The sequence below is a fragment of the Setaria viridis genome, chromosome 9 (genome assembly GCF_005286985.2).
Source record: "Setaria viridis chromosome 9, Setaria_viridis_v4.0, whole genome shotgun sequence".
In the NCBI taxonomy this organism is placed as follows: domain Eukaryota; kingdom Viridiplantae; phylum Streptophyta; class Magnoliopsida; order Poales; family Poaceae; genus Setaria; species Setaria viridis.
The window spans coordinates 16814438-16886236 of NC_048271.2; the positions used below are offsets into that span (position 1 = coordinate 16814438).

Below are 71799 nucleotides of genomic sequence, written 5' to 3' on the forward strand. Positions count from 1 at the left end.
ACCGACCTTTGTCCATCACTATTCTATTCTATAAATACGAACCCCTCGCATCCCTTCTGAAGGCATTCTCAAAACACCCATTCACCCGTTCCTTGCACACCCTTCCAAGTCTTCAATCGAGTGACCGAGATGGCCTCCTCCTTCTCTGTCAATTAGGTACGAGGTTAATCTCCTACTTCTCGACCAGCCTCTCTGTCAATTGATCATCCATTCTTCTTGCAGCCAAATCGACTAAGCCGTGACCTTGAACGAGCCATCGAGATCCTCCACTCCGATGAACCGCTGACTCAGGCTGACAAAGATTTGTTCCAAACCCATCGCAAGGAACTCAGAGAACACCTTCCTGCGAACATCAAGAAGATTGTTGACGACATTGAGGCCAAAGCTTCTAGATGGCAAACTTGGCAACCAATCAAAAGGAGCCATCAGCTGCCCCATCAAGTTACTCTCAAAGATGATTTGGCAGAAGTGGAGGAGAAGAACGCCCGACTCCAGATCGAATTGGATCGACTTCAGAAGGAAATTGATATGAATAAAGCTCAACTGAAATGCCATTAAATCGTTGTAACCTATAATTTTGTTGGTACTTTTTATCTAAGGGCGACTTGTATCATGTCGGCCATATATTCAGTCGATGTACCGAATAATGATCAGTTTACTTATATATATACTTTTTCGCCTCTTTTAATCTTAAGGCGATGCCCCTCGCATCGGCTATGTGAACATGAATCAGCACACATCGGCCGTGAAAGCTTGATATGCCACATTATCGGCTAAGCGTCCACCCATATACTGGGGTAGTATCTTTTCAGATATCTTCCATTCAGAGCCCTTGTAAATTCTTCTCCCTCAAAAGTCTCCAATATGTATGCATTGCCTGGAGCGCACAGGCTAATCCGATATGGCCCTTCCCAAGTGGGCGACCATTTACCGTACTTAGGATCTTTGGATCCTATTGGCAGAACAAATTTCCAAACTAGGGAGAACTCTTTGACCTTGACCTTCTTGTCATACTATTTGATGACTCTTTTCTTATTTTCCTCAATGCTGATCAAAGCCCTTAGCCACTGATTCGCCAAATCTTCCAATTCTCCACTCATGAGGGCGGAATAGTCATTAGTCAATAACTGATCCTGAACCGACATACGTCTAGACCCAGTCTTCAACTCCCAAGGTAATATTGCTTCATACCCATATACCAACTGATAAGGGGACACCTTGGTGACACCGTGGCAAGCCATCCGATAAGCCCACAAGGATTCATTCAATGTCGTATGCCGCCGTCTCAGTTGTTCTTCGATCTTCCTTTTAATCAACTTAATAACCCCCTTGTTGGATGACTCGGCCTAACCATTGGCCTGAGCATAATACAGAGAAGAATTCAATAGCTTAACCCCCATACTGGTAGCGAATTCCTCAAACTCCCCTAAGGTAAACATTGACCCTTGATCGGTCGTGATGGTCTGAGGAATACCAAACCGATAAATAATGTGCTCCTTCACGAATTCGATCATATTGGCCGATGTCACAACTTTCAAAGGAACCGCCTCAACCCACTTGGTGAAGTAGTCAGTTGCCACCAATATGAATTTATGCCCTTTTCCCAACGACGGATAGATCTGGCCGATAAGATCAATTCCCCAGCCTCTAAATGGCCATGGCTTTATTATCGGGTTCATAGTCGAGGCCGGGGCTCGTTGCACGTTGCCGAATTTTTGACAATCCTAACAATCTTTATAATATTTAAAGCAATCTTCAAGTATCGTCGACCAGTAATACTCATTTTTTCTAATCATCCACTTCATTTTGAAAGCCGATTGATGGGCCCTACATACTCCTTCATGAATTTCGCCCATCAAAGTCTTCGCCTCTTCAACGCCAAGGCATTTGAGCAACACTCCATCAATCATCCGATAAAACAATTCATCTTCAAGCAACACATGTTTTGTGGCTTGGAAGCGTATCCAACGATCAACCTTCTTGGATGGATCTTTTAAATAGTTGGCGATCTCCTTCCTCCAGTTGTCACCCGCCAGCTCCAGAGCCAAGGCACCATGAATCGGCCGGTAACCAGAAGCATGCTGGCCAAGTCTATTGGCATTCTTATTGTAATCTTTGGGGATATGTTCAATAGTTATGGTTTTGAATTCTTTGAGCAACTAGTGGCATTCCTCATAATAAATCCTCAGAATATCATCCTTGCACTCACACCTTCTAGTCAACTGATCTACGATAAGCATGGAATCCCCAAATATTTCCACTGCGAGAGCCTTGATCTCCCTCAACAATTAGATGCCCTTTAAGACAGCCTGATACTCTGCTTGATTATTAGTAGCGGAAGCCTCAATTGTCAGGGAGAACTCATAACTTGCCCCCCGAGGCAATATGAGGATTATACCGATTCCTGATCCAACCCCACACAAAGACCCATCAAAGTACAGAGTCCACGGAGCCGGCTCAACGACAGTAATTTCTAACCCACAATGTTGGGCGACGAAGTCGGCCACTACCTGACCCTTGATAGCCTTGGCTGATTCGTACCTCAGATCGAATTCAAGAGGGCTAGAATCCATTTTCCAATCCTTCCTTTCAAGATCCGCAGCGACAACATGAACTTCACGACAACATCTTTACACACGACCACACATTCCGCCGATAATAAGTAGTGCCTGAGTTTAGTGCAAGAGAAATATAGGCAAAGGCACAACCTTTCCATCGGAGAATACCTGGTTTCGGCATCCAAGAGTCTTCTGCTGATGTAATAAATCACCCTTTGTTTTCCTTCAAACTCCTGGACCAGCGCCGAGCCGATAGCTCGTTCATCGGCCGATAGATACAATTTGAAAGGTTTATCAGCCTGAGGAGGAACCAATACAGGAGGGAACACTAGATATTGTTTGATGTCCTCTAACGCTTTCTGTTGTTCCTCACCCCAAACAAATTCTTGGTCGGGATTCAACTTTAACGATGGGCTGAAAGCTTGAATTCGTCCGGACAGGTTTGATATGAATCTCCGGATGAAATTGATCTTGCCGTTAAGGATTCCAACTCAGTCTTGTCTTGTGGGGCTACAACTTTGTTGGTGGCGGTTATAATCTTTTGGTTGATATCGATACCGCGCTCGTGGAGCATGAAACCCAGAAACTGACCAGTCGAAACACCAAAAGCACACTTGTTCAGATTCATCTTCAACCCATGTTTCCTTATCCAATGAGTTAACTAACTCATGAAGTTTACTGTAGACTTGCTTTGCAAGCCGCAATTGGATGATTTTGTCCAGTGAATTGAATAACTTATTAGAATTTTGCAGACTTGTTATTACAAGCTGTATTTGGGTGATTTTGCCCAGGGAGCTGAATAGCTCGTTGGAGTTTTGCAGACTTGTTATTACAAGCCTCAATTGGATGATTTTGCCCATGGAACTGAGTAGCTCATTAGGAGTACTGCGAACTTCCTTCTGCAAGCCATGATAAGGTAGAAATAAGTATTCGAATTACGATGAAAATATGGCTACTTTGTTGAGTTGTAAATCTACAACTAGGGCCGATGGCCAATTACATGAATATGTAAATCTAAATTAAGGATAGAATCGACAGAGTTGCTCGATCTTCCACGAGTTGTCGACGTCTTCACCGGAGGGTTGTTGTAGTCAATATGATCCAGGTCCAGTGACCTTGGAGAGGATGAAATGCCCCTCCCATGGTGAGTTGAGCTTATGCAGCCCCTTGGTGTCCTGGATACGACGAAGTACCATCTCACCTATGTTGAACAATTGTTCTTTGACGTTTCAATCATGGTAGCGGCGGATCCCTTCGAGGTATCTTGTGGACTGGACGAGTGCTGCGCAGCGAGCTTCTTCGAGGCTATGAATGTCTAGATGCCTTGTTTCATCTGCTGCGCCTTCCTCATACTGCTCGACTGTTGGAGATTTCCACATGACATCTGTGGGCAGCACGGCTTCATATTTGTAGATGAGAAAGTAGGGCGATTGCCCTGTAGGCTTGCATAGCTGGGTATGTAGCCCCTAGAGTACATTGGGTAGCTCTTTGAGCCACTTGCCTCTCTTGGTGTTGGAGATGTCGTGCAGCCTTTTCTTGAGAGCATTCAGCACCATCCCGTTGGTGCGCTCAACTTGGTCGTTGGCCCGCGGATGAGCGATGGAGACGTACCGAATGTCGATCCCACTATTTTTGCAGTATTCCCAAAACCCATGGTTGTTGAAGTTTGAACCCAGGTCTTTGATTATGTGATTGGGGAAGTCGTAGCGATTAACAAGCTCGTCGAGGAAGTCGAGTACTCTGTCTGTTTTGGGGCAGGTGACTGGCTTCACCTCGATCCACTTGGTAAACTTGTCGATAGCTACCAGTACTTGATTGAATCCTCCAGGCGCCGTGGGGAGTGGGCCAATCATGTCGACCCCCTAGCACGCAAAGGACCAAGAGGGTGGTATGGTGCTCAGCTTGTAAGCAAGGACGTGCTGCTGCTTGGTGAAGAATTGGCATCCTTGGCATCGGCGGACTAGTTCCTCGACGTCAGTGAGAGCTGTAGTCCAATAGAACCCTAATCTGAAAGCTTTACCACGATTGTGCGTGAGGACGTGTGGTTGCTGCAAATGCCTTTTTGGATCTCCTCTAGAATGTCCTTGTCATCTTGCCATGAGACGCACTTCATGAGTACTTCTGATGGTACGCCTCTTTTGTAAAGCTTGTCTCTGACTAGAACATAGTTCTTACTGCACCGTGAGACTTGTTCTGCCTCTATTTTGTCTAAGGGTAGCTTGTGCTCTTTGATGTAGTCGATGAAGGGAGCAGTCCAGTCTACATCGATCATCATAACCTCCGATCTGTCATGGTAGGATCTCGATCAGTGGTTGTTCATGGTGCCGGCTCCGTTATGGATGGCTTGTGTAGCTCATGGATGAAAACTCCTGCTGGAACTTGAGAGCGCGAGTAGATCCAAGCTTGGATAGGATGTCCGTAGCAACGTTGTTATCATGAACTACATGGTGGAACTCCAAGCTAGAGAATTTGTTCTCTAGTTTGCGTACTTCTAAGCAATACGCATCCATATTCTCCTTGTGACGGTTCCACTCATCGTTGACTTGATTGATCACCACCAGTGAATCGCCGTAGACCAACAATCACTTTATTCCTAGCGAGACTACCAGGCGGAGCCCGTGCAGAAGCGCCTCGTATTTAGCTTCGTTGTTGGACACTTCCCAGAAGATCAGGACGTATTGAGTTGTTTACCTTTAGGATATATCAAGAGTACTCTTGTACCGATGCCCTCGAGCTTGAGAGATCCATCGAAATACATGACCCAATGCTCTGGACGCTCCATTGGCGTTGGTAGTGGATTCTTTCGTCACTCTGCCATGAAATCGACTAGGGCCTAGGACTTTATTGCATTTTTTGACTTGAATTCCAAGGACAATGCTCCAAATTCTACCATCTACTTAGAAACCTGTTGCATCCCGATTGTGGAGAATTTATCTCAGGGGGAGTTGGTGACAACAGAGATCTTGTCTCCTGAAAGTAATGTCGTGATTTCCACGAGGTGAGCAGTATCACGTACAATAGCTTCTAGACCGGTGGATATCTGGTCTTGGAATCTGATAGCACCTTGCCTACAAAGTAGATAGGCCTTTGTACTTTGAATACATGGCTTGGTTCCGGTCTTTCAACCACAATCGTCGTGCTGACACTGTGAGTAGTCGCGGCGATGTAGAGCAGCCAATCTTCGTTGGGGTTTAGTGCCGTGAGGACTAATAGCTTTGATAGGAAGTCCTCCAATTGTTGTAGGGCTTGATCTGTGACACGGAGCAGCCCACTCTGTCACATGTGTAGGGAGCTAACAATAAGGACAAGCGGCGACTATCACCTATCCTAGAAGCTCTCAATGAGGACGATGGGACAACAGCACAAGTAGGCGATGAACGAGTAGATTATTTAGAAGTTACTGATCCAATATCACCTTCACTGGCATCTCCACCTCCTAAGAGGCCAGCGACAATTCGAATGGTCAGTAGATATGATCAAAACGCTCCATCAGCAGACGTTGACAAGTTTTTAAATGTATTCAAGAAGAAGGCTTCATCTTTCGGTGAAAAATTTGTAACTCGCAGCGTCTCTCGGGAAAAGGAAAAGGATCAAAACCTCAATTTCTTTGCGTCAGATGAGGTCTCAATAGAATATGGGCATGGCACACCATTCTTGTATCGGTGGGATCTGCTGGATGGCCCATGGGAACTAAATAAGCTGCATGGATGGATCATGAATGCAATGAAGTAAGGCATTCGAGCAATCACCATGCATGTCCGAACTAAGGTTTTCCTTGGCGTTCTCCCGTTCTAGATTGTGATCGATTTCGAGGATTTGCACAGACTGTACGGTTGACAATGTGACTGTACGGTTGACAATGTCTCGACGTGAATCTCATTTCCATATGGTACTTGTAAGTCCACATGTACCATATACACGAGTTTTAAATACATACGTATTTTATGTTAAGTACCTGGGCGACCTATCCTACAGGATGCAGTGGAGGGAGGAAGAATTGATGCAAGGCAGGTTCAAGGTAGCATACCTTGACCCAGCACAAATAACCAAGCAGAGCACAAGCTCAAAATGACAAACGATCAAAGCACAAATAGATGCAGCAGAGACACAAGCGAAGAAAGATGCTATCAAAAATAAAGCCCATAGAGAAGAAATGCACAAAGTGTTTGTAGACATTTCTAAAGTGATGCGGAAAAGGCCTGACAAGGATTATATCATGGCTCCTTACGGTTTTGAGTAAGCTAGTTTTAATTATATCGTACTATTTAATACCATCTATAATATAAATTATTTTAATATAATGCAGTGACCATTAGATTTGCATCATGATTTTACCCAAGCTAGGAGAAGCAGTGGTCCTTTACTCAGCCAGCTATGATAGAGATAGGTACAAGGATTTCATAGGCATTATATAAAAGTAAGATATTCCTTGGTAGTACTTATATGTATGTTGACATTCTATGCACCTAAGTTATATTACTAACTCTTATTTTTATATTCTCAAAGCACGTACAAGCTTAACATGCTAAAAGACGGGCCCCACAATCCAAAAAGGATAAAAGCTATAAAAATAATATATCATAAATATGTAAAAACATAAAAACTTGCTTTTCTCGTATATTATAGACTTGTCATTAATAACAACTCATCATTGTATCATTTTTCTATTTGTTTGCAGTGCCACAAGCAACCTCCCGGCTCTGTACTATGCGTCTATTACGTGTGCGAGTTCATCAGAAATAATGGGAGGTACCGGACGAACTCTGAAGACATAAGTCTCTTATACACTACCATGTGCTAACTTCCTAATGGTAATACATCCTAATCTTCATTTACTATTTTAACTGCAGATGCCTACCATCAACAATAACTACAACAAGATTGAAGAAAAACAAATCGACAACATTTGTACGGACATGATGAGGTTCATTCTATGCAAGATTTGTCATGAGGATGGAGCATTCTTTGATAAAGATAGCGTGTTGATGATGGACGAGTGCACAACTCTTCGTAGATGGGCGTAGTAGTTTTAATATTAGCATGACAAAGAACAACTCTATTCCAAATGTTGGATTTTAATAATGTGAATTATATATTATGTACGATGCAGTTTTTAATAATACGAATTATTTATTACTCAAGTTTGTTGTGTCATGTTGTGTGGTTGGAGATACATATTTCAATGTGGTGACTAAAAGCGGGAATTAGAAATAATAAAAAGCTCATGGTAAATAATATATTGAACGGGAAAAATACTTTTTTCCTGGTGGGTGGCATAAGTACTCACCAGCACAGAAATCTGTGCTAGTGGGTGCCTAATAACGCCCAATAGCATAGAGTTGTTTTTGCTGACGGGCAAGTACCCACCAACGCAGATAGCATTTGTGCTGGCTCAAGTGCTTGCTCAAGGTTACTAACGGGTGCTCAGCCCGCCAGCACAAATCACTTGTAGCCGTCAGCATAAATCTTTTCGGTAATTTGGGACGGAGCGAGTAGCTAGCTAGTCTGAGATGGATCAGCCAGTGAGAGGCGCGGATCGCGGAGTGTCATCCACGTAACCGATCGAGCAGCCAAGTTAAGGCATGGCGTGTGGTGGTTAAGCAGACGGCCGGCGCGCGGAGGTCGTAGTGGTAATGCACGGCGGGAATATAAACGATCCGTCATTAAGGGCGGTAATGATAATTCCCGTCGCATGTTTTGATGATTATCGAGAGTTCAATTAATCCGAGTACCAGCCGATCGTACACGGCCGGTGCGCTAACCTAATTAGTTAGCGATTAATGCGCTTATTATTTTGTTTCTGGTACACACAACAATATGCTAGCAAGCATTATTAGTTTGCTCACTGGCTGTTCGTAAATGACCTGCTGCTGTGTTGTGTGGTCCAGAAAAGCACTCGCACAGAAGACCACATATACAATGTAGTAGGAGTTTCCGTATAAGTACCTTCAAGGATATTAATTGTTAATAAGTTTTCCGGAAAATAATTAATGATTTTTTAAAAAAATTGCATGTATATTTGTGTTAGCGAAAAGGAGTGTGCGTGCTAGTGTTCATGGATGTCATATAAGTGCTGCACTTTTACAAGGTTATATTGCCAAACTTTTGAAAAGTTAGCTATATCAACAATTTTTAAAATATTGAGTTTCAAACATGAAAAAAAAATCATATCTGCATAGCTGCCTTGGAAATAACCTTCGTAATAAATATCCCATAATTGTTGAACTTTTTAAGTATATATTTTGTGACGAAGGGGAAAAAAAAGGAAAAAGGAAGAAGAGCTGCTGCTCGTGGTGGCGTTGGTACATGTGCCACGGTGATGTGGCGATTTGGTAGTGTGCTGGTGCACTGGTTAGTTGAGTAATGCGACCATGGTACCGGTTGATATTTGGTTTGTTTTGCTTTTTAGTCTTGATAAACTTTTTTTCTTTTGAATATATTCGCCAGCCTGGTTCGTTTAGAGAGAAAGAAGGAAGGAAAGAATGCTATAGCGTAGATAAACATCTTTCTCCGTTTTAATTGGCAAGCACTGTAGTACCTGCTGTGCATGCATGCTGTATACTCCTACTCCATTTTGAGGCGGCTTTCATTGTATCCACTGTTGCACCATGTGATCGATACATACATGCTTCCCCAGTCAGATCATCAGGCTCCAGCAAAGCTAATTAAACCATCTTAAATCAACATCCGAATTCCAAATCCGTGCATACGCCAATCAAGCCTCGACAAGACAGGGCAGATCGATAGCCACCAACTTTGGCGTGCACCATTATATTCATGCGCTCACACCCCCATGACTCGGCCCATCCGTCCATTTTCGTCCGGTGCCGGCCTGCCGCGGCCGCGGCCTCCTCACCGGAACGCGCATCTCCCTCTCCCCCCAGAGGCCAGAGGTACTTTCAGCTAGCTAGCTAGCATTCCCTGCCCGGAAGGAAACGGAAAGCCGGTGCGCGCGCGCGTGCAGCCGCAGGCAGGCAGGCGGTTGCCACGCCGAAAGGGAGGTCGTCCCGAATCATGCATCCGCCACGTCTCAAAGGCCGTAGCGTTGTGCGTGACTGGTTGTGCCTTTACAATCGAGGCCACCTGATTGATCGATCGATGGGGCGCCGGCGATCCCCCGTGAGCGTTCGCGGTCGCTGTCGTGGGGGGGAGACGTGGGCGGTGCGGTGGGTGCAGGGGTGTGGTGTTGGCGTTCGGCGTTGGGCAGGCGGCAGCCCCGGCCGGCCGGGTGAGGCGGTGGGGAAGGGGGGGGATTCATGGGCCGTCGGGCGGGCAGGCTTGGTTAGCCGCTGGGCACGAATCCGGGCGCCTTTTTCGGGCGAGCGCGCGGGATGGAGACGCTCACGCGCGCACGTTGCTGCTGTCCTGCATGCAGGGACGACGACGGAAACGCCGCCGCGACGACACCGGTCGTCTACGATGGTTTCGACATGGTCACGGGATGGGAGGTGGTTTTCCAGGCTTTCCCACCATACGCCTGCTGCTTTCCTTTTGGAAACGTGTGGCCACGAGCTGGGCCATCGTGAATTCGTAGTCACTTTCCTGATGAGGAACGGGGTAGCCACCGGTCGGTAAGGGGCACGAGCGCCTCGCCCACACGTGTCAGCCAGGTACGGTGCATAGGAAGACGCAACAATTCGCTTACGTGTTCAGCCCACGCAAGCGTTGCGGTTACGGATGTGTCTGCCTCAGGGTTAGCTGAAATGGGCTTGTCAACAGGTTGGTGTCGCGCAGTTATGAGCGCCGAGGCCGGCAGTAATGGCGTGCACCAAAGCTTGTAGCTGCATCGCATCGCGTCGCATGCAAGGCATTAGGCATGGTGCTGCTGCCCTGTTGGCCGATGATTCGGTCGACCGGCCTCCCGAACGCAGCTAGCTGCAACAGGCCGCGTCACGTACTCACGTACGTCCAATTACTCGCCACTCGTCAGCTGCAGCCCCGTTGTACGCGCCTCTAGACTGCCGCTTTTATGCTAGACTAGCAGCGCTTGCATCTTTTCTCATCAATGTGTGTATATATATATAAATAGTGCTGTTCTTCTGTCTGTGCGGCCTTTGTCCTTTAGCCTCTAGCTACCGTGCACATCGAACTTGTCAAAACGGGAGCCAATAAGACTAGCGGCTAGCGACTATTGAAGGGCTCCGCGCGCTCCGGACCCGGAAGCAGCTAGACCATGCCACTTGCAACCTGCTTGTGAGCTGAAAGCGGAAAGCCTGAAGCAGCAACCAAAACCGGCCGCCTAGCCACTACGGCTGCATCATTATTCAGTACATGCATCAGTTATTGCTGCACTACGATTCATGAGGTTCATCGGCAATGCTCACATGATGTTCATGCTATTGGGCTCTGGATAGAGCATGCTCTGTCCCATTGATACTCTGCTCATGTCGTCAACAGGTTGATTTTCTACGACAGGCCAAGTTAAGTTCTTGCCTTAAAAAATCTTGCTATTACTAATTGGAGGCTTCAACTCCTTTTGAAGCCTTCAGATGAAGCCACCTAGGATCCTAGGTCGACACTCTAGAAAAAGAGAGGAATCCTAGAAATTTTCATAAAAATCTTTATACCCATTAGATCTATTATATTTTCCAAAAAATTACCCACCAATGCCATTATGAAAATAGCATAGAGGAACCCCTAAATCTATATTTAAATTACGCACCTCTAACATGGTATAAAATGAACTAAAGTAACTTCCTAATCTTTGTCAAAATTACCCACTTATACCATTATAAAAATAATTTAGAATAACCCTATGAATTTGCAACTAAATCGCCACCACTACTATAAAAAACAATAACACCTTAAATTTAAATCAATATTACCCACATATGCTATTATTAAAAATAACATGAGCTAACCCTAAATTTGAATCAAAATCACCTTAATTAAAAATGTACACCAATATATGATTCTAAATCGTCTATTTTGTACACTATGGTATATGATATAATAATCAAGTATATATGCATGATGGGTGTGTTATCATTTATAAAGATATAGAGGAAGTTATGAGAATATAGATTTCTATGTTAAAATTATAGCTCAACTTAGGGTACATTAAATAAATTCAAACACATACAAAATGTATTGATTTTATGCTAACACAATGTATGGAGGTGCGATACAACATGAAAAAAGTGTGAATGTGGATAAAAAAATGTATAGAGTAATTACTAATTTAAAATCAATCACTACTGGACAAAGATAAGTACATATCTATATGAGTATTACGTTGAAATATTAAAAAATTAGAGAGTAGTATATGAGTATTACGTTGAAATATTAAAAAATAAGAGAGTAGTTGGTAAACAATTTCGATTATTAGCTCGGAGTTTAATTTCTAAATAATTTTTAAATTCAATAGATTTTAAAAATATTAGCCCGTGCGGAGCATGGGTTGATGGACGGTTAATTGCAACTCATTTTTTTGAAAGAAAGGTTAGTTGCAACTTGATGAGGCAACTGTTACTGTCTGTTGGAATCAAAACTACTTGGAGCAACCAGTAGTTTTGGAGCCGGTCCAGACTCCAGATAACTATCGTCTGATGGCAGTTGGAAGCTGCAGAGACTGATCAATACACCTCCCCGGCCCTGCCACCACGCAGCAATCAACCCTATTGGGGAAAAGAAGAACTGCGATCCACAGGGTGACGAATTAGTAGCCCCAACGGCAAGTGCATATGCTTTTTAATGCTCCGGTGTGTGTATGAAATTAATTATTGCGTATCTATATGAGATGATGTGTGCAAATTTCCCGTGTCATTCATATGGGTACAGGTACAGCTACGTCCATGGATCAAAAGTTACTACTACTAGCACGTGAAGCGAGTTACGAGTTGTTCTAACATAGCGTACCTGAAACAACTGAGGTGATAAGTGAGGAGGGAAGACAATGTTAGAGACAACTCATTGCATGGAATTGATTTTTGTGTTGCTTCTGGATAACATGTCGCAAGCTTACAGTACTGATCTCTATTATTGGTGTGCTGCAGTATAGGGACATTAGAAATGACGCCCCATGTTCATAAACAATCAGGGCTCTGGAGATCACACGGACTCTGTATGAATTATGATAGCCAATCACCAAGATATTATTTGCATCCATTGCATTCGTTACAACTGGGCTCTATTTCAATCGAAGTCAATCGACAGTGCTGGTCCAACAGACTCGATTTCAAATCTGCTGTTCACGTTCATTTCAGCAAGAAAACCAATTAATCAGGTCAGGCAAGAAAATGACACCGACACACACTTGGGCGCATCATGCACATGGCCTACTTATACACACCAAACAAAACTGAGCAGATAAGAATGATAACATGGCGATACATGAACTGCAACATACGGCAAACAATGTTATACCAATGAATTCATACAAACTTGGTTTCCGATGAAACATGAATGCTCTCTATGTGGCGATGAACATAAGCCATATCATATAATCATACGGTGTTCCTTACTTGCTAACTGCCACCACGAGACAAATCGCGTGGCATTGATCCTCTAAATACTTTTGATGAATGATCAGACATGTTCGAACATTGGAAGTAACCAGCTAATGTAACAATTTAATCTAGCTAGTGTGCATACAAAAGGATCACATAATTCTATACATGTTTCTGTTAACAAAGAATGTTGGATCAACTCACCAAAGTGTACAGCGCAGCTACAAAACACAAACACACCTCTTCCATGAAAAAAAAAATATCGTGACACCAAAAGCATCCCAAAAGGACAAGACTGTCGATAATAATGGATGCTTGCTTGCTGGGAAACAGGTTGTCACCAGGAGCTTCACTGATCGCTTTCCACAATAATATTCTCTGATTGCATCGAGACAATGATAAAATCTCAAGGCGATTACCTTGCTTTATAGCTCATAAATAGATGTGACCCGGACAGAGTGGTCTGCAGACCCGTTGATGTTGGATGCCAATCCACACTTTTGATAGATGAACTGTGTGTGGTAGTGTCCTCAATCCACTTTCATGGCCTTGTACCTGAAGGGAAATTGCAGATGAATGCATTGGCACTCGTTTCTGAAAAAAAAATAACTGGGACAATCGGGTAATGATGGAAACCTGATATATTGGGGCATGGACCAAACCGGAGGTAACCAACGGCCTCTTTGTAGAGAGGTAGAATTGAGGGAAACACCACACACCCTAATGAGGGGGTGACCTTTAATATATAGCCAATGTGACTTGGTATATAAGGAATACAATCAAGTATACATGGTAAGCATAAATCAGCTATACAATCTCTAATACCCGCCCGCAGTCGCAGCGGGAGGATCTCGGATGCAAAGACTAGACCTAAAGTCAGTGAACAGCTGAACTGGTAGGCCTTTCGTCATGATGTCTGCGAACTGATGGGAAGATGGGACATGGAGGACCCAGACCTGTCCCAAGGTGACCTTCTCGCGGATGAAGTGGATGTCAACCTCAATATGCTTCATGCGCCGGTGATGGACCAGGTTGACTGTGATGTAGACAACGCTCACGTTGTCGTAGTAGACAACTGTGGCCGAAGCGAGAGGGATGTGGAAATCCTGAAGAAGCTGGCGAAGCCAACAACACTTGGCAACAGCATGGGCCACGGCCCGGTACTCAACCTCAGCACTGGACCGGGACACTGTGGTCTGACGCTTGGAGGACCAAGATACCAGATTGTCCCCGAGGTAAACATAGAACCCTGAGGTAGAGCGTTGAGAGTCCGGGCAGCCAGCCCAGTCTGCATCAGAGTAAGCAGTCAGGGACTGGACAGGGCCGATGCCGATGTAGAGCCCGGAGGAGAGAGTGCCCCCTTCACGTAGCGCATGATGCGCTTGATCAGCGCGAGATGGGGCTCGCGTGGATCATGCATGAAGAGACACACCTACTGGACCGCATACGTCAGGTCAGGTCAAGTCAGGGTGAGGTGCTGAAGAGCCCCTACAAGGCTCCTGTACTCAGAGCCATCCTTGAGCTTGGCACCGTCGTTCGCCGAGAGCTTGGCATGAGTGTCAACAGGGGTCGCCGTAGAGTGACACTCAGCCATGCCGGCGTGCTGGAGAAGATCCAAGGCGTGCTATCGCTGAGACAGGAACATGCCATGGGCGTAGCGCGTGACGGAGATGCCAAGGAAGTGGTGGAGATCGCCGAGGTCCGTCATGGCGAATTCGGAGTGAAGATGGGCCATGATGTGCTGGAGTAGTGCCGAGGACGAGACGGTGAGGATGATGTCGTCGATGTAGACTAGCCGGTAGGCGATGCTCGGAGGTGGAGGCGATGAACCCGAGCTGGCATATGAAGGAGGCGAACCGCTAGTACCACACCCTTGGGGCTTGCTTGAGGCCATACAAGGATTTCTATAACAGACAAACGTGGTCAGGGGCGGCAGGGTTGACGAAGCCGGGAGGCTGCTGGTAGTAGACGGTCTCCTCGATATGGTCGTGAAGAAATACGTTCTTCACGTCCAGCTGGTGGATTGGCCAGGCACGGGAGGTGGCGATGCTGAGGACGGTCTGTATCATTGCCGGTTTGACAACCGGGCTGAATGTCTTGTCGTAGTCGATGCCGTGTCACTGGGAGAAGCCGCGGACCACCCAGCGCGCGTTGTGTCGGGCAAGTGACCCGTCAAAGTGGAACTTGTGCTTGAAGATCCACTTGCCCATCACAACATTGGCGCCGGGGGGCCGCGGAACGAGACGCCAGGTATTGTTGTCGATGAGAGCCTGAAACTCATCGGCCATGGCCGCACGCCAGTTGGCATCGGACAAACCACCGCGGTAGTTCATCGGAATCGGTGAAGGCGATGTCGAGAAGGTTGTGGCTGTTAGGTTCCTGTACTGCACCTGCTCGATGGCCCCAGTGGCAGAGCGAGTGACGGGGCGGGGCGGCGCAGGAGCTAGCGCCGGAGGAACTGGGGCCTGCTGGAGCATAGGCGGAGGAGCAGGAGCTGCCTGAGGTGGACGACAGCCGTAGACGAGGTGGAAGTCGCACCGTAGGGGTGGGAGCACCGGCTAGTGCGCCTCAGCAGAGGGAGCGGACCCACCGCGGGAGAAGGCCACGCCACCGGGAGGCGTGGAGGAGCTCGGGGCAAAAGCTGGACTGCCGAGCCCAGGCAGCCCGACAACAAACCCACCTAGTCTGGGTTGGAGCAGTGCGGCCAGGGGCGCAGGGCGCACGATCGAGCCGCGTACCAGGATGGCGGGGTATTCATCAGTGATATCCTGCAAAAAAGCGGGTGAGGGCCGCGGCTGCTCAACATCCGTGGATGGAGCGACCGTGGTAGCAGCAGCAGCAGGAAGACCGGAGGGGCTTGACAAGAGAAAGTCCAGTTGAGATAGAGGAGTGGGGTTGGAGAAGGGAAAGGAGGACTCATCGAAGACAACATGCCGGGAAATTATAACTCGGCGAGTGGACAAGTCGAGGCAACGATATCCCTTGTGAGAGGACGAATAACCAAGACACAAGCGGTAGAGCGAGGGGCAAGTTTGTGGTGTGCCGTGGCGGAGAGGTTAGGATAGCATAAGCACCCAAAGACGTGCAGGTGGGAGTAGTCGAGGGACTGCGCATGGAGTAGGCGGAAGGGGATGTCATTCTGAATGGCGGAGCATGGTCACCTATTGAGTAGATATGTAGCGGTCGCTAGGGTCTCAGCCCAATAGGTGGCGGCCATGTAGGAATGAATCAGCAGGTCATATTGTTTAAGGTGCGGAGGACACGTTCAGCTTTCCCATTTTGTGGAGAGGTGTAGGGACACGAAAGGCACAAATGAACACCCCAAGAGGTCAAGAAGGACATGAGAGTCTTGTTGACAAACTCGGTCCTGTTATCCGGTTGGATGCTCCGAATAGGTAGGCTAAATTGTGTGTGGGCATAGGCACAGAAGTTAACAATGTGTGTGGGAATGTCGGATTTGTGAACCAGGGGAAAGGTCCAACAAAAGTGTGAGTAGTCGCCCAGAATAACAAGGTAGTAGCGGTAACCACATATGCTAGCATCGGGGGAAGTCCAAACATCACAATGCACTAGTCCAAAGGGGGTAGTACTGCGTGAACTAGAGGATGAAAAAGGTAACTGACACGAATGGCATAAGGTATGAGTCCCTTTATTACAAATAACGGAGGAATTATTTCTAAGTGTGTCGATGGCGGCAGGACCAGGATGACCGAGATGAAGATGCCACAGGTTGGAGGAGATGGCGAGGCCGACGTGAGGAGCCGTGGTGCTGGCGGCTGGAAGGATGGTGTAAAGATCGTCGGCACTATTGCAGCGAAGAATCACGCGTCTGGTCGAAATATCCTTGACAGAAAAACCAAGAGTGTCAAATTCTATAGTGCAATTATTGTCCCTAGTAAACTGACGAACGAAAATCAGGTTACGGATTAAGGATGGAACAATTAGAACATTATTAAGGCAAAATTGCGAGGTAGGGGTGGGAAGGGTGGAGTTGCCACGGCACGTGATGGGTAGGGTTTGACCATTGCCTACTGTGATGAAGGAGTGAGAGGAGGGTAGGCGGGAGAGGAGAATACCATCTGAGGATGCCATGTGGCCGAAAGCTCCTGAGTCGATGACCTAGCCACCGTTCTGCATCGCCATCTAGTTGAGGGCAGCAACAAGCCCGGCCTGATCCCACGTTTAGGCCGGGGGGATGCCTGGAGAGGAGCAAAGGCCATGTGGGCCTAAATAGGTGGCCCGAGGAGCCCTAGTGCGGACACACACCAGCCCCCCCCTCCGCCATAGCCATACTAGCCGCCGGCCTGCTGGTGGCCCATGTTGCCATATGGGCCGGCCTCTGGACTGAAACAGAACCACGGGCCGGTGGGGCGCGGTGGACCGCCGCCCTGCTGGCCGCCGCTGGCAAGTGACTGGAAGCTGCCCCGGCCTACTTCCCCTTCCACTTCTTGCCGCCGCCGCCGTTGGTCTGGACAAAGCCAGAGGCAGAGCGGCACCCGCCCGGGCAGCTATAGGAGGAAGATGACGAGCTGGTCCCCGCGAGAAGGACGGTGGTGGTGGAGACCTTCTCCTCGTTGGCGAGGCGGAGTTCCATCAAGGTGAGCATGTCGCGGGCTTGAGCGAATGTCGGGAAGCTGGCGGTGGAGTTGGCAATGTCGTCGGCGGTGTTGGAGTAGCGAGGATTGAGGCCGCGGAGGAGGTTAAGCACCAGTTGGGAGTCCTGGATGGGGTGGTCGACGTCGCGGAGGGCGTCAGCAAGAGTCTTCATGCGCTGGCAGTACTCTGAGATGGAAGAGTCCCCCTCCGTCATGGAGTGGAAGTCGTGGCTGAGGAAGATCGTCCGGAATTGCTTGTTGGCGTGGAAGAGGCCTTCAATGGCGAGACAAAGGGCCCGGGCGGTCTGCTCGTCGTTGTTTATGGCGAGGTTGAGGACGGAGTCATCTACGGAGTCGAAGATCTAGGAGCGGACGCAGCAATCCGCTTGATCCCAGTTGGGGACATCGGGAGGAGGCGCCACCGTGCCGTCAATGTGCGATTTGAGGCCGAATTTGTCGCACATCGACTTGAAGAAGGAGGCCCACTTGGAGTAGGTGGAGTTCTTCATCGCCAGGGTCATGGGGACATGGGACTTGATGGAGACGGTGGCGTAGGGGTGGACGACGGCCGGCGGCGTGGAGTAGAGGATGAAGCCGGCGCCGCTGCCCTGCATCGTGTCGTCACTGCTGGCAGGGGAGGATCCAGAGCCGAGCGCAGGTAGGGTGCTTGCGCTCGTGGCCGGCGCGGTGTTGGCGCCCAGTGCGGGCTAGGTGCCGGCGCCCACGGCAGGCGGGGTGCCGGCGCCGAGGGCAGGCATGGAGCCGGCGCTGAGGGTGGGCGTGGTGCCGGACAGAGCAGAGTCAGCGGTGGAGTCCATGGTCGGCGGGAAGAGGGAGACAGGGACGCCGCCAGAAGGATGGCGCGCAGGGAGGGAAGGACGCAGCGCGATGGGATCGCGACGCATTTAGGGTGGAGAGGAGCAGAAGGAAAAGAGTCAAATTGATCCCGGTCTCGTGATACCATGTAGAGAGGTAGAATTGAGGGAAACACCACACACCCTAATGAGGGGGTAACCTTTAGTATATAACCAATATTGCTTGGTATACAAGGAATACAATCAAGTATACATGGTAAGCATAAATCAGCTATACAATCTCTAATACTCTTACCATTAGAATCCAATGCTATCTCATGTATTTGTTTGTTAAAGCTCTCAGGATTGCAAAATCTGGCAATAGAGGCACAGACAGAAATGAGCAATTCAAGTGTCATAACAATCCAGTAATAATCATGAAATGCAGGGTGTTCTCACCTCCTGCAATCTCTTGACCAAAGAATCTGACCTTGATTGGGCAAGCTCTATCCAAATATCTATAAAGTGAATAAAGTTAACATGGATGAAATCATGCAAAGTAATGAAAGATCACAAAATAAATATTTTTATGAATGAATCCACATTGGTACTAAGAAAAATAATAATATAAATGTACTGCAATTTATTTTGTTTATATCTGCTAACTGGAGATATTGTGGAATACTAAGATTATCTGACCATGAGGACCCATGGAACTGCAACCTGATGTGCAGACGGTTATTAGTAGGGCCAAATCCTCACCATGAGAAAAGAAAGGATGACGTCAAGCCAACCCCAAAAAGAGCATATTTAGATTTAAATGTATGTGTTGTAAATGTATTGTGTTCCCAATGGCCGGATCTACATCTATTTACATGACCCCTTAAGCATCTGACAGTTCATTTAATACCCTTCAGTGTCTTTTCAGTAGTATTTTAATTTTGCTTCAGTAGTACTTCTGGTTTGATCTCATGATACAGGGCAACACATTCCACTCTTTTTTATTGTTGACGTAACATACCTATTTTTCCCCATTTTACATTTTGGTTTTATATTCCAGCAATCAGGACAAATGCAACATAGACAACATTTTGATGATTTTGTTGCGATAAGTACAACAGTTTTAATAGATTGTGAATTGAGATGTAGATAAGTTAAGAAACCGTAAGACTTCTAAACCACAAAAAAGGGGAAAAATCACTCTGATGGGAAAGGGTTTGCAACCATTAGCTATGGGTCACACCATACAATCCATTTTGGATACCAACTGCATACTCCACGTTTTTTTTTATCACATTGATATGACTAGTTGCATCAATGCACTAAAAGGAAAAGGTGAATGTTAGAGTATATTAGGCTACTCCGGATATGGTTAGTTTAGGATTGATTGTAATCCCAGAATAACCTTCCTTATCTCTAGGAGAGTCTACTTGCCCTCCAAGCCATGTACTCCTATATAATCAGCCCATGGGGTTCAACCGATACAACCCACGCATTATACACAATCTTACAGTGAAACATGTACCTTTCCATCTGAGCCTACACTGAAGATGCTAATTTCTGCTGGCCCAAAAAGAACCGAGCTCACTGAGGAATCATGGGCAGGCCATCCTGTAATTTGAAGACCAGTAGACAAGTCTACTTGCAGCTAAGGAAGATGATGGGCTCAGATAATCACAAAAAGGAAAGAAATGTATCATGCAAACATAAGCAAATTCTAGCGTGGTAGGTTAAAGAGTGATGCAAAGTTCTAAAACCGTTCAACCAATAAGATGTTTCATTAGTAAACTGCAAATATTGATATTTGCTAACTAGCTAAGCTTTTAATTCAGGTTGAGGCTCTAGTTAAAAAACTGATGCTAGATGATGCTTAGGCACTAAGCAGAGTAGATCATCTCAACTAGCACCTAGTTGTTTTTCCATTGCGATTGAAGCAAAGAGAGGTGATAGCAGGTGGATCCGCACCAAGAGGGAGGACTGTCTCTTCACAATAGAAGAAAAAGAAAAGGGTGGGGGGCTGCTTAGGAAAGATAACTGGCTACACAACACATACAATTTCAAGAGAAGAGAATGAAAGCAAAAGAAGTACCAATGGCTTCCATGTTTTCATATGCCACACAGTAAAGTTTGCAAATCCTGTTCTCTGAAAAATAGATGATCCATGCCTGAAAAGGTGTATAAGCTGAAAATAAGTATAATAATGCAGTGCTGTCAAAAAAAGGTACATGACATATAATTATTCAATGGACTTCTTATCAAGTGCATAATATCTGAAACTAAGCATTACGGTTTTGATGCAGCTGCAGAGACAAACATAGGTTCGACAGGGCTGCATTTCAAATCTAATACACTGCATGAAATGGGAAGCTTTGTTAGTGATAATTTTCATTAAGGAACCAGCAGACTATGGGTTACAACATTGGATAGTCTCTTGATATATTCAGGTCGCAAAAACTCTATTAGCATCAGCATTCCAAGCCTATGATGAGTAGCTATGGTAGCTAATTTCAAGAAAAATGGGTGACAAAACAAAAGTTTTAAACAAGTTTAATCAAATTTGGAAAGATACTAATATGGTACAATAGGCATACCGATCTGTCAGATCTGCATCCCAAAGAAAGCACACTGACTTCAGCCCCCACAGTATATAGTGGCATTTTTGGATGATGGTGTTGACGAACCGTACGTCCAGGTCCTTTCAAAAGTAAGACTAACAAGTACAAATCCAGAACATTCAGTTAGGCAGCTAAACTGAAGCTACTCAAAATAGCAGAATTACCTAACTGTACCATTGATTGATGAATTGGCAATATTTGAGCAGAATGCAGAAAATCGACATTGGCTAATTGAACTGTTATGGCCTAAATATGTTTCCAGTTAGCAAGTCCAATCAGTCATATAGGTACCTGCAAAAGGCGATAATAGAATGGTGAGGAACAAGCTGTAGCTTACCTGAAACTCCACTTTCACTTCAGGAAAGTCTTCCTCGGTGCTCACCTCTGCAGCAAAAGAGACATATTATGCATTCAGGTTACCAAGATACAGGGGAAAGTGTCATATGGTACATAGAGTTAACACAATAGAGGCACTGAAGAATATCAAATAGGAAAATTTGTTGGATCATGCCCAGAAGTAATCCAAACTATGATAGCATTAGAATGCATGATGGTGAAGGTAACAACACAACAATATTAATAGTTACATTGCTCAAAAAAATATTACTATAGTTACCATGCATAAACGCATGGCAAATAGCCAAATACAGATACAAGAACCATGAAAAAAAGCAAGTACTAAGAGCCTACCTAAATGTTTTATCACAGAAGGTTCATGGAATTTCCCACCATTTGTAAAAGATCTCACTAAACATGAATACCGCGGATCAAAACCCATGCTATTTGAGGGTGATGATTCTTCATAGTTTTCTGACATCTCTTGTTCAAGAGAGACACCAGCTGTACTAGTAACAACTAAATTCTTGTTTCCATAACCAACACCATTGTAGTTCCTGTATTTATATGTTGAGACATACTTATGCATGCATGTGCTTGATCTTGTGTACATACAACAAAGTTGGTGGTTAGCATTCACAATCTAACCAAGCTCAATATTAAAAGGAGATATAACCTTTATAGGAAAGTTAATGTTAAGAGTAATCACGCACATATTTCAATGGAAAAAGTCTATTTTACTCCCCTCACCTATTTACTTTGTCCACTTAACCCCCTAAGCAAAATTTAGGCTCACTTTACTCACCCAAACTATTTCATTTGGTCCAATCTACCCCCTAATTAGATTTCTCATTTTTGTTTCTTCGCGTACAAATTGAATTTTAATTTCAGATTTTGTCAGTTGACTTATAACATGATGCTCCATGTTAAAAATATATTAGAATTTTTTCATGATTACTAAAAATATATTAGAATTTTTTCATGATTACTTTTCGTACAGTTTTGTATATCTAAGATCAATTTCGTATTAAATATTCCTAACCTATGAAAATAACCATGAAAAATTCTTAGTATAATTTTGTAACATAAGGCATCATGTTTTGTATGTGCTCACAAAATTTGAACTCAAAATTCAACTCATACACGAAGAAACAAAAAAGAGAAATCTAATTAGGGGGTAGATTGGACCAAATGAAATAGTTTAGGGGAGTAAAGTGAGCCAAAACTTTGTTCGGGGGGTTAAGCGAACAAAGTGGATAGGTGAGGGGAGTAAAATGGACTTTTTCCTATTTCAATTAACCCAACCGAATATAATATAGTACTAGCTGTTAATTTGCGGAAGGATCCATATGCCAATTACAAAGGCTTTACATGCATTAATTAGGGGGTACATCGCCGCCACCTCCCTCCACCGGGCCTCGCCGGCCGTCACCGGCGGCGGCGGCCGCCGGGCAGCAGCGGCAACCCTGCCTCCTCCCCTCTACTCTCCTTTTCTCCTCTCTACCCCCTTCCCTCTCCACCCGCTCCGACCGTTCCTGGCACTCCTTCCACGCCGGCTGGTGCCGCTCCCCAGGCTTTCGCCGGATCTTCGGCCGCCGGGCTCGGATCTACGCTTCCCGGTATGGATCTTTGACTTCCGGGCCCGAGGCTTCCGTCTCCGACCGCTGCCGGGGGGTCCGCCGCCTATGGCCGCTTCGGCCTGGGTGGGGGGCATCGCCTGAGGTTGGCTGCAGGCTGGGGGTGGAGGGGGCTCTCCCCTCCCTCGCTCCACCTCTCCGGTCCCCCTAGCCCACCGGATCTAGCCACTGGGGGTGTTGCGGTGTGCTTGGGTGCCCCTGCCGTTGGGTGGTGTGTGTGGTGGTCTGCCTTCATCTCGTAACCAAGATCTTCAGGCGAAAGCCTTGCCCGGTGTTGGGCTGGGCCAACAACGACGGCACCTGCGAGCGTCGTTCCCCTCCTCGGAGGCGTTGTTGTGAAGTCTCGGGAGACGTCGCCCTTCCGCCCCGCTGCCTCCTTGCCGTTGATGTGTTCCACCGGTGCTTTCACTGCTTTGGCCGCCGCCCTTTGTGTGGTTGCCGCCAACATTAGTGGTTCCTATCCATCGTGGCGTGCTCTAGGGGGTGAGGTCGAGGCAAAAGCCTCTACCTGCTTGTAGACCGATGATGGCGACGCCCTCGGGCGCCGTTTTCCTCCTTGGAGGCATCATTCGTTTGCCCCTTCCTCCCCCGAGTCCCCCAAGGCTAGTCGGTGTGGTTCATCCTCTGTACCTGCCTTCGCTTTGTTTTACACACTATCGCCTTGGTTGCCTAGGTCATGGCGGATACGTTGCCGCCCTGTTGTGTTGTTGCAGATGGTGATCGTTCTGGGCGAATGCTTTGTCACCTATTTGTGCTGGTCGGGTGGACTTTGTTCGACCGTTGTTTGGTCCAGGAGAATGCTTTGCCGTCGTCGTTCTTCTACCCTAGTGGATTCTTTGCCACTGTTATTCCACTCACTCGGGCGGATGCTTTGCCGCCGTGGTCGTGCTATTCGGTGGATGCTTCACCACCGCTTTGTGCTTCGAGCTTGCTCTCCCTCAGCATCTTTGGCGACGGTGTATCCCTTTTGCAGGTTCAGTTCTTAGGGTAGCCTTGTTAGGGTGGCAGGGTTGGGTGTGTCCTCTCCCTTCGTGCTTCTCCTGCTGTCAGTTTGTTGTGGTCGCTGCTTTGGTCGCTTGTTGGCTGTGAGTTTGGTTGTTCTTTTCTCCAGTGTTTCTCTGTTTTTAGTCCTTTGTGCTCTTGTGCTGGTCAAGCTCTGTTTGGCTGCATCAAGTATTGTGTATGTAAACTACTTTCTTCTTAATGAAATACGTGCTAAGGCACGGTCGCGAAAAAAAGAGGAAAAAGGTAATAATTTTGCAGGCAAGAGAAGCTTTTACATTCTCAACTGAGATATTCCATCTTCATCGCCTCTAACGACGCTTGTAGCTCTGCCAATTTATTTTCAGTTGCTTTATGTCGTTCTTGAGGGATTTGATGGTATTCTTTTCGGTGCTAATTCTTAAAGGAGCTGGGATCCGGTGGAAATGTTAAGGATAAAACAGCGTAGCAGTAAATAATAATGTACAGAGCAAGTTTCTAATAACATTCACAAACAGTGATTATCACATTGATGCTCAACTCCAGTGGGGATAAAGTTATAAATCAGTCAATAGCAGAGAAGATATTATAAAAGGTTAAAAACATCCCACCAGCAATAGGAGAGGAGGGGAGAGGACTAGAAGGCATGGGAAGGGGAAGGATCGATAAGCCGACCTGACTGCGAGGTGGCGCCGCCGCCGCGCTGGGAAGGAGGAGTGCGCGAGGAGCCAAGGCGAGCCGGCCGGAGCGGCAGCGATTGGTGAGAGAAGACGAGGCGGAGCGGAGCAAAGGGGTGGGTTCTTTTTTTTTTGTGGGGGTGGGGGTGGGGGGGGGGGGGGGGGGCGGGGGCGGATTCGCAGATTTGCTCGTCGTGCTGGCCCAGTATTGGAACGAGGCAATGGGCCCAAAGTTGGAGCTGCTCTCTCGTGGGCCCCGTTAGAACCGGGCTGGAAGTCTGGGCTTTGGAGGCTGAAATGACACTCCGTCGCGTTTTGATTTTTTTTCCCCCGCGTAAAGTACTCGCCAAGCACACGATCGCATTCCTCTTTTTTTTTAAAAAATGCACACGATCGCATCGGCTCCAAACCTTAACACTTGTCTGCTCTAACTAGCATCCGCCTTATATATAGGCCATTAGATCCCGTGTATCATTGACACACCCACGGCAAATGAGAATTTTATTTTCTTGAGCGCGAATAAAAATAGCACTTTAATTTCAAGTTTCTTTCCCTTCTAACGATTGTTTCTGTTGATCTGTCATTTCCTATTTTGCAGGAGATAGTCTGGGTCTCCAACCAAGAACTTGACCAGGTCCATAGCGATATACTACCTTTTTTTCTCCATTGGTTATCAGATGGCTAACATTTTATTTTGAAAGGACCATTTACACAATGCTCAAATATTTATTTCTCATCCTAACATTTATATCTTAATAGGCTATCTGCTTCCTTATCGATAGAGGGTTTTTTTTTCTAGAAAAACTCAATCGAGAGGGTTCTCAATTTAGCACTATCACGACAACCCCTCAATTTGGAAATAGGAGGAGATGTTGGAAAAAATAAAAGAAAAGGAAAGGAAAGAAGTAACATGTCAAAATAAGGGAGTAACAATACAAGACACATCCTCCGCATGACTTCCTCTTTCAGCGAGCAGCTCGTCTTCTTGTGATGAACCCAACTCCGGCGAGCTCCAATTTGGATTAGGGTTAGGGTTTCAGTTTTCGGATTGAGAGTACTTCTATTGCCTGCAGATCTAAAGAGATGGCTGGGGAGGCGGTCGGACCGGCAGCAGGGGGATGGCATTTGGTGGTCGGTGCGTGCGGCAGGGTTGAGAATGAGGAGTAGTTAGGAAGGGTGAGGTAGGGGCAGCGGTAGGAGATGGCGGATGCATGACGGCAAGGTAGCTGCCAGCCACAGACGGTGATGGAGGCTGACGATCCGGCACTGAGACGAAGAGGATGACAAGGATGGCGGTGAAGTTCCCTTATATCTGGTAGAGGGGAGAGGAGGGTGAAAGATGGAGGTGGGGGTTTTGTTCTTTTTTCACCTAGAAGTCCCATGTTTTCTTTTTCCTCAAGTCAAGTATCGCATATCCCCTCCCTCCCCCCTCCCCTCAACCCCACCCCTTATGGAAGTACATCGTTAGGTCATGCCTCCACTATATTATCTTTATCACCTCTACCCATCATCGATCATAGTTGGTGGCTCCTCACATATTCACCTATCAATTGTCACCATGGTCTTCTCCCTAGTTTTTTGGACTTCGATACCCTTAATTCCAAATTTAACCTTACCGGAGTTGGGAAACGTCAAACTTATTTTTAGCAGAGTTGGAGAAGAAACCTCTATGTATAAAAGGATAATTCGTGGAAAGTGGAAACACACCATCGTAAAAATGGGTACGACCCTCCAAAGTTGCACAGCAACAAAACTCTCCAACCACGCACGCAAATCGCATTTGAAGGCAGGCATGGGCATTGACGGCGTTTCTGCTCGCGGCCGTGGTCCCACGGATCGGTGGGAGGCTCGCGGCCGTGCCCGTAGTACTAGTACCTCGTGCGGTCGTGCCGTGCCATCCTGCTGCTGGATTTGGCACTGCACTGCACTGCGTCTCCTCCCCACCAGCGTCGTCTTGTAAACCTCGGCGCCTCCTCCCCCTCTTTCTCCATAAATCCACCGGCCGAACCTCCATCTCATCTCCCAGATTGCCAAACTCCTCGCCTCCCAATTGCCAAATTCCAATCACGGTGTCCTCTCTCTCGCTCTCGCTCTCGCTCTCTCCCCCCGATTGGGTGGCTGGCAGGCATGGAGGTCCCCCCGCCTGGTCCCGCGAGGAAGCGGAAGGACAGGGACGCCGCGGGCCCACCCGAGGCGGCGGCCGCACCAAGCGGCGACGGCGGCAACTTGCTCCTGGCCGGGCTCCTCGCGCACGAGTTCCTCTCGTCCGGCACCGTCCTCGGCGAGCGCCGCGGGCCCGGGACCGGGCGGGGTCCGGAGGCGGCCGCGGCGACGGGCGGGGGGCCCGCGCGGTACGAGGCCGTGGCCGCGCTGGTGCTGCGCGGCGGGGCCCGGGTGCCCGGGGTGGTGAACCCCGCGCAGCTCGCCGCGTGGGCCGGGAGCGGGAGGTGAGCCCCGAGGCGGCGCGCCGGCTGCGGGCCACGTGGCGCGTGCCGATGGGGGAGGAAGCAGGAGCGCGTCTTCCTCCACCTTCTCTTTTGTCCCCAGTTCCCCTGCAGGCAAACTTGTTGAGAGCAATGCTGATGGAGTTGTAGTGCTGATTTTACTGCCGTACTTAGGCTTAGCGAGTTTGTTAAGTGTGGGATTTCGGACTTGTTAGTTTGGAGTTTGAGCTTGTAATCTGCTTCGTGGTATGGTAGTATGATCGATCTCCTCTGCCGCGGGAATTCTGACAAGATTATGTCAGTTAGGCACTGTAAGCTCTTGGTTCTGCAGTGTGCTGCTTCGGTAGTGAGCAGTGGCCACCAAGCGATCCTTGCCAATCCTCACTCCTCAGCTCTTTCAGCAGCAGCAGGTTAGCGGACAACCTCCAGAAATCCGAGGCAAACGCGTCTGACTGACCATCCATCCACCAACGATCTTAACGAGCGTGATTCAACGGGCAATTTTACACGACCGCCAACGCCACCCACTCACCGGCGCTACCTACGCCTACTACCCTCGCTGCGCGGAGACGGCGGCGCGCTGCAGGCCGTGCCGCTCCATGACGCGGCGCGTGGCCAGGGCGGCCGCCTCGCCGGGCCGCGCCGCGCCGGCCGCCATGATGGCCGCGAACTCCCGCTTTATCTCCTCCTGCACCCGGCTCTTCGCCTCCGCCAGGGGGTCCGGAGGCGCCGCCTTCGTCTCCACCGCTGCCGCAGGTGCCGCGCTCACCTGAGTGGCGGCCGCCGGTGGCGCCGCGGGCTCCACCGCCGGTGGAACGGCCGTGCTGCCATTGTCACTGCCATTGCCCGCCGTCTCCTCGTCCGGTTTATCAGCAGCAGCAGTCGATCTTTGCTCGACGTCATCCGCCGACGGCGGCGTCATGGTGGCGGTGGCGACCGGTGCGGGAGCCGACCTGATTTGCGGCGGCTGCGGCACCGCCCCGGCCCGCAAGCTCGTCTCCAGCCCCTGGATCATCGGCACTGCAACAAGCCAATCAGTGAGCCTCCAATTCGCCCGACCTGATGCAAAATTCTATAAACTGAAAATGCAGAGTCAGAGCTCTTACGTATCAGAGCGCCGACGGGGCTGTTCATCACTTGGTTCGGCAGCTCGAGGATGTAGCTGGGGACCTTGGCGCCGGCGAGGAACTGCGCGGCCTCGTTGCTGAAGTTGTTGCAGTTGTGGCTGAGGAGGCTGTAGGTGGCCGGGGTGTAGCGCGGGCCGATCTCCCGGAGGAAGTCCTCGAACACCTCCCGGGGGACGTGGGTCACGCCGAGGTCCTCCACCCGGACGGGAGTGCCGTACGGCGTCCGGCCGGGCTGGCCATGCTGGATGCCGCCGCCGAAGTAGTACTCGCACCCGTAGACGACCACGCCGGTGTGCCTGCGACGATGACAGTGCGCGTCCATGTCAATGGCCACAAATTCAGTCAGAGGTACGAGTGATTAATCCACCATTCACGATGGAAACAAAGCTGAATCAGGGGCAGAGGGGAAGCATTGAAATCATCTTGCCCATCACATCATGCATGGTTGACATGAGCTCTCTATCCCAGTTTTGATGTCATAAGCAACAAATGAAACTGCATTAGCTTACCTGAGACCTACTAATAAGGCACATTGGCACCTACAATTCAATTTCCCATTACAAAGCTTATTTTAATTGAAGATATATTGCAGAAATCTGCAGCAACTCTTAGCCCAGGGGGAAAACATATACGTTTAGTCCAGATAAATATGTACCCATCGTGACCATACTCCCTCTGTTTTTAAATATCCGGCACTTTTAGGATAATAAGTCTAATTAGTTTAGTTTTGAACCAATCAGCTTGTCCTTCTATAATACTTTAAAAACGGATGGAGTACATGGTATAGCATATTTTGTTGCCGCTACAAACACCACTTAAAATCTTGCCTACTATGAAAGTGAACAGCAGCAATGCGAATCAGCATCAGCATGGCAAATTCAATATCTTCCCACAACTAGATTGCTACTAAGCAACACCAGGCGTCAATGCAAATTGTTTCCTAGGCAACAAGTTTCAGATGCACAATGATCAACAGGAAGAAATAAAAAAGAACCAGCAATGCTCACCAAATCGCCTCGATGGCCTTGCCGAGGATCGTTGCCGAGAGCTCCCGGGCCATCCCCTGGCTGAGATCATAGATGTGCAGCTTCACCGGGTACCCCACCTGCTCACGGCCACGCAAATCATCCAGGACTCAGTTCAGATGCTTCTAAAGAACAGACAGCACAGCAGCCAAATTCAGTAAGAAACATGGAGGGCAGAAGCCGTCCCCTATTACCTCTGCCATCTTCTTCGCCCGAGCTTGCCCCCCGAAGCAGCCGAACCTAGCAAGAACAAAGCAGCCACATCGATGAGAACAGCAAGGGACAAGGTTGTCAATGGCAAAGCTGAAGGAAGATACGCTGAAGAGAGTACGAAATCGAAGTTCTTGCTGCGTTTTTTTCCTTCTACAAGTTTATGAACTCGATACTGACAAAGCTGAATTTACGCCGAACTCGTAGAGCTCCACCGATTTCTACCAGATAAAATCCACCTCCAAAAATAATCCTTTTTTTGCCCAAAATGAAGCACCGAGTTGAAGAAAGCAAGAACCGAACCGGAGATTCCCCGAACCCTCCTCGATTTCAGCTGAATTACCTAGCAAAAGCGAATCTACTCCGCCGCTTGGCCATGGGCGGCGAGCCGGCGACAGAGCCCCAAGAAACCGAACCGAACAAAGCCAAAGCAAATAACCGAGAGCCCCAGACGGAGAGGTAAAAATAAACGCAAGGAGACTTTGATCCGACAAGGAACCGATCGACGGACCAGACGTGTGGGATTGTAGCAGCGGAGGATTCTTTTATCGGAGAGAGGAGATGCAGATACCGGGGAGGGGGGTGTACGAAAGGGGAACGAATCGCCTCGGCCGACCGGTTGCTTCCTCGCGCCGGAGTATCCTGTTGCGTGGAGTGCAGAGGAGAAAGGGAGAGGAGGAAATTTTTAGTTGGCTGGTTGTTCGTTCGGTTTCTGCAGAAACCAACCGCTTCCGGCCAACCTTCTTCTCAGCGAGGTGGTCACGCCCATACGCAGACGCAGACGGCATCATAAACCTAGCCCTATCTATAAAAAAAACTTTAAACAAGGAGTACTATAGTTACTACGCTGTCTGACAGGAAAATTTCTTTTTGAAACGATGACTGAAAGCAAATGAGAACATATTTCTTAGCTTAACTGACATACGGTAGCTAGTTTCCAAACGATTTCAGTGGCAACTGTCCAAGCTGAGCCATGATGTTACTGTCTGAAGCCCTTTCTTAGATAATAGGACAAAAGTAGTTACTATCTGAAGTACAGGGTAACAACTAACAACCTTTTCAAGCTAGCGGTATGCATATATGCATCAGCTCCTGCGCCCAGTATTTCATTTCAGATACTGAAATAATCCAAACACACAAAATTTGAAGAAACCAAAAAATTCAGATACTGAAATACACGAAGAAACCTGGGATATCTCTTTGAAAGGAAATAAAAACTATTTCGAATAAAAATTATGCAAAACACATGCCGATCAGGTCGTGGTGGATACAAACGCAAAAGCAAGATGCTGGCCGATAAGGCTAAAATCACAAGGGCAAAAAACAGTCCAACTTGCACAAAGTGTATTTTTTTCTAAGACAATCCCTTAGCTAATAAATCACATTGTGGAGTTTGGAACCAAAATCAAAGTCATTCGCGTATAATATATTCCAAGCTATCCAAGAGTCAAGACAACTACATGTTGGTACAAATGGTCTGGAAGGCTGGAACCATGGACACCATGTATAGAGAAAATACAGGTTTGAGGAAGGAGTGGAACTAATCACAACAAAATGCCAACTCCTTCCCTTCATACTGGACGTTTCTGAAACAATGTTTCAAAAACGATCTAGGCAAATCAATCTCTTTGTAGACCAATGGGTGGGGTGTTGTCGCTTGCTGTTAGCCTTCACTCTTGAGCAATAAAATTGGATAGGGACCTGGGTACGACAAGCAGTCTGAGAAGATGAGTACCTACTTTGAGAAGATGAGTATCTACTTTGCAACAGGTAACATGAAAAAAATCAGTGATACAAAAGCATTTCAAGCTTGGACGCTCCGTTGTGCGATGCAAGTAGAAATGGAAATGAAATGCTACAGCATGGACATGATGATGAAATAAAAAGGAGTGAAATCCTTCCAAACATATCCAATCTCTGAGACAAGCTCCAACAGAAACAAGGCAGTTGTCAGCCCAGAGGTTGCTATAAAATAAATTGCAGGCTGCAGTAGTAGACAGATGAGAGACCACTAACAGGTTTCCTAACTGCGACTACACAAGCATATGATAAAGCTATGCTCACACACCCTTAAGCTGCAGTTTATATAGCAGGTTAGAGTATATTAGAATTCTCTAAGGTCCTTACTAAAACAAAACTAAACAGCTGGAAAATTCTCAGGTTTATACTGCAGGTGCTTAATCAGAATACTACGGATGAACATTTGATATACAGGGTTGACTACACACTGGGGCTGGACACGTTCATACATGGCTTGCGTTGAGAGAGCTTCAGTGATGTCTCTGATCCATCCCTGATGTGACGGCCCATCCCTCACCGTGCAGCTATTTCTTGCTGACTGTCTTGTACGGGTTCAACACAAGAACCTGAATTGGTTGGTACCGCACCCAATTCGCAACCCAAAACCAGGGATTGTTCACTGTGAAAGCCCAAATATTTGAAACACTACAAAACTACATCCTACCATGATGTGATATCACAGGATAAAATATAAGATCAGTGAACAATCCAATATCAGAGCAAAAAGTCTCTTGTAGGACAGGGGCTACCCAAGCAGACCAATGTCTCGCTGGAGGACTATTTGGAACACAAATTGCCATTCTCAGAGCAAATATAGTATTGATACCGCTTTGACATGCAACAATACATACATTAAAAGCATGATAGGCATAACAATGATGCAAAGAATAAAAACAACTCTGCTTGTCTAAAACCACTTATGAGCAGCTCAAATCTTAGGCCCTGTTTGGTAGGCTCCGCTCCTAGGTTCTTAAGAGTGGATTCCATGGAGCCCTGCCAAATGGTTAAAACACAACTAGATTCTGGTGGGAAGCTGACAAGAATTGCTTCTACTGCGAGCTGGGAGCTAAACCCGCTCCCCGTTCAATCCCCACCAGAATCACTTCCCACCTGCTCCCCACCCTGCTCCCCCACCAGAATCACTATCAGAGAAACAGAGAGTGGAGCTCTATCAAACATGCCCTTACAATAAGACTGAAACAATATGTAGCTCAACATGAGGCAATAAGAAGTTACATAACACTGAGAATGCACCATATTTCTCCTAATCAGAATAGTAGCAATGTAGTATAGAGCATGCTGCACCAAAAATAACTTATCAAGACAATCTGATCTAGGAGCCTAGGCATCTACAGCATAGGGATTTTCTTCTCTACCCACTATAGCGCATAGCTCTATTTTGAATGGCATCAACTGGCTGCTGTGAGTTCTCAACAGGCTTGTTTACTGCTTGCCATCTCTGACTTCTTTTTTTTTTTCTGCAACTCATCTTATCAGAAGCTATCCTATTCCACTCTGGAACAGAGACACATCCTATGGATTTGCACCGAGAAGTGCCATGTCAAGATATTCAAAGCTGATTAATGGATGATACCACAGAAATGCCAAGTCAAGATATTGAGAACCATAAGACTACATAGGAAAGAAAAGCTATTCCCCAGTCATAAAAACACATAATGCAAGCATGATACTAAAACGCATAAGGATTGGAATTTCAGTTGCATTCCAAGCAGCATCATGATTTCAAAAGGGGTTTGAATGTTTAGAGGGCTGCAGACTTACAGCTCATTTCAGTAACCTCAGCAAAATCAGTCAGTGATAATTTGATCCGTTTTCTCCTGATATTTATAATATAGATAGCTGCAAGTGAAAAGGCAAACCTAGGTTATCAAACTTGACAGCTAACTCTACATTTACATTTGCAAATTAATTACTCACAAACTGCAAATATTCATGGAAGTAGTTATGACTGTACCAAACAAAGCTTAAAGAGTAACTTTTGCAAGAACATCACCTCATGCCATGTTAGTTAAACAGCAGAATGGGACTGCAATCCAGCCTAAAACTCTTAGAATAGGACTGTAACAGCTGAGATTAAGAACAAAAATGATATATGAACAGGAGAAAAGCTGCTGTACAAAAATGAGTTAAGAACAAACTGGGTAGAGTATTTTCTCCGGCCAAAACTTATCCATTTGTCTAGCAATTTCACTATCATGTACAGCTGTCATGTACAGAATAGACCATTTCAAGGTTCACTTCAAGTACAGATCAGTAGGTTGCATGTTGACTGGTTGAGCAGTCATTTCATATCAGCCTTCTCACTTTGGTATTGAAGCATGAAAGGGTTTAATAAATTTAACGGTGCCTAAACAAGTTGAACCTGCTGTTAGCCCTAACAAGTACAAATTTTACAAGGATTAAACCACTAAAGAACCTAAAATTGTAGGTCCAGGTATGATGTTGATGCTGACATAAGAATGCTGTAATTAGATCGATCCTATACATGACAGGGAAACACAAAATGCCATTCTCAAAGCTGATAGCACACAACGAATTCTGATGAACAAAATGAGCAACAGAGAATGTGTATTCAACCTCTCCAATACAACAATCTGTATTGCCTGTGGACAGCTAATCTGATTTCAAAGGCTCAGCACTTTCTCCTTGATGGACAAAAGTAATAAACACAAAAAAAAAAATCAAGATATTCTCACAACCATCTTGTTTTTCTTTCCAGCAGATAGCAACAGAACTTTCCCATCAACTATATCACCTTCCTCAACCAACTTATCCTCACTATCAATCCTAATGTTATTCAGGTACAGACCACCTTGCTTAATAAGCCGCTTAACCGCTGACTTACTAGCAAGCAAACCTGTGGAAACAGCAAGATCAACCAGGGGAGACTTCAATACTTGATCATAGGCCAAAGAGCATGACGGCACATCGTCTGCTATACCCTCAATTGTTTGTGCGTCCATTTGTGTCTGAGCCCCAGGTCTCAAGGCCTCGGTTGCCTTCAATGCCTCCACCAATCCCTCCTCGCCATGGACGAACCGAGTCACCTCTTCTGCAAGCCTCTTCTGAACAGTGTTTGGCACGTAGCCAGGCTTCTTCATCGACTCTTCCAGCTCCTGAATCTCATCCAAGCTCAGGAACGTCAGGATTTTCATAAACCTGATGACATCAACATCTGGCACCGCGAAGAAGTACTGATAGAACTTGTAAGGCGAGAGCATCTTCGACGAGAGCCAGATTGCCCCATCCTCCGTCTTCCCAAACTTGGTCCCATCACTCTTCAGCAAGAGCGGGAATGTGAGGCCATGCGCCCCCTCAACCTGCAAGATCTTTCGGATCAACTCAGTTCCCGCCGTGATGTTCCCCCACTGATCACTGCCCCCGATCTGCACATTGACACCCATGTTCTTGAACATGTGCAGGAAGTCGTAGCCCTGGAGGAGCTGGTAGGTGAACTCGGTGTAGCTCATTCCGTCCTCTGACGCGAGCCGCTTCTTCACGCTCTCCTTGGCGATCATTGTGCCCACGCGCGCGAAGCGGCCCACCTCTTTCAAGAAATCCAGGAGCGTGATGTCCTTCCACCAGTCGTAGTTATCCAGGATGACGAAGGAACCCATCTTTGCAGACGAATCCGCAGCTGAATTGACCAAAGGCTGCTCGTTTTTACAGGGTTGGGAATGGTGGGCAGGCTCGGGGACGCGGCCGAGGATCTGGGCGACGAGGGACTTGATGGCGTCGGAGTTGGCTTCAACGGCGGCGACATCGAGCTCGGGGCGCTCGGCGCTCTTTCCGGACGGGTCCCCAACGCGGCCCGTGGCGCCGCCGACCAGGGCGACGGCGGTGTGGCCGCACCGGCGGAACCAGGAGAGCGCGACGAGGCCAAGGAGGTTGCCGAGGTGCAGGCTCTCGGCGGTGGGATCGAAGCCGCAGTACACCTTGAGCTCCCCGGGGCGCGCCGCCGCGAGCGCCTCCGAGGTGGTGGCCTCGACGAGCCCGCGCTCCCGGAGCACGTCCACGACGCCGGCCGACGCGGCGTTGGAGACGGGAGCGGAGGCGGTGGCGGAGAGGCGGCGCCGGAGGGGATGGGCGTGGCGGAGGAGGAGGAGGCGGTGCGGGCGCAGGAAGGCCCGTGAGGAGGCGGCCGCAGCCATGGCAGCGGTGGCCATCGCGGGAGAGGACGACGAGGGTTCTCGGCCTACCACTGGTGATAGCCGGATAGGGCTTTTCTGGGTTGACGACTGACCTTTTTTTTTAGAGGAGGGTTGATAAGACTTTTGGGCCCATATGGGCTTCCCTGTTCTTTGAGGGAGGAACACATGTTTTTTTCTGGACCGAACCGGGTGGAGGAAAATTTACTAAACTGGGCCTGCATATGCTAGCTCACATCACATTGGGCCAGACCTCACTTTCGTGGGCTGGTTTACACAGCAGAATATATGACAAGTTAAAATTTGCCTGAAAAAAACATACAGAGAGTTAACACTTACGTAAACATGGTAGCAAGCTCTAGTCTTAGTGAGTACTGAGTAGTGACTACAACTGGACAAGTTTGAAATGTGTTGAAACTATCTGTCTCTACTCTCTAGTAACGAATCCGTACATGACTCATGCCCAGCCACTAGTAACGGAAATAAAGGCGATCAAGGTTGATCGACGGCGATGCTGATGCGACGTAATAAAGCTCTGCCGAGATAAGTGATCCCCTGGGCCATGGCGACGGCGAGATGCATCATTTGGGCATTTGACCCCAGGCGCTCCATAACAACAAACCGCTGGCACTTCTCAGCCGCAGCCTGTCGCATGATCCATGTAAAGCTAGGCGCCCGTAGATCTCCTTGGCGCGGGGGCGATCATGATTCGCCGCCTTTTTGACCCGGCCGAGCCCACCGCGCCGAGGGCGTCGTGCGCTGATGACAGGATGAGCACTGGCACTGATGACTGGTAGCCAATCCACCGATCAGAATCTAATTATCTGCCAGCGAAATTTTTGCCTTTTTGTCAAGGCCAGCCAAATGGTACGTGCGCGTGTGTCTCTCGATCTATGTGCATGGAGAGCGTCGCACGATCGTGCCAGGGGGCGGAGCTAGGCAAGAAAGCCACCTGGATCTCCTCTACAACCAGGATACAAGATAGGGGTCATCAGCTACTAAGACCCTATTTGGATCCTTGTCTAAAGTTTAGCTGGCTAAATTTAGCCACTTTAGATCCAAACAGGACCCAGCTAAATTTTAGCTGCAGCTAAAAATCTTTAGCTAATTGAACCCAGCTAAACCAACTAAAAACTGGTAAAAGATCATAGTGCCCCTCCACCTACCGCATTGGGAAATCCCTTCGTTCCCCTCCCGCACCGCTCCTCTTCCGGAGGTCCGGTCGCCACTCACCGTCGATCCGCCCTACTCACCGCTCTCGCACACCGCCAGCCTCGCGCATCGCCGCTCCCCGCGCTTCCCGTGCTGCTTCCCAGGGGCCGTTGCTCGCACGAGCTCGGGGCTACCGCCGTGGCGGTGGGGCTCCCGCAGCTGCGCCGGAACTCGTCTGGGTCCAGGAAGAAGCCGCAACAGCAGGCAGGCAGCGAAGGCAGGGCTAGGAAGCCGCCGCCGCCGCCGCCTGCGTGAGCTCTCCACCGTGGTCGTGGACGGGTACCCAAACGACGAGCTGGACGCCCATCTCCACCTCTTCCACTGCATCCCCATCTAGGTGGTGCCATCGCAAACTTCTCCCACCGTGAGCTTGCCGCAGGCCTCCACAAAGGCCCCAATCTGAATGCTCTGCAAGGCACCAATCCAAATCAATCTTGGACGGAGATTCTTTCGTGGTGTTCAATTGAGTTTGGATTTCATCGTAGCCTCTGAATTGGGGTGTTGTTAATTCGGTGCGTATGCTTGCTTAGAATATTGTTACCTGATAAAATATTGAATGCTTAAGGTAGATTAATTGCTCTTTGTTGATTAATTTCACCCGTTCTGAACTACCAGCAAATTGAGAAAATGAAAAGACATTCTCTGGTTCTTCTACTATTTCACCTGGGTCAGTGGAGTGTTTGTCTTTGATCATCTGCAATTTCAAGCTGGCTTATTGACCAAAACACTAAACGGATACAAGCTTAGGATTATTAGCAGCAGAGGCGTGGGAGGGAGGGTAGAATAGACAAATATCTTATTTAGCCGGTAAATCCAAACACCTCTAGCTAAAATTTAGCTAGGTGGTCTTTAGCTAGCTAAATTTTAGATGAGTGGATCCAAACAGGACTTAAGAAGAGTGATTTTCCCTTGAGTTTAACAAAGTTATCAGGGTCAGCTGACCCCAATAAACACCTCTGGCTCTGCCTCTCCGTGCGGATCATCGGACAGGCACGATGTGATGACTACTAGTACTTGATTGCAGCTCGTGATGACTGACGACTGATGAGTTTAGTTGGCCAAATTGGGAGGTGCCAAATTACTGTGCTGGCACTGTAGCACACTGTAGCGTTTCGTTTGTATTTGTGAATTATTGTCCAAACATTGACTAATTAGGCTCAAAAGATTCATCTTGCAAAGTACAACAAAACTGTGCAATTAGTTTTTAATTTTATCTACATTTAGTACTCCATGCATGTACCGCAAGTTTGATGTGATGGGAAATCTTCTTTTTGCATAGTGCCAAAGTTGGGAGTTGGGGGTGAAGTAAACAAGGGCTAGGTTGGGATGTGTATATATATACTCCCTACATTTAAAATTGTAGGTCTTTTTCATTTTTCTAGATCTATAGATATAATTATGCATCTAGACATACACTACGTCTAGTGCATAGGAAAAACTATGCACATAAAAAAGTCAACACATTAGCCATGTTGGAACCATATGTCTTTATTTTATCTAAGCAAACTATTTGATGAAATCACGAAAAAACTATAGAAAAATGTTTTAAAATATAAGGAAAACCTAAATGACTCAAAATAATTTCTTATTTGATACCGAACGATAACTCAATCTCTTCATTGGCCCTGGAAAAAAAATTCTCCCTAAATTTTGACACCGAGATCCAATTTTCATTTCTTATTTCACAATTACGTTACTTATGTCAGTTTAGTAGGGCAAAATGACCTCCAAAAATAATGAAACCTTTTTTAGTGATAAACTAATGAAGATGGATATATTTTTTAAAAAAAAATACACATGTACCTTTACAGCTTTAAAATTAAAATTCACCAAATTATGCTACTTTTAAAACTTATCTGAATTTTTATGGTGCCAAAATACATTTCAAATTATGTAGAAAATAAGTAATATTCCTAACATTAGAGGCAAAAATTTATTATTATTCCTAGCATAAGTTACAAATAGAATTATGAAGAATGGGAAATTTTTTAAGAACCTCATCATTATCCATGTAATTTATGGTGGAAATAATTTTATATATTGATACATCCCATGCAAGGAATATTAGTTATTTTTCCATTATTTTTTGAAATTAGTTTGGTTCTATGAAAATTCAAATAAATTTCAAAAATGCCTTAATTTTATGAATTATACAATAAAGGTACATGTTCGTTTTTAAGCAATATGGGTTCATTTCTATTTGTTCTATATCTAGAAAAGTTTTCATGAATTGTTGATGTGATTGGGTGATAGTTTCGCCCGAGTTAACAAACTTTTGTGACGAAAAGATCAAACAAGGAATGAAAGTCACAACCAACATCAAACACTAAACCCTATCATAGACTGGTTCATAAGCTTTACACGACAGCCAAAGTGCTGTGAGCCTGGAGTAGAAATATCATCTCGAACGCTAAGCTGAAGCTACACATGGCTCAGTAAGTCATCCTACACCTCGACATCGTGCAAGAAGATAGGGATCTCTCCTACACAGAATACCGCCTCCATGCTAAGCTAAAAAGGTGCATCCTGGGCTGGGCTATAATTGAGAAGGTGAGGAAGCAGCAATGTTCCAGAATCACAAACCTGCGTGAGGGGGATGCAAACACATATTTTTTCACCTAAAGGCAAACACAAGGAGGCATAAGAACTTCATTCAACGGCTACGGAGGGGAACAGGATGGGCAACCTCACATCAAGATAAAACACAAAATCATCTACGAACACTTCACCTGGGTCATGGCAAACCCACAAGAGAGAATGCTTGATTTCAATTGGGACAACCTACAACACCCCACAATTGACCTAACCTTTCTCGATGCGCCCATCACCGAGCAAGAAATTCAATGCGCCATAGCATAGCTACCCAACGACAAAGCACTAGGCCCAGATGGATTCACAAGCCTATTCTTCAAATCTTGTTGGCACATAATCAAGCAAGACATGTCAACTCCTTCCATAGCATCCGATGCACAGACCTAAACCTAGTCCTAGTAAACACGGCCAACATTATTCTAATTCCAAAAAAGGAAGGAGCGGAGGCCAATCAGCCTTATACATGCGTTCGCGAAAATAATCAGCAAGATCCTCGCACTTAGATTGGCCCCTTATATGCATCAACTAATCTCACCTTGCCAAAGCGCATTTATAAAGTACGAAGCATTCACGATAACTTCCTCTACGTTCGTAACATAGCGTGGCGCTTTCATAGAAACAGAACGTCGGCTCTCCTGATAAAGTTGGATATCCCTAAGGCCTTCGACTCGGTGCGTTGAGACTACTTTATGTCACTTCTCCAGCAAAAAGGTTTCCCACAGCGATGGAGAAACTAGATAGCAGCATCTCTCACAATGTCTTCTTCAAAAATCCTGCTCAATGGCATACCATCAAGCCCGATCCAACACGGTCGCGGTCTACATCAAGGCGACCCATTGTCACCACTACTGTTCATCCTTTCCATTGACCCTTTACACTGCCTCCTCTTCAAAGCTACGGAACTTGGCCTCCTCGACAGCCTAGGGGGACGCATCGCCCGTTTCAGGGTGTCAATGTATACGGATGATGCGGTCATCTTTATCAAACCTACTTGAAAGAACATTGGCAACTTGAAAGAAATCCTACATTCCTTTGGTGTGACAACTGGCGTACAAACAAACATCCAAAAAACGAGCGTGACTCGAATCAACTGCGGCCATATTAACCTCAATGAGGTTCTACAAAACCTACCCGTAACTAGAATTGAATTCCCCATCAAATATCTGGGTCTACCCTTTCTATGAGAAGGCTAAAGAAAATGGAGTTTTGGCCCTTGGTCGAAAAAGTGGTAGCAAAAGTATCAGGATGGTATGGCAAGCATCTCACCCTGGCGGGACGGGTAAGTTTAACAAAATCAGTTCTATCATTGCAGCTAGTATATCTGCTCACAGTGCTACAGGTGGCAAAAGAATTATTAGAGGATCTCGACAAGATGAGGAAACATTTCTTATGGGCAGGTGATGTGGCTTTAACAGGCGGGAAATGTAAGGTTAACTGGATAAGAACATGCCTGCCCAAAGAAAATGGCGGGCTAGGAGTGCTCGACCTTGAGCGGTTTGCAAGGGTGCTACGTTTGCGATGGCTATGGCATGAATGGACGTCGCCAGAGAAAGCATGGGTGGGAACTGAAACCCATGCGATGAAACTGACTACCTACTTTTTGCTGTTTGCACATGTATCACGATTGGTAACGAAAAAAGAACAAGCTTTTGGCATTCAGGGTGGATACAGGGGTAGAGACCTAAGGACGTTGCGCTGAACTTACTCAAGATGTCGCGGGCTAAAAAGCAGACGGTGGAGGAAGCGTTGAGCAACAACAGATGGATCAGGGACTTGGACCTGCACAATGGGCTAACAACAGGTCACCTAGAAGAATTTGTGCGACTTTGGGTTTTGCTACGCGAAGTACAACTCCATCCACATCAGGAAGATCAGATCACATGGAAGCTAACGGCCAGCGGGACATACTTGGCCGCCTCAGCATACAGAGCTCAATTCATCAGCTGCACTTGAGCACCCCACACCAACACGATTTGGAAAATCTAGCCCCCACCAAAGTGCGGATTCTTCGCATGGCTAATCACCTAGAACCGTGGGCTGGCCCGTCATGGGTGGCAACACAGCGCAACCTGTCCGCTCTGTCATAGAACTACGGAATCGGCCCACCACCTCCTAGCAGAATGCGGATACACAAGAAGATTTGGAGCCTCACCGGAATGGATTGGGCAACCGATCCTACAATCCCAACAGTGGCGACCTAGTGAGAATGTGCTCCAGTGGTGGATAAACATCACCACTTCGCACCCGATGAGTCGTAGAGCTGCAAGAAACCTAACCCTATTGATCATCCGGGAGGAGCGAAATGCGAGAGTTTTTCGACGACACGAAACTTCCACTACCAACCTTATGTCGAAGATAAAGGAGGAGGCCACTGCTTGGATGATGGCAGGAGCCAAGGATCTAGCGTGTTTAATCTTACGTCTGTAATTCTCATCGGTTCGCCGATCTCTCTCTTTTGTATCAATAAAATAGGAACAATCTCGTACCCATTCGTTAAAAAAAGAATTCTTTAGCCGAGGAGAAACTTTTCAGTTTTCATCACTAGTCGTCTATCTTCAACATGCCACCGCCTTCACGGAGGAACGAAGCAGTATAACGCAACAAGCGTACATGCTGCAGAGCTTTTGGTCATCTCAGTCAATTTTTATCTAAGATTCGCAATCCATCAAATCAAGGAGGCGTCTGCGTTTCACGGTCGCTCCCTGGAGCGGACTCATCAGTCGGTTCGGCGCGCGCGTAACGTACGATGCCAGGCTTTGCGACAGGGAATTTCCTGGAGGCGACAACAAGACACGCGACATGCGCGCGCACGTGATGCTGGCCGTGTGATACTCAAAGCATTGGCACCGGTAAATTAGCAATGCAAGCGTCTCCAAGAGTTGCTATAAAGTTCTAAAATACGTGTTTTGGGATTTTGCTAAAAGTTATTGGGTGGAGAAAGGAAACCCTTCACCAACAGTGCCCAAAAAATAGTTTCCAAAATAATTTAGTTTGTGCCACGTTACCTTCTTTTGGGATCAACAACAATTATTTCCATGATTTTTTTCAGGTGACCGGCCTCTGCTCCTAGCGCAGTAGTGCTGCATTTTAGTTCGAACTAAAGTTCATGTCACATCGAATATTCGAAAGCTAATTAGGAGAACTAAATATGAGCTAATTATAAAACTAATTACACAGGTGGAGGCTAATTCGCAAGACGAATCTATTAAACCTAATTAATCTATCATTAGCATATATTTACTGTAGCATCACATTGTCAAATCATAAACTAATTAGACTTAATAAATTCGTCTCGCAAATTAACCTCCATACATACAATTGGTTTTGTAATTAGTCAATATTTAATATTTCTAATTAGTATCCGTAACATTACTAGAAGTTCAGGCCTAAAGAACCTTGATCGTGGAACTTCGTGCTCTACAGATCAGAGTGCAGACACCAGGCGGCTACTCCGTACCTGTTAGACACTGACGACCCTCAGGAAAAAATGGCGATGGCAGTAGTTCAACCACGCACGACGGCAAAAGGTAGGGCAGGCTGCGCACAGCGGCGACGACGACCGGACCAGTGCAGCTGTGCCGAGGCAGGAGGTGACCCAACCCAACTGCACGGGCGACGCGAGAAAAATGGCGCCTCCGATGCAAATTGGTGCGAGGTCTGAGCGGAATGGCAGATTGGGAGTGCTGAGCGAGAGGGCAAATTTAGCTCCGGAAGCAGCGTTTTTTGGGCAGAGGTAAATATTGGGAGCTGATTTTGGGAACTGTTGGAGTCTGATTTTGTTTGTTACATCTAAAATCTGATTTTAACAATAAATTTTGAGCACTCTTGGAGATGCTTTAATCGGAAAGAGGTCTACGAAGATTTCTGGAAAAACGTCAACGTTTGCTGCTGTTTTATTTGGCAATGTTCCACTGTCAAATCTAAGCAAATTTACGATTGCCCCACAGTTTAATCCTGCAAAAAAGACGTTTTTTCGACACGATTTAGCGGCAAATCTAGTTCGATTTCGCTGCTTGGAGTACAGCTCGATTTCGCTTCCAGAGCTCGTAGGGCTTCGAGATTATCCCAGTTGCCTGGCTACTGGGCCCACACATGGGACCCACGAGGTCGACGACCTTTTTTGCTTCCGCTATATTTCCAACTACTCTACCAACTGACACCACTGTCCCACAAACACGTGGTCCCATTCATCAGAAAAGAGATCAGAGATGGGCCCGGCGCACAGGTGGGTAGCGGCAGTTTGACCGTGTAGGATGGTCGCACGTGCAGGGGGCTTGCGGCGGCGCGTTGGGGCGAAACTTTGGCGGGAGATTTGAGTTCTGGCGGGCTCATTGCCCGCCAAGGAGCGAATATCCGAGGAGAGATGCCATTCCCTTCTTTTCATCTCGTTTTCCTCTGCTCAGTGGCGTTTGCTAATTTCTCTTGTGCCAATAAGCGGTTCGGTTCGGTTGGAGTTAGTGCCAACTTCGTTAATTAATTTTGTCGTGGAAAACATGTGTGGAAACTTGGTAGCATAAAACTATACTACATCAATCCTGTGCTGCAAAGGTGTGGCTTTGTAGAAATTATTTAACTTCATGAATTTTGTTTCGTACCAAAACTGGGTGCTTGATAAAAAAAGTAATCTTTACATAGTCAAATACATTAGTACACAAACTTCGATACATCTCTCTAATTGCTTATTTCAATGCAGTAATTTTGTAGGTGGATGCATTAGGTACATCATCTTCTTTACTTAGATTCTCAAATTCCTAGGCAAGCCACCTAAAATCTTCAAATCACCTCTATTCACATAATCGAACAACCATCAAATAAACATCTTAGTACGCATCAAAGCCCCACGCACACAACAACACGCAAGTCATGGTGCGGGGTGCATGAAACATTCACGAATTGTTTGTGCGATGCTCGTCATCTTGTAGGGGTCTGCATGTTCATGAATAAGCGAAACATGTCCAAGCACCACTTGCTATGTACGACCATGTCTTCACACTCCCACAATTGTCCAGTGATGCCTCCTCAAAAGCGCTTCGGCACATGACTTACCTTCGATCTACTTTGCTTGCAACGGCATTCAATTTGTCCATGCACCGGTGTTCGTCGAGAGGAGCATCGTCTTGCTGTGCTGCTGCCATTTTCGTCTGTTCTAGTGGTTCTCGAGCAAGCCGCGGGTGAGCACTCTCTTACCCTTCCCTCTTTGCCCCGTGTGTCAATTGTTTTTCATTTCATTCCTACGCGCTAAGCGGAGAAAGGGATTCATCTCTTTTAGTGCGTGACAAGGATTTATCGAAATCGAAGTCCCTAGTCGATAAAGATATGTTGACCAAATCCTTACCCAAGTCAGGGATTGCTTGCCAATGGAGATATATTTTACTAAACCCTTAGCTTTCACTGTTGCGACTTATAATTTAATAAGAGCTTAATGGCAACAAAGGTCCCATGGTCTAGCGGTTAGGACATTGGACTCTGAATCCAGTAACCCGAGTTCAAATCTCGGTGGGACCTTTTTTTTCCATTTTTTTCTCTCTTGTTATTTGATGAAATCATGTTGACCAGCTCAAAGCTACTACATCCAATGGCTGGAATAAGTAATTCCTGCTAAGACGAAGTGTGAAATCCTGATAACCTAATATGTTATTTTTTTAAATCAGGTGAGTTTCACTAGTTCCTGCTCCACAAGAACAGACCAGAAGGTGCTTTTCCTCGGCTCAAAAAGTTTCCACGGACCACATACAGACCATTTTTCTGACTGCAGGCTAGAAATGAAGATAAGGCAAGGAGCACGTTGGGGCCGAACGTAGATTTGGTACTGTCACTTATTTTAGTTAATTCCTACGTACTGTGGGATTTCACTGATTTCAGTGCATGCACTTCTGCACTTACTTCAAAAGCAACCAAGCAAAATCTTGAATTAGCAACCCAATGGCATTTTTCGATACTTCAATTTATTGCCAAACTAAATAAAGGGAGCTTTGGAGAACGGATATGCACAAGGGAGGTTTGGGTTAAGGGATATCAAGACACATTTTAACTTTTGGTTTACACTAGCTTTAGATTTTAGAATAGATATACAATCATTTATGACTAAAATACTTACTGAGCGAGGGCAACAAACAGCTATCCGCTTCTGCGCCAAGCCTCTAACCATCGCTTGGTCAACTCGCTGCCACCCCAGGTGGCTGACGACGATAAGGGGCCAAGCCTTTCTCCCGTTTACCCCTCCTTTCTTTCCTGACGGCGACAACTGGGCGAGCGGCGCCAAGGTCTTACTCGGTTCCAGCGCCGGCGATGAGTATCGACCAGGTACGCCCTTCCATTCATCCCCTTCCCTTCCCGCTGTCAAAATTGAGCTCCGCAAACCCCTAACGTAAGCCAATTCTATTCGGGTCTGATATATTCACTAACTCTGATTATTTGTTATGATATACTGGATCCGCTCCTGTTTTCCAATGGATCAAAGAATCGATCTTGACATCCAAACCTGTGGCAACGTTGAATTCGTGATCCAAGGCTGGAGGATTAGCCATTTGAGGTTTGCTTATTGTGAAACCAATACCCACAAGTTCTCGGAATCCTATAAATTCCTAGGGCAGCCTATCATGAGGGGTACATATAGATAGCTTACATGTCCTGGTTGTTCGTGGTGTTGTGAAATGGAGGTCAAGTGCATGTTTGCTGTCATGGTGATACTGTTTTACTCGAGTCTAAATTTCAAATCTGTTACTCTTGTCATAACAAATGCCATGCGACGTTTGAGGTAATGAGGTTACTAGTGATGTCCCTTGAAATGTTTTGGGAAGGTGACTCTTAGAGTGGAGCATTGGCTAGAAAAATCTATTGTGATTGACCATTAACAGCTTCCAAACAGACTGCAGAATTCCATGAAAAAAATCGTTGGTATGTCTCGCCACTAAAGCAGTATTGCCTTTAATTAATTTAATGCGTTGAAGTCCATATCTAAATTGATGATCTGAACTTGTTTTGATTCCTGATTCTCAAACTTGTAGTCACACTGCTAATTAAGACTTTTGTGGGTTTAGTAGCTTCGAATGGGTCATGGCAAACAAATAGACTCATCACCCGTGCTCCAGGCTTGTCCTGTCCTGTTACGTTACTCCAACTGTACTTCTGATTAACTGGTGATATTTAAGCACTGTATTGTTTTAAGAAAAGTTAATAAGCACTGCAGGGATCCGTTGTGGGCAGGTTTATCACTCTAGTTTGGGCCTTGTTTAGTTGCCCAACTTTGAAGATGCAAAATCACTATTGTAGCACTGTAGCACACTGTAGCGTTTCGTTTGTATTTGTGAATTATTGTCCAAATATTAACTAATTAGGCTCAAAAGATTCGTCTTGCAAAGTACAACAAAACTGTGCAATTAGTTTTTGATTTTGTCTACATTTAGTACTCCATGCATGTACTGCAAGTTTGATTGTGATGGAGAATTTTCTTTTTGCATAGTGTCAAAGTTGGGAGTTGGGGGAACTAAACAGGCCCTTCGTTGATGATGACAGCATTACCAAAGCTTGTGGCTGTCCTTTGCTTCCACTAAAAACTCATATAAAGGGTCCATCCCCATCCTCTGACCCAGTTCATCCTGTCAACACTGAACAAATGGATGATTTACTCCCACCAATACAAGAACACTAATATTATTATCATCTTTTTTTTTTTACAGATAAAGCTGACATAGTTGATGAAGCCATAACTTTGTTTCGAGCAAACGTTTTCTTCAAAAACTTCCATGTGAGAGGCCAAGCAGACAAATTACTGATCTATCTGACATTTTACATCAACATTGCCCTAAAAAGGCTAGAAGGCTGCCGGACGCTAGCTGTTGGGAGGAGGGGGTTAAAATTTAGTTCCCGTCACATCGAATGTTTGGACACTAATTAGGAGTATTAAACCTAGACTAATTACAAAACTAATTACACAATCCCTAGGCTATCGCGAGACGAATCTATTAAGCCTAATTAGTCCATGATTTGGCAATGTGGTGCTACAATAACCATTCACTAATGATGGATTAATTAGGCTTAATAGATTCGTCTCGCGATTTAACCTAGGGGTCTGCAATTAGTTTTGTAATTAGCTTATGTTTAATCCTTCTAATTAGTATCCGAACATCCGATGTGACAGGGCTAAAGTTTAGCCCCCTCCTCCCAAACACGCAATCATTGACCTGGGCTTGGAGAAAGTTCCTGTGCCTGGGGAACCAGGGTTTCCTTCCCTGGACTTTTCACTCTTCCCCTGTCCCAGAAGGAAGCAGGTATTCAGCTTCACCTGCTTCAATTGGACGGCTATGTGTATTTATTTGAATTAAACTAAGTCTTTTATCTGCTTAGATGTAATAAGCTGTTAAGTAGTATTTTTGTTACATTGTAGACTAGCCAAGTAAATCATTCATGTGCCCACGGATTGAGATGGTAAATTGATAACGGAGCATTTCTGTCTAAATTCAGAACTGTTGAGGAATTATTTGAAGCAGATAAGGGAGGAAACAAGTGGAAGACTGCTCAACTGTGCATACAGAGCTAATGGCTTTTCAAACAAATGGTGGTTGGCTTTTGCGAAGAGGAAGTTCATGAACATTGTCATCCTTCAGACGATATAGACATTTTCAGCAGCATGTTAAGAGTTGTTTGTGGAAGTCCTGGTATCTCTTATGATTATGTGAAGTATTACAAAAAAGAGCCATCCTACATCAGGAGTGAGAAAAAGTTCTTTATGAAATGATGGATAGCATGTCATAAATTAATTTTCTGTTGCAAACTTGCGATGGATGAACTGAGAACACAAGCTGTTAGGTTGTCTTCACTATTTTCTCCGCTGTTCATCTCTTTGAGTCCAAACCTTTAAGTGGGCATATCCTCAAATGATGTGTATAATCTTAAGACAAGACGGCATTTTGCACAGATGTTCTTAATCTTCTGCTTACCGCAAATGTGGCATGTATGTTAGTAATTAGAGAAATTTTAGAATGATTGTTTATATTAATGTTAAAAATAAAGATGATATTAATTGAATATGGTAATACTATCTAAAAACATAGGTTATGATAATATTACAAAAATAAATAGTACGAATCAATAAATTAGGATAATAAACTAGGATAACATAGATGTCGGGAGACTCAAAACATACTTAATTAGAAACAAATTTGGCTTATGAGTTGGATGACAAGTTAATTTTAGCTAAATAAGAACAACACCATTATATTAATTAAACATAAATTTGACATCATCATATTTATCGAGGCTAATGAGCCAATAAAATATCTCAGGAGTGATTTAACGAGTTGGCTCGTAAAAAGCGAGCAAAAGTTGAAACTTGACTCAACTCACTTAAAGAGGTCGAACCGAACTGAACCTGTAAAAGAGTCGAGTCAGCTCACGAGTCTAAGTTTTTCTGCCAGCCTGAGGTACGTACGTGCACCTAGCGCATACGCGCGGCTGCCGGCAAAAGTCCTTGAAAGAGCCCGTGGGCGTGTGTCCCGGCACGTCCAAATCAAGCCCATGACGCACGCACCGATCATAAAAAAAAAAGCAGCGAGACGGCATCACAGGACAAGAAGACGATCGAACGCGACATCGTGAAGGGAATCTTGAAACATTTGGGACGACGACTGGCCGATCGTCGTCGTTGTCGCGCGTGTTGTGCTTGTGCATGTACGTGTAGCTGCCCTACCTGCCTACCAACTAGGCCTTGTTTAGTTGGCCAAATTAGGAGATGCAAAATTACTGTACCAACACTGTAGCACACTGTAGCGTTTCGTTTGTATTTATAAATTATTGTCCAAATATTAACTAATTAGACTTAAAAGATTCGTCTCGCAAAGTACAACAAAACTGTGCAATTAGTTTTTAATTTCATCTACATTTAGTACTCCATGCATATACCACAAGTTTGATGTGATGGTGAATCTTCTTTTTGTATAGTATCAAAGTTAGGAATTGGGTAACTAAACATGGTCTAGTCACGTCGCGGCAGATGGCCATCTCATTCTGATGTGAATCAGATGGCGTGTGCACGCATGCCTACATTTACATCGGCATGTTGCGTGAATGCCTAGCAATGGGCCGGCTATGGGTAGGCGCATCTCCGTGCCGGGAATTCTGTGCCTCGAATGATGGCCACTCTCCCCTCCACAAGGATTTAGGCCCGTTTGCAGTTTGAGATGCAAGACTCGAACTGTTTTCTTTTCTTTTTGGAACTTCTTACAAAAAAAAAGAGATTCTTCTGTTCAAACATAGAGCTACAAACCGCTCTTCAAAACACGTATGTGTTCGGTGCTGAATGTTCCAAATCTTCATATATAATATCTCTCTCATTGCACATGTACTTCCTCCGTACCAAATTATCTTACTAATCACATACACCATGCATGTACGTCATTTTGGACCTGGGCACAATAATTAAGAGAGTATCTGTAGATTGAAGAAATTTTAAAGTGCTTAAAAAAAATGAGAGCTGTCCATCCGGTGAAATCGAACAGTGGAAACAAAGGAAGTACCATGAAGTACATAAAGAGAAGTACCAATTTGGTAGGATCGAGTAAAAAATATAAGAAATTACTATGATGCCCTTTTAATTATATGTAAATCTATTTAATTCCTTTTTGTAAGAAGGATAAGAAAAGAAAGTACCTGCAAGTATCATTGGTGCTTTAAAAACATTATAACAAAGCTCGATTGGAGATTGTGGAATAACCATGCATGTCTACATCGTTGAACCAAACTAATTAGAGTAGATGAAATTCATATAGGGAGTGAAGAACAACAAACTTGTGCAATTAATGGCAAAGATGGAACCAAACAGGGGTGGATCTAAGGGGAGGCTAGGAGGCTCAGGCCCCCGGCCTGCCCTGCCCACCCACACACAACCAAAGAACTTCATTGAAATCAGAGGGGAAAGATGAGGAGAAGAGATGAAAAGAAGAAGAAAAGGATGAAGAAAGAGTATAGATAGACTTGAAAGAAGAAGTAAACCCCTAACACTAGTAAAAAACGATTTGTAGGGGTGCCCCATTTTTTTTCTAAGGGCGGGCGAAATTGCTACCCGCACGTACAAAACGGGGGCAGTTACTATAGCATGCGGCCCGCACCTGGAGAACCATTTGCAGGGACGGGTGAGGACGTCACCTAGGCAATTTCTAGGGGTGGGTGACGGCAGCACCCGCCCCTGGAAATGATCTTTCCAGGGGCGGGTGACGACATCACTCGTCCCTGGAAATCGCCCCCATTTCCAAGGGTGGGTCACCTCGTACCCACCCCTGCAAATGGTTCTCAAGGGTCGACCACGGGGCGACTCGTCCCTAGAAATGGGTGACAAAACAACCAGTTGGGCTTCTTCCTCCTCCCGACGGCACAATCACTGCTCAGGGGGAGGTGCTGCCCGAAAATCGAAAAAAGCGAAAAAGGTGGAGGAAGGTTTTCAACTTTATTTCCTTGGAGTTGGAGCTTATAGGAGGTAAGTTGATGTTAATTCCTTGTCTTTTTTAAGCTTATTGCATGGGTTTTAGGCTCCAATGGAGTTCCATATAGCTCTAGATAGATCTAGATCTCCAAGGTGTGGATTAGCCACTTGGAGCTCTATTTATCTCAAACTTTTGGATGAAGTTAGGTTATTTAGGTAGGAGAATAAGATTAGCTAATCATTTGTACTCAACTTTGATGTTTTAGCCTCATTCATGAATGATGATTTCCTAGATATCCATGGAGGAGAGAGAAGAATATTTGGTTTTTTCTATATTAACACATGCATGATATAATTTTCATTTTTTCCAAGATTTTGTGGGACAAAACATGTTGACATGGATGATGAATAATTGTTTTTCATTTTTTCCAAGATTTCTATATTTTTATTTGTTTATTAGGAAATACTACATGTGTACTTGTTTGTTTAACATTTATGATAGTTTTAATCAAGTTTGACATGGATGATATTTTCTTTAGGAAATAGGACATGTGTGTAATTATATATATAGTGTTTTTATTAGGATAAAACAAGTTGACATGGATGATGTTTTCATTCTGTGTAATTTTTTTTTTGCTGTTTAGAGAGATGGATAGGACATGATGTACCAAGCATGAAGAACGGATGCCTATTTCCGTGGAGAACTTAACAAATTCATTAAAGCTGTAGAGAATAATGCAATGGTCGGAAGACAAAGATGGTAGCTTGTTCGTGCAAAACATGCAAGAACATGAGAGTATTCAGCGAAATAACTACAATAAGATCGCATGTGATGGTTAGAGGTTTCGTTGAAGACTACATGATATGGACATATCATGGTGAGAAAGCACCCTCTCAGAATCCGCTCGACGAAATCATGGAAGATGTTGAGTTTGAAAGAATTTTTGATGCTTACAATTCTTTTGATGAGGGTGGCAGCGATGATGATGGTGGTGGCTCCGATGGTGATGATGGTGTTGACGAGGGTGGCGATGGTGGTGGTGATGATAATAACAATTATGATAGTAGTGGTGATGACGAACTTGACGACAGTGATTTTCTGAGCCAGTTGTTGCGTCACACCAAAGTGGAACTATTGGTTGGAAGTGCAAAGGGTTTAACAAACTTCAAGACGGTGAAGAAATCAGTGGAGGAGAATGTGTACGAGCATTCAAAGGGATGTCCAAAATAGTGGACCGTGCTTCATTTCATACTTGAGCTGTTGATTCTAAAGGCTAAGCACAACTGGTCTGACGGTAGTTTCAATGATCTGCTTGTGGTGGAACCGCCCCAAATTAACCTGACTAAAATGCACTTACGTCGCCTGACACGCGATTGTGCACTTTAAGCAAGTCAACTTGGTCGTCCGTCGGATTTCATCCGATAAACCACTTACTCAGGATCGAGAAGCATTGCTCACACGAAGGTGAATAGCATAGAGATTACAACATTTCCATCACATTGACATAGTTCACAATTTATTATATCAGAGTTTTCAAAATTCAAACAGAGTTTGCAAGGTTGTAAACAACGAAGAAGTAAAACATGCAGAAGCTAAACGTCGATACATAATACCATGGCGAAGCCGACCATGATATCAATGACCCCTGCCCTCGCCGTCCGAGGAGGGATCCCACTCGACTGTCCAACCCAGAGGGAGCTGGGTAGGCCAAGTGGTGCCAACAGCCAAACTATCAACATTACCTGAAAAGTCATGCCACAAGCAAGGCTGAGCAACTAATACTTAGTAAGACTGACCCGACAGGTGATAACTATTCACCAACTCCTAGACATCTAAGGCTTTTTGGCTGTGGGTTTGTTTTTGCCAAACCGCCTAAAGTTGTACTTTTTCAATATTTTAGCTCAAGTTCTAAGTTCATTAACCAGTCTATATTAGCAACTTATACTAAACAAGCATAGTTTCCAAACAATTTAAGAACAAGCATTAAGATTAATATCATCATCATATTTCATCTTTACTCAGTGCGGAATAGCGATCAAGCAGTCCCAAACTGTGAGAGGCAGACGAATCGATTCAAATTTATTAACCATGCATGACGAACCTAATCCCACGACATCCACACACCACGAAGGGTCGCTTCACTTATCAGCCGTCCCCATCGATCCCCAGGCACATGTCAGGGCCAAACTTCCCTTGGCATGCAATGCTCCACAATCTCGGCCTCTTGCTGGACTGTGACCGCACTTGCACCCACATGATGCACCATGGGAACCTCGTTCCAGGGATAGCAGGAGTATAAGCCATGCCCCAGTTCAATCAGGTACTAGGCTTCCCCATCCCATACTAGGTATGAGATTAGTACTTTCAAACACTTGATCACGAAGATTAGTACTTTCAAAAACTTGATCACGAACGCCGACACATTTCGACCTTAGTAAGTTCATTACTAGACAAACGGGGCAAACCACCTCATTGGAACCATTCCTGGTTCTGTCCGTCATCCTTATAGTTGTAGTATGAGTAACAAACAACTCCCATAATTCACGAGTATAGGCAATCACTCGAATTTTACCGAGTCCTTTTTAGCACAACATCTCCTCGACCTTAGCAACTAGTGTTCAGATCAAAGGTACTAAGTTCATGCATCTACAGTTTCAATCAACTCCTACAAACGTAAATGCACAATCATAAGCATCAACATATTGCCTAAATTTAAAATAGGGAAGCATGCACCGGGGCTTGCCTTCGGATTTAGGAAAAGTTAGTGGGTCCTTGGGGTCTTGATCTAGCTCGGGCTCAACTTCCGCGTGATGTAGCTCTGCGGCGGGTTCCTCTTCCAGCGTAGGGTGGAGCTCGTAGGTTTCGTCGGCGATATTAGCTTCTACATGACATGCACATGTAGAGAGTTCAAACTTTCCATGCTTTCGCGTGAAGGATGCAAGACATGACTTATTGCTGAAATGAAAGTTGCATTTCGACCACATTCACCGAAACAAGGTTCTAAACTTTCATTATCTTCATGGAGTAAGGTGGGTTGTGGTTTAAAACTCGGGGTTGACTTTGATGGTGATTGTGTACATATTTAAGATTCTTATAACTTATAGTTTCACAAGGAAGGTGGGGTCGCTTTTAGGATTGTTCGGGGTTCATTTGGAAAGTCATTTATTTCTGAATGTTTTTTTTCCATACCTCTTCCGTAATTACCAATTAAGTTTATTAGGACTTGACATTTCCTTACTCATTTAAACCGATTCCTCATCCAAAATTTGTTTCCATAAGTAAATAGTAATGTATGACACTGAGAAATTAGCAGTACCACACTCATGTCATCAATGCATTACTGTAAACATTTGGGATCCAAAGGATTGGCACAAAAAGAATTAAAATTATTTTATCACCAAGGGTAGCATGCACTTAACCATTTTTATCTCAAAACCTACAGTGAGTCTGAGGGTGAATCTTTAACAGTGGGTTTAAGGCATGTTACAGAGACTTTGGTGAATTTTTTGTGATTTTTAGTGAAGAACATCTATTTCCCATATTTTACTCCTATTTATCTTGCTCTAAAAAGGAAGGTGGGTTTCATCAAGTTTTAGTCAATGTTTCATATTTTCTCAGTGAACTACACTTCAAAACTAAGCTACTCCAAGAGGTTTCATATTTTTTTCAGCTCTGGATTAAAACTTATGCAAAAAGAAACATTTAAGCCTAGATTTCAAATATAAAGCTAAAACAGTGAGTTAAAGTTCTACTCCAGTGTCTTCACTATTTTTCTTAGCTTCCATACTTAGAAACATACACCACAGAGTTGGATTTACCTTTTTAGCATTTTTCTTCAATTTACTATGATTTAAAAGGCCTAAGCAAGAAATAAAACCATAGGGTATTATTTCCAACTGTATCATGGGCAAGATTATTTTTGTATGAAACTAGACAGTTCGTTGAGTCCAACAAAATTTATTTGGCATTTTTATGATTTTTCTACGATTTATGGTGCATTTACAAATTTTATTCTATTTTGTACCGATTTAAAACAATAAACCGAGGCAAACTTGCGATCTAACCCTCGCGTCTACGGTTTAATCGTGCAGGGGTCCCTAGTTCTTGCGCTAAGGCTCCTGGAAAAAGATAAAAGACACAGGGAGGCCCCTGGCGGCGGCCAGAGGTGATCTTTGCCCGATTCCAGCAATGCGAGGGTCGGGCTAGGGCAAAAAGCTGTTGGGGAGAAGCGCGTGCTCACCTAGGGTCGATTGGTGGTGGTTAGGGTGTTGGGGAGGGCTCAGTGAAGGCAAAATGCTGTGGGGACGAGGAGCGGGTCGCGATAGCGGTCCTCGAGGTGTTCCGGCGCCGGTAGTGCTCCGGGAGGGCAACGGGTAGCTCGGGGACATGCGCGGCGGAGCGAGCGGCGGTGTCGGCGAGGTGCGGGGTGACGCGGAGGTGGGGGCTCCATGGGAGACCTGAGCAGTGGCGCAAGGAAAACAGGGAAGCGGCGACGCTAGAGGTGGCGGAGGGCGGTGTAGGCGGCACCATAAGTCCTTTTATAGGGCCAGGGGGAGTGGCGGGTCGAGGCGGGGCTCCGGGCATGGGTGGATAAGATCAAAGGGACACTGTGGGCTGCGGGCCGGAGCTCCATTGGCGGCGGTGCCATTGGCTGGGGTGCGGAGGCCACGGGATAGGATCCCTCGGTCATTGGCCTGGGGGGATTCGGGGTGTGCAAGCACGGCTTTGCCGCGACCGTGGGTTGGCGGAGCGAGGCGCTCGTGCGGTCACTGTCCGGGCGTCGATAGGCGGGCGAAGCTTGGCTGGTCCGAGGTGGCGTTGTGGCGTCCTCCGGCGGGTGGAGCTAGTTTGGGACGGGGCGAAGGGGATACGCGGCGTCAGGGAGCAGGATAAGCGCGCTCGCCTACTAGGCAGCCGAGCACGCGAATTGTCGTGTCACGGCCACCGGTTGGGCGACGGCGAGCTCGCCGGTGGATGGCGGCCAAGCGGCGGGCAACGTGCGGGAACACGCGTCGTGGCGCGCTCCTGCCGAGGGCGTCGCGAGGCAAGTGAACGACCGGTTAACAGGGCCAGGTTTGGGCACATTTAACTTCGCATTTTTGAATTGCACTTCAAAATTTACCTTTATAAAACTTGTAGTCCTATTGCCCAAGTTCAAAACTTACAAAAGGTCTTTACCCAAAATCGAAGCGAATTTGAAAATACGAAGCTCCAAAACTGGCAGAACGCCAGCCTCCTGGGACTTAGATTTTGGTTTTGCCATTTTTCGGCATTCTGGCCAACTTTGGCTCAGATTTTGAGTAGCTTCCCATTTGAACCATGCCAAGACATAATTGAAGGAATTGTTCTTCGATCTTAGGAGTCCAACTCCTAGTAAGGACTTTTCTCAGGTTCAGTTCAATTTTTAGGAGGAACGGGCTTGCCAAGATGCGCACTCTGGGTGTTCTTCCAGACTTAGCACAGAAAAGCATTTGTGCTGTTTTGACTGTTTTGAGCGACTTTGACAAAGATTTTGAATAGGTTGGGTTGTGAATTAGACTTGGGTCATTATAACAAAGTTGTAACACACTCGCGGCACTACAACTTCTACTAGGGGTCTGACTTAAGTTTAGATATAGAATTGTGAGATAACAGGTTGCAAAGTTGAGGAAAAACATGAATTCCAGGACTTAGGTCATTTGCAGGTTTCTAATGTACTCCTGATTTGATTCTTTTTTTGACCTTCTCCCACTCCAAATTAGTCAAAGTGTTATTAACAAAAGTTATTTGAAATTAAAAGTTTTACAGCTCCTATTTGGGCAAAAATTCAAGTTTGTATACAAAAACTCAAGTTTCCTATTTAACTCCAAAAAGAGCTTTTTAGGGGAAAATTGGACCTTTCACTTCCTCTACTTAGTGACTAATGACTTTCTTAAGTTTAACTACACCTAATTAAGGTAGAGTTGTTACACTGCTACATATCTTGGCTTGGTTGCTTCTAAATCCAAATGGAGTGCATGCCAACGTATATCGAGCAAAGAACTTGTCAGTCCGTTCACGATGGGTGTGGAAAGAATTCATGTATGTCCAAACCATTGTATCTTGTACCATGAGGATACTTTTAAAGGCTTGGACAAATTTCCTGTATGTTCTACAAGTTGGTACAAAAACAATTCCAATTATTGTGATGATGACAAGAAAGGTCCAACCGATGGGAATAAATGGAAGAGGAAAGGTGCAAGGAATAGTGTAGCCACTGTTGAGCCAAAAGACACTACTTTAGGCATTTCTGAGAAGCAGAGTAGAATTCTTGCCTTGGTGATGTGGTACTTCCCTGTTTCCGATTACCTTAGACATTTCATCTCAAACCCAAAGGGCGCTGAACTGATGTGATGGTGGGATTCAGATAAGAGCGGAAGGGTGATGGAAAGCTTCGACATCCATCCAATGCTCGCTAGTGGAAGAAGTTCGATGAGCGGTACCCACAATTTGGAAACGATCCAAGAAATGTTCGATTTGCACAAAGTAGTGATGGAATGAATCCGTTCGGTGAAAGGACCAACACTCACAGCACATGGCCAGTGATCTTGATGATGTACAACTTGCCAACATGGTTGTGCCAAAAGAGAAAGTACCTTTTGCTATCCATCCTTATATAAGGACCAAAGCATCCTAGCATCGATATAGATATTTTTCTTGAGCCTTTCATGCAAGAGATGGAAACTTTATGGAAGAATGATATCAACATCATTGACGGTTTTACATGGCGGGAATTTAATCTAAGAGCCATTATCTTCATCACCATCAATAATTACCAAGCGTTGTTTGTCTTATCAGGATGGGTGAAAGGTAGGACAGGATGCACGGTGTGCATTGGTGACACCGTATGGTCTTTCCTAGAAGGTTCTAGAAAGGTAGTTTACCTTGGGTACAGATGCTTCTTGGTGGAAGGACACATGTTTTGAAGAAATAAGTTCTATAATTTTTTTGTGGCAAGCTCAACCTAGAATCTGCTCTAGAAAAGCGAGATGGGAACTATATTTTCAACATGGTCAGGACCATCCAGGTTCCTTATGGGAAGATAACAAAAGATGGGAAGAAGAGTAATAAAGATAAGCCACCTATCGATGGCGTGCCATTTAAGAAGCTGTCGATCTTCTACAAGTACTTGTCATATTGGTTGGACCTTGAGGTCCGCCATGCCATCGATGGTATGCACTTGAAGAAGAATGTGTTTGGTAACACAATTGGTCTCTTCTTGAAGACATCAGCCAAGATAAAGGATACCCTAAAGTCACGACAAGACTTGGTAGCCATTAAGAGAAGACAAGACTTTCACCATATCGATAAGGGGAATGGAAGATATGAACTACCCCCCGGCTAGGTACAACTTGACACTAGATGAGAAGAAGGCAGTGTGCGAGTCATTACAAGCGATTAGAGTACCAGGTCGATTCTCATCCAACATCAAGAAACTAGTCTCAATGAAAGATCTCTCGCTATCCGGCTACAACTGTCATGATTGTCATATGATGCTGACGTTGTTCCTTCCAATTGCAATTAAAGCGATCAAGCCTTTATACGTTAAGATGGTTATCACTTGGTTGTGTTACTGCTTCAACAAAATTTCTCAAAAGGTTATTGATGAAGATGAATTGAAACACCTCCAAGAATTTATTGGGGAGACTATGGCGCAACTAGAGTTGTGCTTCCCTCTAGGATTTTTCAATATAACGGAACATATCATGATTCACATGGTCAATCAGATACGGGCACTGGGTCCACTTTACCTACACGAAATGTGGACGTATGAGCATTTCATGTCAGTTCTGAACCGGTACATTTTGAATCATGCTTACCCCAAGGGATCCATAATAGAGTGATACAATACAGAGGAAATCATTGAGTCTTGCCTAGGTTACCTAAAGGATAAAGTGCACATTGGTTTGCCTGTTCCACAATTTATGGGGAAGTTGAAAGGGATCTGCACAGTAGAGAGGAAAACCTTCATCGACAAGGACTTCAAAGATGTGCAACAAGCCCATTATAGCATCATGCAACACCTCACAATAATGTCACCTTTAGTCGGTCAACACTTGAGTGTGATTCATGCTCAAAGTAATGGCCGCTCGGAAGATTGGATCATGAGGGAGCACAAGCGTCATTTAACTGCATGGTTGAAGGACCTAAATTCACTAGATGGGGTAACTATGGAAGATCAAAGGATCAAAAGATTGGCAGCTAGCCCATCTAGCCAGGTCACGTCATGGTAAGGGTATAATATTAATGGATGTCTATTTTATACTATCACGAAGGACAAGAAGACTGTGTTTCAGAATAGTGGTGTTCACCTTGAGGCCTTAGACGAGAGAACCAGCCAAAGTATGACATACTATGGTGTCATAATTGATATGGGAAGTCGACTATGGTTCCAATATACAGATCCCGGTCTTTTGGTGCCGATGGGTCAAACATCCAAAGGGTCTTAAAGTGGACGGCTATGGGCTCACAATTGTTGACCTCAACAATGTTGGTTACAAAAATGACCCTTGGGTACTTGCCTCATAGATAGCACATGTTATGTATGTTGTTGATCCTGCAAAAAAGACAAAGCGTGTTGTAGTCCCTGTAAAAACAAGAAATCTTAGGAGTTGATGGTGTCGAAGGCGTTGAAGAATATAATTAGTACAATGAAATGAACGTCTTCACAGACCTACCACAAAAGATGATGATTTTAGAAGCAAGCATAAAGAAAGATGAAATGCCCTAGGCACGTAAGGATGAAGAATCTGGAATTGTTATAGCATAATATATAGCTAGTTTGAGTTAATTTATCTCATGTAATATTTAGTTTGAATCAATTATATCATGTATTTTGAATCAATTATCTCAAAAATATTATTATAAGTTCTCTCTAGTTTTGAAATCTACAAATTTTAATTTTTCCAGGGACTTCGGTTATAGAGAAGCACTATAACTTTTGAAGTTGTATATGTGAATGTATGAGTACATGTGTGAGTACATGTGAATGTGCTTAGTGGATGTATTTTTTAAATACAAACTTTTTCAATTTGTCGTACATACATCTATGGGTCTACTAGAAGGTTTGGACAGTCTTAAATGCAGGGTTGAACACCGAGACATATTTAACATGGAGACTATGGTGCAAGACGGCGTAGGCTATGTGGCAAGATAAGAACTGGTCGAGGATTAGGAAAGGTACTCATAGCAATAAGAGTAGAACTCGTCTAGTCGAATCCGACTAATATTCTTGTAAATCAACCGACCTGTAACCCTGCCCCCAGCAATATAAGGCGAGGCAACCTAGCAGACGTAGGACGTAGGGTATTACGCAATCTAGCGGCCTGGACCTGTATGAATCGTGTGTTTGCGTTTGCCTTCGAGTTTCTGATCTCGACGAGCCCCATTAACCAAAATACTACCTCGGGCACCCCCCTCGGTAGGTTGCCGGGTCTAAACACCGACACCTGGCGTGCCAGGTAGGGGATCTCGCCAAGAATCCACTAGCGAACTCGATGGCACGAGTCATCATCAAGCCAATCATCGTGTTTGAAGCAGGCACGACATTCGTCTTCGGCTCCTAGGTTTGCGTCACAGACAGCGCTGGAAATTTCCACCACCACATTGCGTTGATCCCGGAGAAGAAGCAGCAAACCATAAAACTCCAGCGTCAATCTTTGGAGAATCTCATCAAGAATTTTGACGAGTTCTCAATTTCTGACTTAGTCAGAGGTTGGGGGGACGAGTCCAAGTACAACTCTACTTCTCCCACCAGTTGGATTGATTTTCACGAGCTGGCGCATAAGCCATCGTTCAAGTCGGACTACCAATCGAGTCAATTCCCGTTCAGATTCTACAACGCGACCACTATTTATCAGGTGGTCCTGTCCAGATCATAATACGATACGGATACGATCGAGGACTTTGACTACTACTCGGACCTGGATGAGGAGACCCCTTTATCAGGTCCGTAGCGGGGCGTGGTCATCACATCAACTCCCCAAGGCAGATTCGTCTACTAGCCCAACATGAAGCCACCTGCTCTCATCAAGGATGACGATTCACGCCTCATCACCTACCTCGACACCCTCCCATAGCAAGAGGGAGCTCCTCGATCACCCATCTATGAGGAAGGCAGCATCACGTAGGTCATCACTTCAAGATCGGGAAGATACTCTCCAGAACGAGAACTCTACGCTCTCATTGATGGACAAGGGGATGAAGAAGAAGAGCAACGGGATAGAAACCCGTGGCATGAATGTCACTTGGATGAAGTCTCGCAGGATGAACTCACTGCCAACATTGCCGGAGAAGAGACTGAGGCTCAAAGAACTTGATGATGAGCAAGAAACACCGCGAGGGCAGAGCACTACCACCATCTTGCAACGGACCTACCAATCATGAACCTGGATAACGCCTTTGAAGCAGTTCAAACGTGTCACCAACGTTCTCCCCTCGCCACCATCACATCCATTGATCTCATCACCCGCGCCATGCCGCAGAACAAGTACACCAGATAGTTGGCTGAATTGGCAGAATGCACGTACGAACAACTCGATCAGCAGTACCCGATACAGTTAGTCCAATGCTTCCCATCCCAGCGTAGTCAATATGGCAGCAGCCATAGAGGCCCCTCCATCCAGACCTAGCCAACTCGAAGGCACCAGACCAAGCCAAGCTAGAGCATAGGGTAGTCGGGTGAGTCGCTTGGGAGGGCGTGGCCACCGTGGGGCTAATCCAGAACCCAAGCGCCCAGCAGAAGACCTCCGTAAAAAGATCAACGCCAACCGTGATGCACGTACCATCATCGATGGACGGCGCCGCGAGCACGAGCAAGAAGTCGAGTACCTAGGAGATGATTTTAACGGGTTCTCCGCATTCCTAAGACATGTGAAGAGGATAATTCTACCCGAAAAGTTCAAACCCCCCAGGTATCACCAAGTATGATGGTAAGCAGGATCCAGTCCAATGGTTCCGGTGCTACTCGCTGTCAGTACAAGAAACTGGAGGAAATGACGACACCAAAGTTATCTACTTCCACATCTAGATGGAGGCGGTGCCACTCACATGGCTCGAATCATTGGATAAGAACTCCATCGACTCATGGAAGGGCCTCAAGATAGCGTTCACCAACAACTACGCATAAGCAATGCAGCGTCCTGGCAACAAGATCAACTTGTCTCAAGTTAAGCAACAAGAAGGTGAGACCCTGCAGAGCTACTTACATTGGTTTTTCAACAAGAAGGCCACAATCATGGACATCACGAAGCGTGACGTTATAGATTGCTTCCAGAATGGCCTCTACGATCACTGGATGTTCTTGGACTTTAGCAGAAGACGCCCTACTGATGTCAAATCTCTCAAGATTATGGTATAGGTGTGGGAAGATGAAGAAGGCAGGGAGATCGAAAGGTTCGAGTCCAATTGCAATAAGGGTCAGAACAACAATAATCAGAACAATGGCCAACGCAACGACAAGGACCGCAACAATCGCTTTAACAATGACAACCAAAATAACTACTCGGGAAGTCACAACCTCAAGCGTAAGCCAGACAATACTGTCACGGCAATGTCACAGCCGTCCAAGAAATGTGACGGCAAGAATCAAGGCAGGCCCTCGTTCAACGAGCTCCTGAAGAAACAGTGCCCATGGCACCCATATCACAAGCACTCTGTGATAGATTGTTTCAATTTACGCAGAGTCATGAAGGACCTACCAAAACCATATGGCACTAAAGACAAGGGCAAGGCCAAGAAAGATGAAGACGATGGTGACAATAGCAAATTTCAGAACCCATCCAACACCATCAACGTCATCTTCGGTGAAACATGGGGTATTGCTACTAAGCGGTCCTAGAAGCTCACCCTTCGGGAGATAATGTCCATTGAATGGTCCGAGGTGCTAATTACCTTCTCGAGGAAGGACCAATGGACTAGTTTCTCTAACCCAGGATGGTATCCCCTCATCCTGGACCCAATTGTCGCTAGCTCCAAACTCACTAAAGTACTCATAGATGACAGTAGCGGTCTCAACATACTATTCGCAAAGACACTAAATAAGATGGGCCTTGACATTACTGATATGCTCATCCCAATGAACTCCGTTCTATGGGATTGTTCCGGGCAACACAGCTGTACGCCTTGGATTGGTGGTTTTGCCAGTTACCTTTGGGATCAAAGAACACTACCGGAAAAAATACATTTGGTTCGAGGTAGCAAACTTCGAAACATCGTACCACACTATCCTCGGAAGACCAGCATTAGCCAAATTCATGTGCATCCCGCACTACGTGTACTTAGTATTCAAGATGCTGGGACCCAAGGGAATACTCTCCCTACGCGGAGACTTGAAGAGGCCATATGACTGCGACACAGAAGCCGTTGAGCTAGCAGCAACTACCCAAGTACCAAGCTCGATGATGCAAGTCTTCACCGCATCCAAAAAGTTGTCCCCGTTAGAACTCAAAATCCCAGAAAAGAAGTCGAGGGCAATCAAGGTCAAGCTAGCAAGTGAAGTAGACATCAAAACCATTGACCTTGAGACTAATGATCACTCGAAGATAGCCCTAATTGACACAAGGCTGGATCCTAAATAGGAAAGCGCGCTCGTCAGCTTCCTCTGGGCCAACCAAGACATCTTCGTGTGGAAACCAGCGGACATGCCGGGGGTGCCTATAGAGTTGATCGAGCACTCACTGAACGTGAATCCAAAAGCTACACCGAAAAGGCAACACTTACGACGATTCACCCAAGACAAAAGGGAAGCCATAAAAAAAGAGCTAACCAAACTACTCGCGGCAGGCTTCATAAAAGAAGTCTATCATCTAGAGTGGCTTGCCAATCCCTTCCTAGTGCGAAAGAAAGATAACAACGTGTGGAGGATGTGTGTCGACTACACGGACCTCAACAAGCACTGTCCCAAGGGTCCCTTTGGGCTCTCTAGGATTGATCAAGTCATCGACTCCACAACTAAATGCATCCTTCTCTTTTTTCTTGATTGCTACTTAGGGTATCACCAGATAGCTCTTAAGTAAGAGGACCAAATCAAAACTGTGTTCATCACCCCATACGGAGCTTTTTGCTACACAAAAATTTTGGGTTGAAGAACGCAGACGCTACTTATCAACATGTAATCCAGGAGTGCTTCAAGAAGCAGCTACACTGCAACGTCGAGGCGTACGTGGACAATGTGGTTGTAAAGACCAGAAATCCCTATGACCTGATTGTGGATTTAGGAGAAACTTTCGCAAGTTTGCAAGAGTTCCGGTGGAAACTCAACCCGATAAAGTGCATCTTTAGCGTACCCTACAGAAAACTACTCAGGTTCATCATCAGTCACCGAGGAATTGAAGCTAACCCCAAGAAGATCTCCACCATCATTGACATGCATGCCCCATCATGCATCAAAGACGTCCAGAAGCTAACTGGATGCATGACGGCTTTCAACAGATTCATCTCAAGGCTTGGAGAATGGAGCCTACCCTTCTTCAAACTACTCAAGTAGCAAGATAAATTCCAGTGGACTGAGGAGGCAGATCAAGCCCTACAATAGTTAAATGACTTCCTATCAAAGCCACCGCTCCTCATGGCGCCAAACCCCAACGAGGACTTGCTGCTTTACATCGTCGCGACTACTAACGTCATCAGTACAACGATCATGGTTGAAAGACTAGAACCAGGGTATGTATACAAACTACAAAGGCCCGTCTACTTCGTCAACGAGGTGTTGTCAGATTCCATGGCCAGATACCCACGAGTCCAGAAATTACTATACGAAATACTACTCACCTCGCTGAAGCTATGGCACTACTTCTAGGAGGACAACAGCTTCGTTGTCACAGACTTCCCCTGGGGAAAATTCTCCACAATCGGGATGAAACGGGAAGAAATCTAAATGGGCGGTAGAACTCGGAGCATTGTCCCTGGAATTCAAGTCAAGGACTGCAATCAAGTCATAGGCCCTAGTCGATTTCATGGCAGAGTGGCGGGAGAATCAACTACCAACACCAGCAGAGCGTCCAGAGCATTGGGTCATGTATTCCGACGGATCACTCAAGCTCGAGGGTGTCGGTGCAGCAGTACTTTTAATATCTCCCAAAGGTGAACAACTCAAATATGTCCTGCAAATCTTTTGGGAAGCATCCAACAACGAAGCTGAATACGAAGCACGCGCTGGGAATCAAGCGATTGCTAGTCTACGATGACTCACTGGTAGTAATCAATCAAGTCAATGACAAGTGGGATTGCCACAAGGAGAACATGGACGTGTATTGCTTAGAAGTACGCAAGCTAGAGAACAAATTCTCTAGTATGGAGTTTCACCATGTAGTTCGTGACAACAACGTTACCGCGAACATCCTATCCAAGCTTTGATCTACTTGAGCTCAAGTTTCATCAAGGGTTCTCATCCATGAGCTACACAAGCCATCCATAATGGAGCCGGCACCATCAACAACCACCAATCGATGTCTTACCGCACCAGATCGAGAGGTCATGATGATCAAAGAGCACAAGTTACCTCAAGATAAGACAGAAGCAGAGCAAGTCTCATGACTCAGCAAGAACTATGTTCTAGTCGAAGACAAGCTTTACAGAAGAGGCGCATCATTAGGAGTACTCATGAAGTGCGTCTCGTGGCAAGATGACAAGGACATATTGGAGGAAATTCACAAAAGCATTTGTGGCAACCAAGCATCCTCACGAACGATCGTGGGTAAAGCTTTCAGAGCAGGGTTCTATTGGCCTATAGCTCTCACTGACGCCGAGTAACTAGTCCACCGATACAAAGGATGCCAATTGTTCGCTAAACAACAACACATCCTTGCCTACAATTTGATCACCATACCACCCTCTTGGCCCTTCGCATGCTAGGGGCTCAGCATGATTGCCCCATTATCTATGTTGCCTAGAGGGTTCAACCAAGTATTGGTGTCAATCGATAAGTTTACCAAGTGGATCGAGGTAAAGCCAGTAACCTACCCCAAGGTAGACAGAGTACTCGACTTCCTCGACAAAGTCGTCCACCGCTACGGCTTTCCCAATCGCATTATCACAAACCTGGGTTCCAATTTCAACAATCACGAGTTCCGGGAATACTGCAAGAATAGTGGGATTGATGTCCGGTATGTCTCTATCGCTCATCCGTGGGCCAATGGCTAGGTTGAGCGTGCCAATGAGATGGTACTGGAAGCTCTCAAGAAAAGGATGCACAATATTGGAAACACGAAAGGGGGCAAGTGACTCAAAGAACTTACCAATATCCTCTGTGGGCTTCGTACCCAGCCGTGCAAGCCTACAGGGCAATCGTCCTATTTCCTGGTCTACGAATCTGAAGCTGTTCTTCCTGCCGACTTCATGTGGAAATCTCCAACAGTTGAGCAATATGAAGAGGGCGCAGCAGAAGAAACAAGACGTCTAGACTTAGACAGCCTCGAAGAAGCTCATTGTGCATCACTCATCCAGTCTGCAAGATACCTTGAAGGGACCCGCTGCTATCATGATCGCAATGTCAAAGAATGTTCGTTCAATATAGGCGATATGGTCCTCAAGTGTATCCAAGACACCAAGGGGCTACACAACTAAACTCACCATGGGAGGGACAGTTCATCGTCTCCAAGGTTACTGAACCTGGGTTGTATAGGCTCCGACATCTCTCTGGTGAAGACGTCGACAACTCGTGGAACATCGAGCAACTCTGTTGATTTAACCCCTAGTTAACATATTCATGTACACCGGCCATCAGAATTAGTTGTAGAATTACAAGTCAATAAAGCAGTCATATTTTATCGTAATTTGACTATTTATTTCTACCTAAATTATGGCTTGCAGAAGCAAGTTCGCAAAGCTATTCAGCTCCTAGGGAAAAATCGCACAAATCGCATCTTGTAATGACAAGTTTGCACAACTAACAACAAGCTATTTAGCTCTGTGGGTAGAAATACCCAAATGCAGCTTGTAATAATAGTCTGCAAAATTTTAATGAGTTATTCAACTCACTGGCCAAAATTGTCCAAATGCTAGCTTGCGAAAGCAACACTGCAATAAACTTCATGAGTTAATTAACTCATTGGACAAATCTATCCCCTAACGACTTGTAGAAAAGAAGCCATCAATATTCTGGAGGTTAACTAAACTACCTGAGATACTATCTATAGACATGTTTGTCTAGTCGCGGCTTGTAATAACAAGTTTGCAGTTTCAGGTTTTCTAGAGTGCAACATCAATACAACCTAGAGAGGTTGTAAAGATAGGCTCTAGTGGAAGAAAACCCTGAAGAAACTACTCGCCCAAGAGGTCTAATTATCCAGATACCTTGAGTACCCGTACTCTACAGGAAGGAGTTGCATCCTAAGTACTCTACATCATGTATCTAAAGAGGCTCATCAAAGAAACCTTGTGCGCAGACACTCACATCTACCATACGAGCAAATATCAGGGGAGATCGTAGGATGCATTAAAAACAAACAAGTCAAAAGCAATAAAAACTGCAACAAGACTTATAATTATTTACATTTCAAAGCATTCATATCATATTTACAACACGAGAACTAATGTTTGTTTCTTATACAAGACTACTCAAGGTTTAGGTGATTGGCTACTGCTTCTGCGATGGGTCCATCTCTTACAAATGCAGCTGAAAGAGCTAATCCGAACAGTCCTCTACTATACCCTTCGCAACAGGTGTCAGATCAGCTTGAGGGTAGAAGGGCATGACAAAGCTCAACAACTGCTTGGAGACAGACTTCGCCATCTTCTGAATGTAGCTGGTGAATTTTGCTGGCACGTCCTTAAGTACTTCGGACAGCGGGTGGGGCTCTACACCCTCAACTGGGGGCTCCACCATGTCCGCTATCGGTTAGGCTACTTCAGAAATGTCCTTCAGCGTGACACAGCTTCCAGCTCAGTTTCACGCTCTTGAATGGTCTTCATGGCATTGACCAAATCGACCTCACCGTCTTCGCGCATCTTTTTCTATTTTGATGATGATCCAAGTTCTCATATAATGCTACCAGCTTATCATATTGATCTGTCACCTGGTAGTAAGAGTTTTTCCAGTCGATAACTTGACCCTGAAGATCTTCTTTCGACTTCTCGAGCGCTGCACAAATAATATGCAAGAAGATCAATATTACAAACAAAATTAGTACTTGGGATCCAAGGAAGAGGAGCAATTACCTTTCATCTACTGGTTCAACGACTTGTTGCGCCCCTTGAGACAGTCTTTTTCCTCCTCTAGCTGCTGGATGCGGTTCTGATATTCAGCGGCTTGTCCATCGCACTTCATCAGTAGTCTAGAGGAGTACTCCCTCTCCTTGGCAAGTTCCTTTGCAAGGGCCTCAGCACGGAGTACTGAGTCCCCATAGCCTTGGACATCTGTGACTTCCAGCGGGAGTGTTTGATGACATCCTGCACCAGAGAATAAGTACTCGTATTAGGACATGCATACTAATTCCAAGTTATGGAAAAAGCTAGAGCAAGCATACCTCTGCATAAGCACCAATACGACGGTGCATCTCCATCATCCCGGCTACCATATTCACGTCTAGCAACGGGTTGTTGATTAGCTGGATGTCTTCAAGAGTAATTTCACTAGCTGTTGGTGGATCCACATGAGCTTTAGAATCAGCTGCACTGAGTGTAACCATGACAAGTCTTGTCGATGGACCTGGCTTAGAAGATGGGTTGGCTGCCATGACTTCCAGCACTTCTGCTGCTTCAATCTCTACCTCTGGCTCGGGGGCTATGAGAGTAGCCACGGTGCTAGAGGTAGTCACCACCACGTTGTTGGGCACTTGTTGCTCGGGGGCTGGCACTATCACATCAGTCAAGGATAATATAACATCCTGCATCAACGCTGCAACAAGAGATACAACACATGGATTGCTTGTCGTTGTAGGGTGTTCTTTTGGCTGCGGACTTGTTTGAACATGGAACATGTCCTGGACTGAGTGGCTACTGCCATCAGTCATGAGCTTCAGGCTAGGCCCTCCAAGTTCCACATCAAAAGATTTCCTACATAAGGCAAAGTTTCAGAGAAATAAAACAAGTCAATCATAAGCTACAATTAGTACTCAAAGGAGTAGCAAGGCATATCTTGTAGATCTCCTCAGTTTTAGAGAAGGTTCCCTGTCATGTGCAGTGTCTTGATGGTCAAAGACGCCTTCTTTGGCACGGCTTGTAGGCTCGCAGCACGATCATCGCCAGCCTTCATCATCGTCTCTATTCTTTGAGTACTTCTTGCACTGGCAGGGTCTGCCTCAGCAACAGGAGGTTCTGGATCATCTTCGATTTCAATTACCTCCTTGATGACCGGCAGCTTATGTTGAGCGCCCTCGGCTGCCGCCTTGTCCGCCTCAGTCAGCTCTTCGAGTACCTGCAAACCACCAATACCATCTTGAGTAAACATGGTGGTATTGGAACTACCTATTGGGAGTACTCGATCCTCAGGATATGGTCCTTTCTCATAAATTATTACCGCGAAAGGTACATCTTCTGCGGTGATGGACTTCTTTATGGCCTGCTTTGCAGTGATGGACCGCTTCTTCCTCGGCGGTGGAGGAAGTGCAGCTTCTAGATCTTCTTCAGTAATGCACTTCGTCGATCCAGAGGACGACCCAACCTTCTTAGATGACCACAGCTGCTGGAGGCCTCAAGTACCTCTTCCTCCTCCTCGTCATCACTTTCCGGGATCTTCGCCGTATGGACGCGAGGAGCAGCTTCATAAATGTCTTCTGATCCGGGAGGAGGAGGAGCAGAGCAGTACAAATGTACATCTTCCTGCACAGACAGACAACTTAGTACACCCAAACATTAACAAAATGAGTACTCGGTGTTTTAGACCGGCAACCCGCCTAGGGGGCACCCTAGGTGGTCTTTGTGCGGTAAGGGCCGTCGAGAATCAAGGAGTCAATGGTGACGCAAGGAACATGATTTAGACAGGTTCGAGACGCTAGATCGCGTGATACCCTACGTCCTATGAGTTGGTTGTATTGATCTTGGATGAGTTGAAGTTGTCTTTGAGGGGGTCCCTGCCCGCCCTTATATACTCGGGAGGGTAGGGTTACAAGTTTTGAATCCTAGTCGAGTACAATTACAGTGTTCTACTCGGTGTAGACCGAGTAGTTTCTATATGCACACCTAACTAGTCCGAGTGGGATACGCTTCTTACCGCGTAGCCCCCTAGTCTTGATTGTGCCCGAGTACATCCCTTAGTGGGCCGCACAGGGCCTACTCGTGAGCCTAGGACGCATGCTCGACACTTATAGCCTTTGGCGGGTTGGCAGCGCAGAACTCTCGCACAATAGTGGGGATCTTGCCTGCATTCAAGAACATTTGCCACAACCTCACCATGAAATCATCTGTGCTAAGTTCCTTAGGAGACAGCCTGCGTTGACACCTGAGTACTCGTAGCCCCAGTGGCATCGTTGCTGCAGGGGCTGAATTCGCCACTTCATGAAGCTGAATGCTACTCCGATTCCAGTCAATCCTTCTTGCTTCAGCTTGGGTATCCTGTTCAGGAGTTCGGGTAGTTGCAGATAGTCTCCATGGGTTGGCTCATCCAGCCATCTGTTGTTCAGGTGGGGCGATGCCCTGTTAGCTTGGGGAGCTTGAGGTCGTGGTTGCCGATATAGCACAACTTCTCCTTCTACCCGGCATGTGAATCTATTAGCTCGTAATCTAGGTAGAGGCTCCTGAGCTTCTCCCGCATCTGAATTCCAGCCCCTCCTACTACTTGGGTGTGCTCCATCTTTGGTTGTGGCTTCACTTGGAAAAATATCCGGAAAAGTTGGAAATGGGGTTGGATCCCTAAGAAAGATTCGCAGAGATGCACAAAGATAGCAGTGTGCAGAATGCCGTTGGGGTTTAGATGCGCTAGCTCCGATCTAGTACTCCAACAGACACCGGAAGAAATCGGATGCATGCAAAGCAAGACCACGCTTGATAAAGTGAGCGAAGATTACCGTTCCTTCCAGGTACTCATCCAGTGGCCATGGGTTACCGTAGTCGGGTCTCCATTTTATGAAATCTCAATCTTGGAGCAAGTTGGTGGCCACAAGTGTCTTGATCTCCTCCTCCTTTAGAGATGATTGATTCCAAGCATAGGCAGGAGTTAGAGGTGCAGTCTGGTCCGTCTTCCTGTACTTGGGCACCGTTAGTTGCGGCTCTTTCTTCTTGTTAGCCTTCTTATTCTTGTCCTCCACGGTAGGCTTGACAGCAACAGCTTTCCTCCCTATTCTTGATGTCACGAGTTTTTTTGGCGCATGCGCTCAGAGGCTAAGTGGTGGAGGACAGCGGTGCTAGCGCTCGAAGATCGGGCAGCGGTGGTGCTAGGGCTATAGTGTGGAAGTTGAAAGAGCAGATAGCAAAGGTAAAATGGAAGGGATGATTTCTCTATTATTTATAACCTCGGCACAGTAATAGCAGGTTTAATGAACCCGAAGATTTCGCGGCACCTGATTGGTAGTTACCTTTATTTTTGGAAGAGAAGATTTCCGTTCAAAAATGGTCACGTTGACCAGAAGTTGACCCTTATACCCAACAAACAAACTAGTTGGATAACGGCTTGGGGGCTGTGTGCCATGTGCCCAGCGATAGAAAAAAAATTTCTCTGGGTTTTTAAGGGGAAAGTGATGCAAATTACAGATTGATCCTCAGCCTGATTCTTTGATTGAACCTAAAGCTCGGGGGCTACTCCATATGGAGTGCGACTTTTGTCGTACTTCCATATAAAATTCAAAGTTGTAGGATTCAAGACTAAGTTAAATGAGACTTGAACACATTCTAGCCGCATGGCAGTGCTCGTGTAACTTTGAAGACTCAACCCGATGAAGTGCTCTAAGAACACCAAAATTAGTCGATGAAGCCTACAAAAGTATTCGGAACTGCTGCATTTGACTAAAAAGTACTCGGGGGATTGTCGTACATACATCTATGAGCCTACCAGAAGGTTTGGATAGTCTTAAATATATGGTTGGCCACTGAGACGTATCTGACATGAAGGCAGGACGGCGTAGTCTACGTGGAAAGATAAAAACTAGTCGAGAATTAGGAAAAGTACTCGTAGCAATAAGAGTAGAACTCGTCTAGTCGAATCCGACTAGTATTCTTGTAAATCAACCGACTAACCTTGCCCTAGGTAATATAAGGCGAGGCAGGGACCCT

At 45.8% G+C, this 71799-nt stretch overlaps 3 protein-coding genes, 1 long non-coding RNA gene, 1 other non-coding gene and 1 pseudogene across 9 annotated transcripts; 3 read left to right on the plus strand and 3 right to left on the minus strand.

Moving 5' to 3' along the window:
• Positions 1-12974: 12974 nt before the first annotated feature.
• LOC117838327 (uncharacterized) lies at positions 12975-24775 on the minus strand (annotated as a pseudogene).
• Positions 24776-26286: 1511 nt separating this feature from the next.
• On the plus strand, positions 26287-27367 carry LOC117838668 (uncharacterized). The gene has a single exon (XM_034718792.2). The coding sequence runs from the start codon at positions 26769-26771 to the stop codon at positions 27090-27092; it is 324 nt and encodes a 107-aa protein (XP_034574683.1). The 5' UTR covers positions 26287-26768; the 3' UTR covers positions 27093-27367.
• Positions 27368-27517: 150 nt separating this feature from the next.
• Positions 27518-30231, minus strand: LOC117838667 (uncharacterized). Of its 3 annotated transcripts, none has more exons than XM_034718791.2 (5): positions 29959-30231; positions 29432-29477; positions 29220-29317; positions 28192-28508; positions 27518-28105 (listed from the first exon to the last, which is right to left on the minus strand). In XM_034718791.2, exons 2-5 carry the CDS (start codon positions 29438-29440, stop codon positions 27636-27638), a joined length of 894 nt encoding a protein of 297 aa, XP_034574682.1. In that variant the 5' UTR covers positions 29441-29477; positions 29959-30231; the 3' UTR covers positions 27518-27635. The 3 variants fall into 3 exon arrangements, with proteins under 3 accessions (XP_034574682.1, XP_034574680.1, XP_034574681.1); XM_034718789.2 differs by having other exon boundaries at positions 29791-30230; XM_034718790.2 differs by having other exon boundaries at positions 30019-30229.
• A 3579-nt stretch (positions 30232-33810) lies between these two features.
• On the minus strand, positions 33811-35486 carry LOC117838666 (tyrosine--tRNA ligase, chloroplastic/mitochondrial). The gene has a single exon (XM_034718787.2). The coding sequence runs from the start codon at positions 35432-35434 to the stop codon at positions 33950-33952; it is 1485 nt and encodes a 494-aa protein (XP_034574678.1). The 5' UTR covers positions 35435-35486; the 3' UTR covers positions 33811-33949.
• Positions 35487-44653: 9167 nt separating this feature from the next.
• On the plus strand, positions 44654-44725 carry TRNAQ-CUG (transfer RNA glutamine (anticodon CUG)). Its single transcript has one exon. It is a non-coding gene; the product is annotated as a tRNA-Gln (tRNA).
• LOC117839838 (uncharacterized) lies at positions 44681-48057 on the plus strand. Of its 3 annotated transcripts, XR_011897124.1 has the most exons (4): positions 45551-45752; positions 46683-46788; positions 46900-47490; positions 47684-48057. It is a non-coding gene; the product is annotated as an uncharacterized lncRNA (long non-coding RNA). The 3 variants fall into 3 exon arrangements; XR_011897125.1 differs by lacking the exons at positions 45551-45752; positions 46683-46788 and adding an exon at positions 44681-45523 and having other exon boundaries at positions 47607-48057; XR_011897123.1 differs by lacking the exons at positions 45551-45752; positions 46683-46788 and adding an exon at positions 44690-45523.
• Positions 48058-71799: the final 23742 nt, after the last annotated feature.

Coding starts and splice junctions, on each gene's coding strand:
- LOC117838668 (XM_034718792.2), top strand. CDS start 26,769: ATGGAGGTCCCCCCGCCTGGTCCCGCGAGGAAGCGGAAGGACAGGGAC.
- LOC117838667 (XM_034718789.2), bottom strand. CDS start 29,825: ATGGCCAAGCGGCGGAGTAGATTCGCTTTTGCTAG. Junction 29,478..29,790: donor AGTAGATTCGCTTTTGCTAG/GTAATTCAGCTG, acceptor TGTTCTTGCTAG/GTTCGGCTGCTTCGGGGGGC. Junction 28,509..29,219: donor AAGGCCATCGAGGCGATTTG/GTGAGCATTGCT, acceptor TCATCGTCGCAG/GCACACCGGCGTGGTCGTCT.
- LOC117838666 (XM_034718787.2), bottom strand. CDS start 35,434: ATGGCCACCGCTGCCATGGCTGCGGCCGCCTCCTCACGGGCCTTCCTG.